The sequence below is a fragment of the Vanacampus margaritifer genome, chromosome 1 (genome assembly GCF_051991255.1).
Source record: "Vanacampus margaritifer isolate UIUO_Vmar chromosome 1, RoL_Vmar_1.0, whole genome shotgun sequence".
Taxonomy (NCBI): Eukaryota; Metazoa; Chordata; class Actinopteri; order Syngnathiformes; family Syngnathidae; genus Vanacampus; species Vanacampus margaritifer.
The window spans coordinates 5,842,412-5,914,500 of NC_135432.1; the positions used below are offsets into that span (position 1 = coordinate 5,842,412).

The following is a 72,089-nucleotide window of genomic DNA, read 5'->3' on the forward strand; positions in this document are numbered from 1 at the left end:
CGTCACAGTGAAATGTGATATTTTCATTTTAGATAGAAAACGCCACACTTTCCTTTGAACTTGATACCAATCGCACAGGTTCCATCAGTCCGAGCGAGTAGGTGGGGTCACAATGAGCCAAGATGGCTGACTTTGAGGAACCGCTGTCAGACGAGGAGAAGGTCTGAACCTTGGAAACTTCTTTCATTTACAGCTCAATTGCTTTAGCTTGCTAACAACTAATGTTCACACACTGGGGGGATAAGGCGACGCAGTGTAATAACAAATGTGACTGTATTCCCAAGATAGCTTTGGTTTACCATTTAGCAAGTGCTGGCGAGGCATCTCCAGCTAGCGGAATTTATTTAGCTGGATAATTGTGTGGTATACTCTTTTATTTTTGCATGGAATGCGTCGGAATTAAATGCAACATTACTACTGAATAAACTTGTTAATTTGCAGTTAGTTCTTCTAGTCAGCATTTACCCGGATGCATGTCAGCCAATCGGAAGGTTTGCTTGGGTCAGAGGGGTACAGTTGCAGCTCAAATATTTGGTAGCCTCACATGACTTCAAGTCCCCATTTCAGGTCGTTTAGTTTTAGACCCACCCTGGGATCAAAGTGGCAGCAAACGTTCGTAAACTCCAGCTATGAACACCCATGCCTATTTGTTTTTCTTTTTGTTTTTGTTATTGTTACGTAGTCATCAAAGTACCAGGTGGTCGCTTGCTGTACACGAGCATAGGCATGATAATGTGACTGCAAACCTTAAAGTAGCATTCACTAATTCAAACCAGTTGTTAATGGACGAAGAAAACAATAGGGAACCTGTTAAAATGCCGCAGATGAATTTTGTTTTGGGCATAATTGAGCTTCACTGAATGTGAAATGTGCATACATTACACTAGCATGATTGTAGACAGCACTACTAATTTGAAGTCACATAAATAACGTAAAAAAAAATCCTGCATTTCAGCTCAATTTAATGTTTATACTGTGCATCTATTTTTGGTCTCAAAGGTTCGCATTGCAGCCAACTTTGTGACCCGTGCGCCTCCAGGAGAGTTCAATGAGGTCTTCAATGGTAAGAGGTTTCTCAACATTAAGTATTTTGATATATTTATAACTAAGTATAATGTATTTTAATAGCCAAATATATGTTAGTAATATAAAAAAAAATTATTTAGACTGGTCGGGCTAGATAAATCTTTTACGTCCCTGTAGTCTGTTTGAACATGCAAACTTTGCCTAATAATGTCAAAAAAAAAATAGTAATAATCAGTGTATATTTTTGAATAAAGCAATAAATAAATCAAGTCAGAATTATTTTGTACAGAACTTTCTCAAAACAAATTCGTTTATTCTGACTTTTTGATTTGTATTTGGTGGTAGATTGTGCGCATAAATAAAGATGCAGCCAGTCATAATATAGCAAATCAGTTTGAAATGTTATGGCACATATTGAACATAGTTGTATTCTAAGTATTTTTTTTTGGGGGGGGGGGGGGGTTAATCCCTGGGATTTAAATTGGGTTTCTCCATTCCTATTTATAAAGAGAGGTGATAAGGTCAGCATGTATGTTTTTCTTTACAGATGTGCGGCTTCTTCTTGACAATGATACCCTCCTCAGGGAGGGAGCATCACAGTAAGTACCACTTATTTTCAAATACACTAACATTAGGAAAGTAGTAGCACATTTTATCGTGTTGCTGTGTGGCATATGGAACAAGATATACATATCACATAACATTATCCTAATTGCATGATTGAATCCATCCCAATTGTCCAGCTCCTTTGCCCAGTACAACATGGATCAGTTCACACCTGCCAGACTGGATGGCTATGAAGACCCGGTATGCGTCACCATAATATTTCCTTCTTTATACCAAAATACCGTTTGACGGTATTTATTTAATAATATTTCCAGGTCCTGATTACAGAGCATGGTGACCTGGGTCAGGGGCGCTTCCTGGATCCTCGCAACAACTTGTCTTTCCGATACGACCACCTTCGGAAAGAAGTGAGCGACGTGCAGCCTTATGAAGGAGACGCATCTCTGAAAGCATGGAGGGATTCTTGCGACAGTGCCCTCAGTGCCTACGTCAAAGAGCACTACCCTACCGGAGTCTGCACAGTGAGTCACGCAAGTGATGCAAAAATAATCAAATGGTACCTCGAGTAGAGTTTTGGGAAAATCAGAGAAGAAAAAAAATTGAGATGCTTGAGGGCGGCAGCCAAGTTGACCCAATTCTCAAGAAGCAACAATTTAGCAGAATTCTTCCAAAAAAAGCCGCTTTATTTTTTAGAGAAAAAAACAACAACAAAAACAAAGAAGCGGCTTTAAAAGCTGTTGCCAAGCTCAATTAAACAAGGAGAAACGCACATTGTATTTTTTAAAACAATAACACTGCTCGCTTAGGAAACACCATTAATTGCACACAATGCAACAATAAAAATACGTACGCGGGCTAACAAATTGCGTCTGCATTGCGGTGTTATAACAATATAAGAATGCCAACAGTAGCATCATGTGTAGACAGACAATCTAAAAATACTCAAAAGCTTATATTTTTTATGCTCTCTGAAAAAAATACTAATATTACCGGTACTGCAGTTTACTGACTCAAACTTAGCCTGTATGTCTTTATAATACTGCCCTCTTGTGGCCAAGACGCATACAACAAATGGAGCCCAATGTGGGGCTGGACGAGTTTATTTCAATGGGGAAAGATGATTTGAGATAAAAGTGCTTCGAGTTACGAGTGTGATCATGGAACAAATTAGACTTTTAAGTGCAAGCATCACTTAGTAGTGTACAAACTACATTGACCCATTTTCTCTCCAGGGTTATAATACTTAATTTCTTGTGTGCAAAAAAAAAAATCAAGTATTGTGTAGTCAAAACTGAATAAAAAAATTCATCGTCAAGTCAAATACAGGTATTGTATAACAATCCATAGACATTGCAGTACAATAAGGGCACTGCATAATATTGCTTCCAAACTTAGATGTATCACGACCCTAAAGTCTTAAATAAAACTTGGATGGTCTCATTTTCTATCCCTTGTTTGCCAAGTTTTTGATTGCTTAAGCGAATTTGTGGCTTGAATTCCTGTTGCAAAGTACAAATTACCATAAACCTGTATGCTTTTTTTTTTTTTTTTAATTCATATACATTTTTCATATATGAACCAAAAATAAATAAATTACTCAATGCTGCGTTTCGGGCTGTGTATTGAATTAATTGACAGGATTTTTTTTTTTTTTTTATGCGTTTTTGTTTTTATTTTGTGAATGAAAATGTTTTTTTGGTATTTTTCTTTCAATTTTAGTTTATGTCATTTGTTTCCGTGAACGAGAATAACCTCGCTTTCCTCCTTATGTATATTGTTTTGTGTTTCACAGGTGTATGGGAAAACTGTCGATGGCCAGCAAACGATCATAGCCTGCATTGAGGGACATCAGTTTCAACCCAAAAACTTTTGGTACCACCTTATATTAAAAGTCTAATCTAACAGTTTAGCATATACTGTAATATGTGTAACTATAATTGCCAAACAGGAATGGTCGCTGTAGGTCAGAGTGGAAACTTACCATTGGCCAGTCCACTGCACAGGTTGTGGGAGTGTTGAAAATCCAGGTGAGTTAGCCTCAGTGTACCTTTTTTGCTTGAATGAAGAATGAGGTCAAAGTGAAAGGGACAAATCAGGACTAACTTTGCTCTTCCTGTTTGTAGGTGCACTACTACGAAGATGGGAATGTGCAACTGGTTAGTCATAAGGAGATAGAACAATCGATATCGGTGACTGTAAGTAAACCATTAAATTAGCCTTGTACTTCCGAATGGTTATACTCGCCTTTGTTTTTTTGGTTAAAGATTATAAATAGAATGGCTTTGTTGTGTTTCAAACAGAATGAAATTCAAACAGCGAAGGAATTTGTTGACATTATTGAAAATGCTGAAAATGACTACCAGGTAAACTATCAGATAGCAGTTGGATTAATGATAATAAAATATCCTACGTAATGTATTGTATTTTCCTCCACATTTGTCACCAGACTGCAATCAGCGAGAACTACCAGGCCATGTCGGATACGACCTTTAAGGCTCTGCGCCGCCAGCTGCCCGTCACACGCACCAAGATCGACTGGAATAAAATCCTAAGTTACAAAATTGGCAAGGAGATGCAGAATGTCTAGTGGAAGGTCGGGTACCGGCCAGGGAGATTCTTGGCTCCGCTGGTCCTGCCTAATCGTACCCATGGACTTACCAAAGCAAAACGATAGCAGTTTGGGGCAAGGAATCAACGAAAACAACTCATCGAAACAGAAGAATTGCAGACTGATTGGGGGAGAATTGTACTGAAGTGTGTGGCGTGTGAGAATTGTTGAGTCAGGGTGCAGGATCTAAAAAAAAAAAAAATAAAAAAATGGAATCAGTTATCTAAGAAAGAGAGTTTGGGTCAATCAAAATGTGAGAAACAAAGAACACTAAAAGAGCGTTTTGTAGCCAGGAAGTATGTTTTCATTGTGGTTGGCATGAATTTGGAATGGGTTGTGAGGTGATCGACAAAAATTCGACGTGATGTAAGGACGAGGAAGAACAAGAAGCCTTTATTGATATCACGGCGGTGAGATTCAACAGTCGGACATTTGGGTTTGCTCAACAAAGCAGCACAATCCTTTGCATAGCTCTGCTCCTGCCGTGTCAACTTCCATGTTAGTGTCTGTCAAGTAAGGGAACGTTTTTCAAGTTGTCCTCCGTGTGTAAGTCAACACGTAATCCGTCTGTAATGTGCACTTGCATTGGCAGCATCACCTCCACTGCTGTCCCCCCCCCCCCCCCCCCCCCCGTTACGAATGAAAACATGAAAAAATATTTGCCAAAATCTCTTTCCTATGGTAAAGAACTCCATTCTCCCACCCACGGATGCACATTTCTATTTTAATATGCTGTTTTCTTTTGAAGTCATGAAATACTGTCCTGTAAAAAATGACTTGTTGGTCAATGCCAAGCACATAAATCAGTCGCCATGCAAAGCAAGACGTTCACTTCTGAAGGGCCACATCAAACTGTAACTGTATACCGATACTTCAAAGCAGACATTTTTGAATGGATGCTATGCGAAACCCTCAGACTGTTACCGACTGTGTGTGCTGATCATGTGTTGCCTGTACTGCCCCATTCTGTTGTATGAATTAAAGGACAGAATAACTTTGCTGGATTGCTGTTATTGGACATGTGCAAGAGTCGTACGGTTGGCATCCAAGTGTGTAAAAAGATGTGCATAGTGAGCATAAAATTGTAGGTATTATTGGCTAGAATATTCAATTATTCAACCTCAGGAATTCCATTTTCATCGCGTTTGTGATCGCCGAGGTGTGCCAGTTGATAAACTAGGAAACACAATTTTTGTTGAGTTAGGTCTGATAAGTGTTTTTAACAAATGTGTTGGTCCTGAATCCAAAACCGTTTTCTTTCTTTTCAAAATTTCGATGTGTAATTGTATGTAAATGAAACACTAAGATGTAATGGAAGCATTGAAAACTTCAAAATACAGCAGAAGGTGAAATAGATTTTCGTAAGTAGATGAGTCCAATCGTAATCCGCTCTTACTACAGTCTTACTACAGTTAATCAATGGGATTTTGCTTATCTGGAGGGTAAACTATGGAGAGAGAAAAAAACTGACTGCAATTTTGGACTCAGCATAAAAAATCGAACTCAACAGAATATTTTTGTCTTACGCTCTTCTTGGTAGGAAAGCGAAGTAAAAAGTCAATGTTGCTAACAAACTAAAGCAAAATCTGTTAACACAACACAATTAATTTGACATACAAATGAGTCAGAAATCAACATGACATGTTCTATTTGGTTAAAGTCAGTATCCCTGATTAACAGATAAAAAAAAAAAAAAGTACTGCGGTGTAGTCTCGGTGTAATTAAAGTGACTACATTTGATTTACAGTGTACTATTCTTTGAAACAGAGTTTTAAATTAAACATTTCACTTCTTTTTATGGATCGGTGGCAACTAGAAAAGCATTCTAGATCTACAACTAAAAACTGTTTTGGATCAAAGTCTCTTAAATGTACAGTGCTATGTAATTGGCAAGATCCTCTGAGAAAAAACTTGTGCGTGAATGCCACAGACGTTCAAGTTCAATGCAATCCAAGTGCATGCACTGCTTTCTTCGTGCGACGATGCCCATGAAACACAAGACATCTGGAGAAAGTCAGCCGTCCACTCTGAGAAGCGCACTGGGGTACCTTCTCAACAGCCTCACAAATGACATTTGACACTTCCAGTGAGGTAGTGGGCCTGCTATGATACGAGCAGGGAAGCCCTCCAGTTGGAATGTCTTTTTTTGCTGAAGTCATCTATGGACGTCCTTTATCATCCCTCTGCGCAATGTTAGGAACGCGCACAGTGAGCAGCACTAATCACAGCAGATTCTTTCATCTTGCACTTTATTCTGGTGCCAGTGCCATTCATTCCAGTCTAAACATGCCAAGGCTAGCTTATATTCTCTGGCTTCATGCGTCTGTGCAGTCCTGATGGATTTTACATACGGGTGACCAGATTTTCAAAATTAAAAACTGCTACAATTGAACTGAAATCCAAATATGCGCCGAATCCTAATCGTCAGTGGTGGGAGGTTATTAGTTTAGCTAATGCTAAATGCTATCTTGGCTGACAGTTCCACAGCGCTAACTGGTGGGAGGTTATTAGTTTAGCTAATGCTAAATGTTATCTTGGCTGACAGTTCCACAGCGCTAACTGGTGGGAGGTTATTCGTTTAGCTAATGCTAAATGCTATCTTGGTTGACAGTTCCACAGCGCTAACTGGTGGGAGGTTATTAGTTTAGCTAATGCTAAATGCTATCTTGGCTGACAGTTCCACAGCGCTAACTGGTGGGAGGTTCTTAGTTTAGCTAATGCTAAATGCTATCTTGGCTGACAGTTCCACAGCGCTAACTGGTGGGAGGTTCTTAGTTTAGCTAATGCTAAATGCTATCTTGGCTGACAGTTCCACAGCGCTAACTGGTGGGAGGTTATTAGTTTAGCTAATGCTAAATGCTATCTTGGCTGACAGTTCCACAGCGCTAACTGGTGGGAGGTTATTAGTTTAGCTAATGCTAAATGTTATCTTGGCTGACAGTTCCACAGCGCTAACTGGTGGGAGGTTATTCGTTTAGCTAATGCTAAATGCTATCTTGGTTGACAGTTCCACAGCGCTAACTGGTGGGAGGTTCTTAGTTTAGCTAATGCTAAATGCTATCTTGGCTGACAGTTCCACAGCGCTAACTGGTGGGAGGTTATTAGTTTAGTTAATGCTAAATGCTATCTTGGCTGACAGTTCCACAGCGCTAACTGGTGGGAGGTTCTTAGTTTAGCTAATGCTAACTTGGCTGACAGTTCCACAGCGCTAACTGGTGGGAGGTTCTTAGTTTAGCAAATGCTAAATGCTATCTTGGCTGACAGTTCCACAGCGCTAACTGGTGGGAGGTTCTTAGTTTAGCTAATGCTAAATGCTATCTTGGCTGACAGTTCCACAGCGCTAGCTATCAAAGCACTCGTCATTATCCAACCTTTTTAGCAGCTGTTGGAAGCCGGCTGTGTAGTTCATCCGGCACCGGTCTCACTTTGAAAACATGGCGTCGGAAGAATCAGCTGGCTTTGGCAGCAGTTAGGACTACATTTCCCATGATTCTTAGACACAGAAACAGGATGTAGCCTAGTTCTATTTCTGGTGTGACAAAAACACCTTGGCTACCGATTAGATGCGAATGAGAACGCAAACGTGAATTTGGAAGTAAACAGGAAGTAATTTAACAGTTAAATTAGTATGATACACATGACAAAAAATTAAAAATAAACAGGACGCCGGAACGGGATCTGCGTAAAATTGGGATGCGGGATGCAAGTCTCATCAATACGGAACTGTCCCGAACTAAACGAGACGTCTCGCCCCCCTAATTTTACAAGACACATGTAGTGTGGCAAGTCCAAATTCAGTTTGGTGTGGACATTAACTATTAGAAGATAAAACCAGGTCAGATTCTGTTGCTTCTTCTAGTCCGCCGCTGCAGTTCCCTGAAAGTTCGGGGAACGGGCTGGTTCGGGCAGAATGACTCGGGGAGCCAGGAGTTGGACTCATACCCGGCTTCTTGGGAGGAATCGGAGGAGGATGAGTCCTCTCCGATCGAGGGGTCAGAGGGGAGCGGATACCCGGAGACAGCGGACCGGAAGGGGACCTCCCCCCGGTAGGCGATGCGGCTACGTTACGGTAGTCCGTTCCAAACGGGGAGCTGCTCATCGGTACCAGCTTGACGCCAGCCTGCTGGCTGGTGAAGCGGGACAGCACCTGCGTGACGGTGTTGCGGGCCAACTGCTTGGCTGCGCTGTGCTCTGGTGGGGGGTTGGAGGAGGTGGTGGGTGAGAGGTCCCTGGGGGAAAGCGGGCCAACGTGCTGCTGCTGCTGCTGCAGCTCCGCCTGGGTTTGGAACTTGTGTCTGGCGGCTTGGAATCGCTGATTGACTCCGGCCTGGTAGGAGGACTGATGGAAACCGGGGCTGTTGAAATGTTTGGCCAAAACCGGTGAGGAAACTGGAGACGAGGAGAGGGACGAGGAGGCGGTGCTGGAGGGAGAGTGAGGTATAGGCTGAGGGTGAGGATTGAGAGGAGAAAGCAAGTTTGCTCCTGCCCCGTTTTCTCCATTTTCTGTTCCTTTCTCGTCCTGAGTTGGATCCGTCTCTTTGAGATTGTGATGGCCATTGACCTTTAACACCGAAGATGTTTTTACAGGGACAATGACTTTACCATCAGGCTCAGTCTGAACGGAGGTGCACACAGCAACCATCTTAGAGGGCCCCTCTTTGGGCTCACTGGTTTCAGCCAATCTCCTTTTCAGCTCTTCAAGTTGTCTCCTCAGTTCCTGACTCCTGTCCTCTTCTTTGATGAGCCTGGCTTTCAGTTGCTCATGCTCGGTGGTAAAATCATCAAGCTTCCTCTTGGATTGAGCCTCAAGCTCCGCCGCCTTACTCTTTTCCTCTTCGAGGAGCCCCTGTAGCTTCTCCACCGCTCCCGTCTCCTCTCGGAGCAGAGTACGGAGCTCTAAGACCTTCTGCGCCTCCTCTTGTGCTCGACTGCTGGCTTTCTGGAGCTCCAGGCTGAGAGAGGACGAAAGCTGCTGCTGCTGGCTCAGTGACTCCTCCGCCTGGCTCATGGCCTCATCCTGTTCTCGCTCCAATCGACGCACTGCCGCACGCTCAATTTGAAGCTGGGGAGAGAATGGCGTCGGTGAGTGAAACATGGCAGCTAATGGACACAAGGGGGCAGCATAACACTGCTTTGCAATGGCTGCTATATAAGGCAGATTTTCACACACAATTTTTGGCAGACACCTTTCTTTACAGAACAGATCCATTAGATCTTTTAGATAAATGTTTGATGGTTAAGGTGCAGAAGTTCTATGGGATTTATGGTAGGTTTATTTTTAATCTATTGATTTAAAAACAGCGTTTGTGGTCATTAGCTATCTCTAGAAATTCAGCTTTGCTTGACTTAAAATTGTGTGTCCTATTTTTTATTTGTTAGAAAATTTTCATTTCAATCAACGACTCACACTAGCAGGCAGATTTCATGGTAAAGTATGCCATGAAACTGTGGTGTCCAAAGTTGTGGCCCGGGGCCATTTGTGGCACACCCACTGCCTTTTAGCGGCTTACGGTATCAACTGAAAATAACATTTGACATGAAAAAAGGAGGGTGGTAGTGTTGAAAAAGTAGGCGTAAATAATGGGGACTACCACAATAGCTTTTCTACTTCTACTTTTTGTGTGTCAAGTTACAATTTGTGAACATATCACATGAATGGTCCTCAAGTGTGGTCATCTTATTACAGATTGCTGTTGTTTGGTTCTGTATGTGAAGATGGGATTCAGCTGCTGCTCAGTGGGGTGTGCGGATCTATTCTAGTGGGAGGAGGGCTGCGGGCCACCCCAAACCTTAAAAGAAAATTTGTCTTATCACATTTAAAATAAAGTTTTGACATAGCAGTTTATTTATAACTCATTCACTGCCATTGACGGCTATAGACGTCAAAAACTCATTTGAACTATTTCTATTAGTTTAACTTTTTTTTGAGTATGAAAAACCTAGGAGAAAATTATTGTACATTTAGAACAGATATAAAATTTGTGATTAATCGTGAGTTAATTATTGAAGTCATGCGATTAATTACAATTACAAATTTGAATTGCCTGATGCCCCTAATTTTCTTTAAAAAAAAAAAACGATTATTAAAAAAAATGTCTAGGTTTTTATACTCTTGTTAACAAAAGTGAGAAAAAAAATTAAACTACTAGAAATAGTTAAAATGATTTTTTGACGTTTATAGCCGTCAGTGGCAGTGAATGAGTTAATATAACAACATCATATAAACAATTTGTGTACAGTGTAAATAATGTGTACTTGCTTGATTGTTTGATTGGCTTTAGTATGTTTAATAAGGTCAAATAAACAAACAAACAAATCTAACGGGCCCTTACTTCCTTCTATTTTTTGTGGGTGGCCCTCAGAGGAAAAATTCTGTGCCATAAAACATTGATTGATAACAAATCTATTGGATTGTATATGTGTTTATGGATAATTAAAGAGTGACTATCTTACTTCAACAGCTTGTTGGAGGTATAAAATGGACTATAGTCCAAACAGGAAAGGCTGAGAAAAACGGTCTTACGTAAGAGCCTAATGTAGAGTCTTGACGCCGCACTCGAGCATGTGCGCTGGAGCTGACCAGACATGTCGATCCATTAGCTCAAGTTTCCCGAGGTCATAAACTCCAGGCAGGACAACTAAACAATGGCCTCTTCCTCATCTGTTTCCTCTCTGACAGCCAAGTGCGTGTGCATAACGCTGCCTGTGTATGATCTTGAACTTTACAAGCCCCGCCCACCCCACTGAGCGAGACAATGGAGCCCCACTGATGCTTTCCTGCGACCTCCCTGCTTTTTACGGTAAATCACAGTTTTCAGTTGAAAAGAAAAACAGGCAGGCGTAAAAAAGAGAAGGAAAAAAGAAAAAAGAAAAGCAACACGATCTCTTCGGTTCAGATCATGTATCGGCAAGTTGAATACTTTGGCACCTTTGAACACTAGCACATCCATAGCTGCGTCAGTATTATGTGGGTCAGCACCTGTTGCGACAGTTCATCTCTTTCTGTTTGCAGTATCGAGGAGAAATTGTCACTCCGGGCAGATTCATGGGCTTGTCGCAGTTTTTCTTCCGCTAGATCAGCTATCATCTGTCAACAGAAACATGGTAACAGTGAATCAAAGTAGAAGAGCGCCCGCTTCAATGCGATTTGAGAATAAGGAAAATGGCAAAAAGGACCAAATTTAATATGACCTTCCTTGGCAAAAACAGGAAGATATACCTGCTTTAGTGATGGGGGGAAATGAAGCTTCATGAAGCTTCATGAAGCACTTGTGAAATTTTTTGACTCTTCTAGATGGCACTCTTGGTTTAAAGATGCCATTCGCATTGCCCTAGCCTTTATATTTTAGCAGGTGGTAACAATCCATCATCCAGCCATTTTCTTTACTTCTAACCCTAGTGATGGGCAAATGAAGCTTCATGAAGCACTTGTGATATTTTTTGACTCCTCTAGATGGCACTATTGGTTTAAAAAGGCAGTGGAAATGTAATACATTTTCATTGCACTAGCCTTCGTAATGGAACCAAGAGCACCATCTAGAGGAGTAATAAAAATAGTAAAAGTGCTTCATGAAGCTTCATGAGGCTTCATTTTCCCATCACTATCTAAGCCCCCCTAATGGTCTGATGTGCCTATTGAAGCTGACGTAGCACCACTGATTGTCACACCCACCTAAGTGGGGCGAAATTCTTTTCCCCGCATTTGACCGATCCCCCGAGGTTTTTGGTGATCTAACCCCCCATTTTTATAGTCTTTGGTGTCATCTACCTCTGGGCCACTGAGCGGGACGTTGAGTTAGATACAAGGTACAGCCTGAACTGCTTGCCAGCCAATCACAGAGCGCACAAACAGCCATTCACACCTACAGGCAATATCGTTTTCAAACAAATAATAATAGAAACAAGTTTTTGGAATGTGGGAGGAAGCCTGGGTACCCGGTAGGGGTGTTAGAAAAAATCGATTCGGCAATATATCGCGATATTACAGCGCGCAATTCTCGAAAAGATTCGATGTGCGACCGAATCGATTTTTAAACATACATTTTTTTATGGGAATATTCAACAAAACGTCTTACTTAGGGTTAGCATTCACACATTAAGCATGGAAGAATGTTATATTAATGGAACATTAAGCCTTAATATTTTATTTCAGTGCTGTTCAAACATGAAACAGACTGCAAGCTGAATTTTCAGATAAATAAATACATTTTCATACAAATCTTACAGTGTACATGAACAAGTTTACTGATTAGTATTTTCTAAATTTGAGTTTCAAAAAATCGCAATAATCAATTTATAGATTCATATCGGGATTAATCGGTATCAAATCGTGACCTATGAATCGTGATACGAATCGAATCGCCAGGTACTAGGAAATTCACACCCCAAGTATCATTACTAGTCCTCAAATGTTCCCATTAAATTTTGGTTCTGAATTCAGAAATATTCAGATTTTTGAGACTCATATTGATGACATAATGTACCGGTAATACTAATTTATAGATTCGTATCGGGATTAATCGTGATTCGAATCGCCAAGTTCTAGGCAATTCACACCCTTAGTACCCGGATTTGTAATCCCAGACTAAGAACTGCGAGGCAGCCGCGCTAACCACTGACCCACTGCTCTACAGTGATAATAATAACATATTAGATTGATCCTCCTATGATGCTTGATGTTTGACGTTGGTTGCTCCCCACCCCTCGCCCAAAGTTGTGCCCGCTCGCTCACACGTGACCCTAGCGAGGATAAGTGCTACAAAAAATGCATAGATGGATGGATGGAAAATTCCCATGAACTCATCTAAGCCTTATATCCCTCTAACCCTGGGTGTGGTTGGGGAGGGATTTAATTTCCAGTGTCTAAAACGTGGAGCTCAAATGCATATTTACACACACAACCAGGCTATTGAACGACCCTGATTGTGATTTTGTGTGAAATTGAAGTGCAGCTGGGCGAGCGTTTTACAACCTGACAAAAAATGCGGGAATCGATTACCCTTCTGTGTCTGCTCTCGGTCGCTGCCAACTGTCTCGTCATCCTTTCCTGCATCCTCTTGCAGTGGGCCATGACCAGTTTCAGTACAGCCATAGGGTTCGGGCCCGCTCCTTGCCCCTGCAGGTTTGCACGAGTCTGGGCGAGTGTGTTTTGTTTCCCTGCTGCTTTGCTGTCCCGTTGCAAAGCCAGAAATGGATCGCTGAGGTCATACTGGCCATAACGCTCTTGGATGAAAGCTTCTTTGTGCTGAGCCTAAAGGACACACAAAAATGAATCTTTCATCATTTATGCTTAAGTACAAAAGGTGGCTAGAGTTGCAGTTCGGTCAAACACTTTCCATAGCTCAGGACTTCTTTAAGGTTGAGAGTAATCCGACTCGAAACCGAAACCTGACCAATCAAAAATGTCAAATCCAATTCACGCTAAAATTTCTAGACTATCCTTTATTAATGTAGTTTTGTGGTCATGAACTATTTTGCAACCCTTCTAGAGTGGAAGCTAACCACTTGGAATTCCCCTCATTTTAGTTGGATTGTTCATAAGTGCGTTATCCTAGAAATGTTTTAAAGCTAATATTTATTGTACTCACGACTTCTGTGTTAGCATCGGTTAGCATTAGCATCGGTTAGCAAAAGGCAAACACTTGGATTCTGTTGATATCAGAAGAACAACATTTCTTGTAAACTGTAAAAATATTTGTTAATATTTGGGGGGGTTTTGAGGTGGTGGGGGGGTTCATTTTTATTATTTTTTTTGTATATTGAATGTTTATCAGCTGCGACCCTTGTGAGGATAAGTGGTTAAGAAAATGGATGGATGGATGTTTAGCAGCATTTTAAAAAAAAAAAGGAAAAGTATTTTGGAGCCATTTGAAAGATTATTATTACAGTATATCAATGATATTTTTTTCTTTAACACCTTTCAATGAGTGTTAATTGCTAGCTAGGGATTACATGAATAGGATTTTGGATCTGATCAGTGAGTTTAAAAAAAAATATCAATAAAAAAATCTTAATATATATTAATATATCAAATCTAGTTAAACAACTTGTTTGCACTTGATTGGGCCCAGCCCGGCCCACAAATAGCCAAAATTTGCATATAAACTGACAATCATTGAAATGTATTGGGAAACCCAAATCATCCACCCAAAAACTCTGATAAACGAAAAATGGGAAGGAAAAAAACGAAATTATTAAAGATTATTGGGTAAAAAAAAAAATGGTTTGGAGGGTGGGCAGAATGTACATTTGTGAAATCTTGGATTGTTAATGATGGTAGCCAGAACATCCCTGGAGTGAGTGAGCTTGTATTTGCTCTGGTGTTTTATTTTGTGGATCTGATCAATGACATCATTGATTGATGGCGTCATTGATTATGACCGATTACAGATTGTACATAAAATGCCAAATATCTGATATTTTTAAACCAGATCAATTATATGCAGATTTTCCCTCTTCGTGGACCGGGCCGATCCCTACCCCCCTTGAGTGTATGTGTGTGTGTGTGTGTGCGCGCGCATATATGTGTATATGTGTGTTTAGGACATCAATGCAGCAATGTTATGGTAAGTGTGAGCACAAGCAGATGGTCTTTCCCCACAACCAAAACACAAAGGGGTGAGATTGTATCCCCCCCCCCCCTTCCAAAAGCAGATGTTAATTCCTCCCCAGAGACGCGGAGGTGAATGACCGGGCCACGAAATCAAACGGATGTAGATTGTATCGTTAAGAGAGTTGATATATTTTAGACAAAGTTGCGGTATCCTGCATGAGTCGAGGTTGTTAAAGAGAAGCAGAAGACAAGGAATGAACTTTGCGCAAGGTCGCAATGAAATACTGTGTTTTAACTCTTGAGCTGATACAATCAGGACATCATCGTCCTCCTTCCCAAACACACATACAAGAAATTCTTCCGGCAAATTTATCATCGCTTCTCAGAAATGTCGCACTCTGGCAGTCATTTTCTTTCCGCTTGCACACTTGCACACCCCTCAGGGCAACAGTAAAGACGCTACATTTGAATCTTCTGTCTTTGGCTGAACAAAGAATGTGTCCCAAAGAGAAGAGATTAGAGGTCTTGCACAAAGACGCCGTCTCAATGCCTTCAGTCCCGGCCATTGTCCCCTTGTCTGACCCACTAGGCTTCAATGTGAGGCTGGGTGCACAATGTCTGCCTCTTTCATTCTTATGTGTGTGCTCCATAGTGTGTTTACCTAAAAGCAAGTTGTTCTACAATTCCCCCCCCCCCCCAAAAAAAAAAAAAATTATAAACATAATAACTCTATTTGACGAGAATGTTGCAAGACTCACTTCTCTGCAGCCATTGACGACAAATGTCTTCACTAATCAAATTTCACTTTCCTTTCTTTTCTTTGGTCCTTCCTCGGGTCTCCTGACGGCCTCACGACCGTGGCTGGAAGTGTTCGGTTTAGGTGAACGGTATGGGATTTTCTCACCCACATATTAAAAAAAAGAAGAAAAAAAAAAGAACAAGAGCAATGATGATGACATGTCAAATCGGTAAAATTACCGAATGAACAATACTGAGCTCTCCAGAAGGAAAAAAAATAAATAAATGAATTTCCCCCCGCAGGCACGTAAATACCCATCTACTAGTTCCTGGAATCGTTTTGTCACTGGAATAGGCATGCCACACATTCTTAGGATGTCACTTCATCAGCTTGAATGCCATCCGGCAACTAACGTGACATGTGACTGACAACCTGACCTACACCTGCAGGGATCTGTTGTCGGTCGGTTAACTCTAAGCCCGCAGGCACAATCACAGCCTTGTGTGGGATGAGAGCAGCCAACGGAGTCTTATTTCTTCCGTGTAAAGACTGACAAACAATGAACTCTGCTCCCCGTTACGTGCATACAGTCAAGCCTTTCATTTGCATCTGAACAATACTATGGAGGGCATTAACTAATAATTGAGGATGAATGGATACAGCTGCACCTGTGAGTGTCACAGAGTGCATCTTGGGTTGCACATTTCCAAAGTTTGTGCCAGGCTGCACAGGGGTCGTTTGCATAACATGTAGCGTTTGTTTTGAGGGTGCCATCGCAAGTCATTCAGACTTGCAACCATTGAGAATTCGCCTACTCCTTGTCGAAACATTTGGAAAGAGACCACAGGGTGGCGTGATCAGAAAAGTAGTACTTAAAGGGCAGGGTTTCCCCCGGTGCTTCATAAGCCTGGCGGCCCGCCTATCTTTTTTTTATCCCCTGCTATAATACGCCCTCCCACATCAATGAATAGTAATGTAATGTCATCCGCAGCCCCATACCTGTCGATGAAGACTATTTGGCAGGTATTTTATTAAGGTTGAAAAGTTCCTTAGTGCTACCTTAAGTCAAGAGCAAGGGGCAAAATGGCCGCCTCCTGAGATGGCTAAAAACATGGATTTATTTATGTATTTTTTGCTGTATTCATTTTACAGAAAGGGAATATTAACTCATTCACTGCCATTGACGGCTATAGACGTCAAAAATTCATTTGAACTATTTCTATTTAACTTTTTTTCTCGCTTTTGTTAACAAGAGTATGAAAACCTAGGGGGAAAAAGATATTGTACATTTAGAACAGATATAAAATTTGTGATTAATCGTGAGTTAACTAGTGAAGTCATGCGATTAATTACAATTAAAAAATGTAATCGCCTGACGCCCCTAATTTGCAATAATCTTTTCTTAAAAAAAAAAAAAACGATTATTAAAAAAATAAATATAGAAAAGATTATTAAAAATTAGGGGCATCAGGCAATTAAATTTTTTAATTGTAATTAATCGCATGACTATACTAGTTAACTCACGATTAATCTGAATTTTTTATATCTGTTCAAAATGTACATTTTTTTCCTAGGTTTTCATACTCTTGTTAAAAAAAGTGTGGGGAAAATGATACTAATAGTTCAAATGAATTTTTGACGTCTATAGCCGTCAATGGCAGTGAATGAGTTAATTAGAGTACCCTGTTTAGACAAGACGAGAACACATGTGAGAAGTTTTAGTGATAGAGAAACTACACGTTGTCATTTTAAATCCTCACAAGGATATCATAATGTGTTGACACTATGAGAATGGCTTTACTAAACTGACCGTGGCGCGCGTGTACACTGCTTCCTTTGTGGTTAAACAAGTTAAGCAATTTTCACATGTTCCAGTTTTAGTTTTTTATCCAAGAACAGAAATATAGTACACATAAAAAACTGACGATGACATCAACGCACCCACCGTAACCAGACTGGATTTAAAGACAGGGTCAACATGACTACGCCCTATTGTTACGCGCCAAAACAAATAAAACAAGAGACAGAAAGAGAAAGAGAAATGAGATCTCCGGTGTTAAGATGTTGGAACTGATTTTTTGCGCTCTGGGCTTTTTCTGTAACATTCAGACATCAGACCAAAAAAACTCAATTCACCTCAGGGAACATAGATCGAAACTGCTACCAAGTAATGTTTAACTGACTTAGACATTAGTGTTATCGATGAGGAAGGAGGTAGGCAGACTTTGGTCATCCAAGTAATTATTAATTTCAGAGATACATACAGCAGGTTCCAGTAAATCTGGTAAAGTTTTTGCTTCATTTTTCCTTCCCAGCTAACCCAAACATTAAACAAAGCATTGGTGTTTTCTTGTCAACCAAGTGGTGCCTTGAGATACAAGTGACTTGACTTAAGAAGGTTATTTATTTATTTATTTTTAGATTTCTGTCTGAGCTGCAAGTGTGCTTCACACTCCTATCACTAGATGGCGCCAGCAAATTTCACATCCAGCCAAAGAGGGACAAAATCAGTTGGTGGCGCTAATGCGACATTAAGCTAGTTTACCAACCATCAATATAACCCACAGAAGAACAAGGAAGGATAAAGCATCAGGTACAGTCATGTTTTGACTGTGTTTTTGTATAGAACAATTTCAGTACAATGAATTAAATTTGTATCGCAAGGCACCACTAAAAGTTCAATTTCAGGTCTTTACTGTTTTTGGGCTTCCCACTTTCTTATGCTAAGCAGATCAGTTTCCATTATGATGATCTATTGGATACCGCAAATCTAATTGTTGTTATCGTTGCGTATATTGTAATTTGCTGCCCAACCAGTTGTCTGGACTTGGACTTGTTTCATGATTCAAATGTGAAAAAAAGAAGTCCTTGTGTCATGTTTGACACTAAGTTTGTCATTTGAAATTGGAACAATGTCTTGGAACTAGCACGGAACAAGAGAACTACTCCCACTTTCATGTCTGAAACCGGCATTCCTTTAAGGTAACAAGCCTCTGTGCCATTCATGCCTGACGGACAGAGGATATTTGCTTTCCCCATTAGATAAAGACAAGTCAAAAGATAGGCCACACCCACTGGAATATGACCTGTTCGTGTCATGTTCTCAGGAATTTTCCCTCAAGTGCAACTGCTTATCCAAGTCCTTCTTCCAGGTTAAAAACTTTGCATTTTTGCCCATACCTTTGATTGAGGTCCTTTTTAATTTTTAAAAAAAATAATTTTAGAAACCTACTTTTATTTCAATGTTTGCACCATTCAAATATAAAAATAAAACCAGTGTAATAAAGATTTCTTTGTAGCGCTGGGCCCTAACACTATCAGAACATCTGTCCTGTTTATCGTGGACGTCCCACAGAGGAAAGGACGGAAGTCAGTGATTTTGGAAGACCGTACATCCGCCACAGAGTCAACACCCAACCTCAAACAGCCCACCAGAGACCACTAGAGTGTGTGTGTGTGTGTGTGTGGGTGGGTGGGTGTGTACGCAATTGGGCAGATGGGACAAGGGTCATGGTTAATTATGAGCGCTGCCTTGGAATATTCCTGTCCGACATGATTGAGTGGGGGAAGCTGAAAGGAAAGCAGCAGAGCTTGAAACACAACGAGAGGGTAGACAATAAGGTGACAGCCCACTCGGCCAAAGCTTGATCACTGGGGGCTTGTTCGGAGTTTTGTCTCCTCCTACCATGCACGCATCCAATCTGGACTGCCGACATTTAAGACGCAAATAGCCAAGATTAAAAAGCTTCGAGACAATTGCGGTAGCTTCGTTTGTTCGTTATGACCCCGGTTACATCGGCGAGCTTTCAAGGCATTCAGTGGCATTTAACTCATTCGCTGCCATTGACAGCTAAAGACGTCAAAAATTAATTTGAACTATTTCTATTGGTTTAACATTTTTCCCACTTTTGTTAAGAAGAGTATAAATACCTAGATTTTTTTTGTATTAGAACAGATATAAAAATTGTGATTAATCGTGAGTTAACTAGTGCAGTCATGCGATTAATTACAATAAGAAATTTGAATCGCCTGATGCAATTAAAAAAATGAAAAGATTATTAAAAATTAGGAGTGATTCATTTTTTTTTAAATCGTAATTAATTGCATGACTTCACAAGTTAACTCACGATTAATCTGATCTAAATGTACAATAAAAAAAATTCTAGGTTTTCATACTCATGTTAACAAAAGTGGGAATAAATGTTAAACTAATAGAAATAGACTATAGACGTCAAAAATTCATTTGAACTATTTCTATTAGTTTCACATTTTTTCCCACTTTTGTTAACAAGAGTATGAAAACCTAGAATTTTTTTGGGTACATTTATAACAGATATAAAGTTTAACTATCGGAGTCATGCAGTTAATTACCATAAAAAATGTAAATCGCCTGACACGATTTTAAAAAAAAAGAACAAAAAGAAAAGATTATTAAAAATTAGGAGTGATTCATTTTTTTTTTAAATCGTAATTAATTGCATGACTTCACAAGTTAACTCACGATTAATCTGTTCTAAATGTACAATAAAAAAAATTCTAGGTTTTCATACTCATGTTAACAAAAGTGGGAATAAATGTTAAACTAATAGAAATAGACTATAGACGTCAAAAGTTCATTTTAACTATTTCTATTAGTTTCACATTTTTTCCCACTTTTGTTAAAAAGAGTATGAAAACCTAGAATTTTTTTGGGTACATTTATAACAGATATAAAGTTTCACTATCGGAGTCATGCAGTTAATTACCATAAAAAATGTAAATCGCCTGAAACGATTAAAAAAAAAAAAAGAAGAAAAAAAAGAAAAGATTATTAAAAATTAGAGACGTCAGGCGATTACATTTTTTAATCGTAATTAATCGCATGACTTTATTAGTTAACTCATTATTAATCACAAATTGTTATATCTGTTCTAAATGTACAATAAAAAGAATTCTCGGTTATCATGCTCTTGTTAACAAATTTTTTTAAACTAACAGAAGTAGTTCAAATGAAATTTTGACGTCTATAGCCGTCAACGGCAGTGAATGAGTTAATAAAACATCAAACAAAAAAATGGTCGCCCACACGATGTAAACAAGTGGACATGGCCAGGAATAAGTGGATATTTGGTCACCCTATTTGAACTTGTAAACAGTATTTGCAAGTACATTGTCTGCTTGCAATTCATGTATAATATGTAATATAGTATACTTTTATTTATTTATTTTTTTGCTGCTGCTCTTCGTGCCTTCAATTGCTCTCCTTGTACAAATAAAGGCTTTTAAATTGAATTGAAAAAGTGTGGGAGGCTGACTAACTTTTCTAACAGCATAACATCTACTTATACAATGATTATAAGTACAGCACAATAGAAATCACAACTCTCTTCACAAAAGTCAACACCACCTTATGGGTGCCTGTATGACAACTTATTCAAATGAGATGATTGATAACAAGTCATTACTGTGCGCTGCTCATTTGCCACAACTACAATCCTCATGTTAAGGCCAATTTTCCCATTTCATGCCACATTATTTTCCCAGTTGATAAATTGAGGACAAATCACTCACTCCCCTCACTGAGCAAAAATGTTGACATTGGTGGAACCAAAATCCCGCGCCATTGTCTGCACTCACGCCGTTTCCTCGCTTTCCTGTTTACACATCCCCTCTCGTCTGGTGACGTTCTTTTTTTGCGAGTTAATGCTGAGGCAGGTTCATTCCGCTCTTTAAAGATTGCATGTTATGGCCTTCTCGGTTCTTCACTGGCAGCGAAAAAAGGACGAGAAAATTGTACTAACCCTAAAGGCATCAATGACCACCTCCTGGGCCTCCAGCTCTCCCTCCAAGATACTGAGGAGTGTCAGCAGCTCTGCTCTAGTAAGAGCCTCCACATTCATCTTCCCCTCCTAAAGAAAGAAAGAAAGAAAGAAAGAAAGGCACGTAAACTGCTGTTTTTGAATCAGAATCCTCTATACTGGCCAAATATGTTATAACACGGGGAATTTGTGTCCGGCAGTTGGAGCCACTCGACTGTAGTATAACAACTAAAACCTGGCGATTCGATTCGTGTCACGATTCATAGGTCACGATTTGATTCAATACCGATTAATTCAGATTAATCTATAAATTGATTACAGACGCTCCCCTACTTACGAACATTCGAGTTACGAACAACGGTACATACGAACATGTCTGCGCGCATGTCAAAAAATGTTCGGAAAGAGATGCTGTAAGTTAGATTTTGTATTGCGCACCTTTTTCCGAGTACTGTAGTGCTTCTTTCCGCCGCTAATACCGACGCTTGGCGCTGTGAGAGCTCACCCAGCATTGGAGGCTCAGCAACGTGTCGAGGAGGAGGAAGAAGAAGAAACGCCTGTCGCTCATAGATAAAGCCATCGCACTCTTCGAGCAGCAAGACCCAAATATTGAACGTTGCACAAAGGTTGCAAATCAATTGAATGATGCCATACAGTGCTACCGCATCATTTATGATGAAAAAAGAAGAAAACTGTGCAATCGTCGTTAGATCGCTTCTTTCGGCCAGTTTCTAGTAAATCCTCCAAGGAAGATACTCATCAACCCTCATCTTCTTCTCCTCGAACCCTCAACTTCTTCCTACATTGAAGTTACGGAGGAGGAAGTAACTTTTGAAGCCCATTCCAGCGACGACGAAGAACCTCTCATGATATAAAATCCTCCTCTTCCTCCTCCTCCTCCTCCATCAAATCCTTAAGCATCGAGTACATCTTCCAAAAGTAAGTTAAACTTCATTTTATTTATCTTATTACGTACATGTACATACTGTGTGTGTCTCTCGCTCTCTCTCTCTAACATACGTAGTACAGTACTGTACGTATTCTCTTTAAACATAAATTATAATACAAAATATAGCACTGAAGCAACTTACGAACAAATTCACCTTACGAACGATCGCACGGAACGTAACTCGTTCGTAAGTTGGGGAGCGTCTGTATTGCGATTTATTTATTTTTACTCAAATTTAGTAAATACTAATCAGTATACTTGTACATGTACACTGTAAGATTTGCATGAATTTTTATTTGTTTATCTGAAAATTCAGGCTTATAACGGAGCCACTGCATTCAACAAACAGGTTGCAGTCTTGTTTCATATTTGAACAGCACTGAAATAAAATATTATGTCTTAATGTTCCATTAATATAACATTCTTCCATGCTTAATGTGTGAATCCTAACCCTAAGTAAGACGTTTTGTTGAATATTCCCATAAAAAAAAAAATTGGAGGTTTAAAAATCGATTCGGCCGCATATCGAATCGATTTGAGAGTCATATCGCGATATATTGCCGAATCGATTTTTTCTAACACCCCTAATAACAACTGTTATATTCTTGCGTGTAATCATAGGGGCTCCAAGTAACTCACTTCGGACGTTTGAGTTGTTTCCTTTTAATTTAGTGAGGATATGAATCGGTCTGATTCTTTTCAGCTCCTAATCGCAAGGGTGCATTATTAGGAATGTTTTGTGTCTGTCTGCTGGCGTGGGTAAGTTATGAGGTCAGGTCCTGGACACCTAAAATATGACCCCCCCCCCTAAAAAAAAAAAAATGGGATCTGGAAGAATTGTTAATTAGGGGTTTTCTGTCCTCCTGTGTAGTCATGGTAACACTATTATTGTAGTAATGGACAGGCTGCTGAGATTGGAGCCCATGCAATGCGTCAGGCGTTCCAAGAATTTAAGGGCATGTTGAGTGTTCCAATGATAGTTTCACCGCACATACTTAAGATCATTGTTGCCCCGAGCTTAAAATATGCCTCTGATGTCATCTTTCGACGTAACGACAAGCCACACGTAGAAATGTTTCTTTGTTGCTTGGTTTGTTTTTCTCCGTGCGCCAGGATTTCATCCCACATTCTAAAAATATGCTCTCAAAGAATTAATTGAAGACTTTAAATTGACCAGTGGTTGACTATAAATGTTTTTTTGTCCATATGTGCTGTGCGACCTGTCCCTGCCTCCCGCCCAAACCCAGCTGGTAAAGGATCATGCTCACCTTTGACCCTAACGAGGATATGCGGTAGCACGGGTCGATATTCCATTCTGACCTGACGGTATGGTAACACTGATTAGTATTATAAATTACAGCTTGAGATGGCCTTTTTTTTTTTTTTTTTTATAATTGAGAAAATGAAAAAAAACTGCATTTTCCAATTACTTTTAAAAAAAAATATTGAAAATTTCTTACAGAAAAAAAATGTGCATGATGTTTAAATTTTAATTAATAAATACATTTTAAGATTTTTCTTCTGTTTTAATTCTTAGTAAGTCACAGTGTGTGTGAGGTGGCACGGTGATGACTGGTTAGCACGTCCGCCTCCCAGTCTAGAGGACGTGGGATCGAGTCCGGGCTTCGGCCTTCCTGGGTGGAGTTTGCATGTCCTCCCCGTGCCTGTGTGGGTTTTCTCCGGGTGCTCCGGTTTCCTCCCACATTCCAAAGACATGCATGGTAGTTTAATTAAACACCAAATTGTCCCAAGGTGTGATAGTGAGTGTGAATGGTTGTTCGTCTGTGTGTGCCCTGCGATTGGCTGGCAACCGGTTCAACCCGCCTACTGCTCAAAGCCAGCTGGGATAGGCTCCAGCGACCCCGCGACCCTTGTGAGGAATAAGCGGTTAAGAAAATGGATGTATGGATGGAAGTCACAGTGTCCCGTCACTGGTGAGTTATTTATAGAACAGACACATGGGCAATTTTTGTTGTCCTTGCTGCCCCCCCCACCCAAAAAAAAATTTATTTTGCACACCAAGGAGGAAAAAAAAATTAATTGGAGGTGCCTCTTTTACTCAACTCTGCAAGCAGCCAGTCATATTGTGCGCTGCTTAAAAGTGTCCTCCAAAAACAAAAACACAAACTCATTAATATCAGTATTAGTGACTTTTTAAAACCACAGTAAACAATCAAACCGCTAATCGGCCTGAGTTATATATATGCGGTATAGAAAATGGATGCATGGATGGAATTTGTCCTTTTACTTGTTCTTAACTCTGATTGTTCTTTCCTTTATCACAACGGTGGGCAAAAACTGAATGCCAGATGCATAAAAGTCCCACAGCACAGTTTGAGACTTTAGGACATTTCCATTCATTTTTGAGATTGTGATTTCTTTTGTAATCGTGGGTTTAGTTTTATTGCATTTGTGCGCAACCACTTGTCTAAAATTACAGCGCGCAATTCTCGAATCGATTCGATATGCGGCCGAATCGATTTTTAAACAATTTTTTTATGGGAATATTCAACAAAACGTCTTACTTAGGGTTAGGATTCACACATTAAACATGGAAGAATGTTATATTAATGGAACATTAAGCCTTAATATTTGATTTCAGTGCTGTTCAAACATGAAACAGACTGCAACCTGTTTGTTAAATGTTTGTTATAAACCTGAATTTTCAGATAAATAAATACATTTTCATACAAATCTTAAAGTGTACATGAACAAGTTTACTGATTAGTATTTTCTAAATTTGAGTTTAAAAATATCGCAATAATCAATTTATAGATTCATATCGGGATTAATCGGTATCGAATCGTGACCTATGAATCGTGATACGAATCGATTCGCCAGGTACTAGGCAATTCGCACCCCTAGTATCATTATTAGTCCTCAAATGTTCCCATTAAATGTTGGTTCTGAATTCGGAAATATTCAAATTTTTGAGAATCATATTGATGACATAATGTACCAGTAATACTAAAATAGGCCAAATCTATTCCATATTATACAGATCTTGTCTTTGGCATTTTAAAAAAGACGTTTAAAAACTTCGGATTCATACATTTGACTAAAATCTGTCCAGATTATGTTGGAGAGAGATGGATTAATGTACGAATACGAATGTTCATGCTTCAAAGTGTCTCCTCACAGTCTGTCGAGTCTGAAAAGTGAGTGCACTCGAGTGTCGTCTCTCAAATTCCTTGGTTTATCCCGTGGTTGAAACTGGCTGAAACGCCAAAAGTCACATTATTTGCAACAAGATTTCTGAAGGTTTAGTGCGAAGTAACGCTCAGATAGTTTCCACAAAATGGCAAATAGAGGCTACTTGTTCCAGTCCCCTCACTGCAAACACTGTTAACCACTTGTTACTTTCTCACGTATTTATTTGGGGAGGCAACGTGGAGCAATTTTGCCTTGCTACCTGACACTTATCTCAACTTCTACAAAGAACCATTCCAACATTCCAGGGATGCCCAACACTCAGAGTAAATATGAATCCCACTCCAAAGCTTATAAGGATTCAAGACAAAGCCTTGTTAAATCTGCAAAAGGTGGCCTCCACATAAAGTGTTCTTATGTGCTGGTTTCACCCCCCCCCCCCCCCCCCCCCACACCTCCTCATCCAGACCAGGAAAGACGAGACCATCCTTTCCAGAGTGCGTTCAAAGCAATAACTGATGATTACGGTTGCTGGGGAAGAACAGATGATTCACTGGCACTTGCTTGACACCCGGAACCGCAATTATTTTTCATGTAAGCAAGCACCAGTCACTTTAATGTGTGACACACATCGGGATCATCAAATTAAGAGTGAGTGATGATTGCGAGATCAATACTGCATCAATATTCCCTTGGTGCTCACTTCCATTAACCAGAAAAGGAACTATAAACGATTACTTCTGAATTGCAGCATTTATCGAGACACCTAATACTTGCACTCAAACATTCATGAAATTCAATGAGCGCTGATGGGTCACATATTCCACACTCCTTGGTGCAAAACCAAGTAAATTAGCCATAAAACATGGAAATCATTAATAATCGTCATTCTGTGTTTATACATACCTTCATACACTCTCGACTCCCACGCGGCAACTCCCTACAATTCCAGAAATTGTTGCTGCTGAAACGTTTTCCTCGGAGCAGTCCGCTGTCAAAAGACGCTCCTACTCCCAAAACCAACAGACGGTCAACCACTAAACGCCCGCAGCCAATAGCAGGCACGCTTCTTTGTAATCTGGCCAATGGTGGCCACGTACCGCGTTAAGAGGGCGGGACAAAGGCGTTCCCATTTTATTGGGATAAAGCTCTTTGTTTCGGCTCCCACCCGCTGTTTGTTTACATCCATTCGGACGATTCCTCACGTTTCCAAATGTTAAATACAAAATTACAAATTGTACAATAATGTGACACAGATTATCGAGTTTCCTCTATTATCCACGGGCATGGTGTAACTTTTAAAATAAGGGAATCATTTTTAGCATTATTACAGGAATAAAACAAAATGGCACACATGCTAAATCAGATGTTTCAACAATTCTGCTTGCTTTTGCCTTTGGCTAAAAATACAACAGATCTAATTTTAAATTAACACCTCTCTGGTAATGTCAATCAAATCGGATTATCTTTATTTGGGATATTGTGAACTATTTATCGATCTTTGGGACATTGTAGCTTATATAAATCAAAGTCAGACGATTTCGTAGGGGTGGTTAAGTATTAAAACAGACCAAAACTTTTATGAATCCTGACGCAGATCATCTATAGTACTGCTACTCAGTACAACTAGGACAGATCATTTTAAAAGTGCGGTGCGGTGGCCCCCTCTAGTGGCAGGACTGGAGTAAACGTGCAAACTGTCCTTAACGTGCAGTGGTTTAAATACCCACCCCCAAATACACAACATTCCCTTTTGCATTTCACTTCCTCTAAAATTCACTTTAAAAAAAAGTTCATAAATATTCATAATTAATGTTTAGAGTACTACTGTGGATGTAGAGTCACTTGGCAGTAGTGTGTCCTCAATTAGATTGATTTGCAAATGTCACTGTTAATCTACACTATTTATTTTATTAATATTGTTAATTTACAATTAATTTAGTTTAGTTTAGTTTAGTTTAATTTAGTTAATTTAACAATTTATTGTTAATTAAAGTAAAGTCAAACTGGTCATTTATATGGAAGGCAAAGCATGGAAGTTTTATTTATATAGTGCATTTACCTAAAAAAAACAAAAAAAACATCCAGTGCAAGAAAACTGGTACAAATTTGATTAAAAACAAATATATATATATATAGACATAGATATATATTCATTTAAAAGAACTCAATCAGAAGCATGAGAAAAACTGCCAGCTTTTTAACCTTGAGTGACCTTGAAAACCTTGAAAAACATTCATACTCGGGGCTGACTTCAGACCATAACAACAGTCAAGTCTACTGGAGATAAACGCAAGGATGAGCTTCTCCTAGTCTTCTTGGCGCATGAGACCTTCACTCTGGATATGTTCTTCGGCTGCTTGAAGGCAGTTTTAGTGATTGATATGAAGTCACATCTGACACTCTCAGCACACCAAGGTTTCGGGAGTGCTTTGTGGACTCCGAGTATCAAATTGTTTGTAATCAAAAGTACATTGAACATATTGACAATAAGGAGACATTTCGTTAATTACAGCACTTTTTGAAACGTGTAATCACATTTCTCTTAAAGCACGATCTGCTGTGGTCCCTCTCGGCACCAGTTTCACTTTGATGGGGTTCTTGGGTGCTGTGAATCCATCGACTGACAACACCATCGGAATCTGGGAGAATAAAAAAGCAAAACCAAACCGCATCAAAAACACATCTTTAATTGACTGCCAGACGTTTTCAGAAAAGGGATGCCGTGGGTGCCAGCGGATTTAAGCATTTTTGACTGATCTTTCAAGGTCCACAGAAAATTATGTGTTTGGACTATGGAAACACACATACTACCAAATGAAAGATTGGACTCTCATCTTGCATCAGAAAAAAAACTTTGTTTCTACCTTATTCTGTTTTTCAGTAATCAACAATAGAAAATGGTTAGTTTCACCTCTGTTTTGAAAAAAAAAAAAAAAACGTCTTTTAACGTCTTTGGCACTCCTCCGTAGGATTTTACTAAACGTTATTTAACGTTTTTGGCAGTCAAAGAGTTAAATTGCCTGAAATTGTTGACTCACGTCTGTTTCTTGGCAGGGGACGAAGCTGAAGTTCTGTAAGATCTCCACTAAGGGCAATTTCATCATCAGGAGAGCAAATCGCATGCCGATGCAGTTCCTTGGCCCTGCTCCAAATGGCAAGAAGGCGTACGGATCTATGTTGTCTTTGTTCTCTTTGCTGAACCTAAGAAAGGACACAACAAATGACGCGTCTCGGCCAGCTGCCAACAACAATGAATTTCCCTCCCTCGCCTCCTATTGTTCTACCTTTCAGGTTTAAAAGTGTCCGGTTCGGGCCACAAAGAAGGGTCGCGGTGGAGAGCGTAAACCGGTACCATGACAACCGTTCCCTTAGGAATGGTCACACCACTGACATCTACGGATGACTTGGCGACCCGTTCCAGTCGGTTGACGATGGGGTACAGCCTCGATGACTCGTTCATGACCATCTCCAGGTATTCCATCTGCATCAGCTTGTCGTAGCTTGGGCGAGCCTAAAGTGGTAGAACGTGCAGTTGCCGGACACCAAAACGAGTTGATGACAAGATAGGGCAGAGTTGGAGATGTGACCTTGTCTGGAAAAGTTGCATCAATCTCCTCTTGCAAGGCCTTCTGGATGTCGGGGTGAGTTGCGAGGTTGTAGGCTATGAAGCAAAGCGAACTGCTGCTTGTTTCGTAGCCGGCAAAGATGAATATCATGGCCTGAGAGAGGATTTCGTGATCAGTCAGACCTGCGATACAAACACAGTGTGATTCAATAGCACGGCATGCAAACAAGCTATAACCTCAGGAAAGTTGTTTTCAAGATTGTTGAATGGAAGAAGGCCCCAAAATTCAGGTTTCAAGTTAAATAGGGTGACACGTCCTCTTTTTTTTCTTACATCCTGTCCTTTTTAAAAAAAAAAAATCAATTCATGAATATGTCTGATTTTCATTGCAGGACAAATAGCGGACTACACTGTATAAGCTCTGGTAAAAAATTTTTTTTTAAGCATACCGGTACCAAATGTCCCGTGGATTTAGGGTGACTAGAAGTCCCAGTTTAACCGGAACAGTCACATTTTTGAGTCCCATTGCTTTGTCACAATTTTTATTTTCTCCGTTTTTAAGCCATTTGTATGTCAATCACACAGTTGTCATAGCAATTCATACAATACACCAATTTAAAAGGAATTTAACCCTTATATTCCTTCCTATTTACTTTCCCGTTTACATTCTTCTCATCCCTTAGCAGGCATGTTTTCGTCATACCGCAACTAGAACTACTTCCTGCTCCAGTGTCTAAGAATAATGGGAAATTTAGTCCTACTAGCCGACTACTGTGGTCGCCAGTCAAACCCAAGGCAAGCTGAGCTTTTCTGGTGACACATTTCCAGTGTTATAATGTTGTACTCAGGTGAGGGAAACAGCACAGCCAGCTTCTAATAGGTGCCGGGACCAAGCAAAAAAATAAATAAAATGGTATAATGGTGAGTGCATTGCTTGTTTACAACTGTTGAACTGTCAACCAGGAGCGGATTTAGTGTCAGATAAAGTCATTGCAGAACCACCGGTCACCAGATTGACTAGAGATTAAATTTGTTATAGCTCCTGGTGAGAATATAAATTTTCTGCAAAATTGTACTGTCCCAGTTTTTAACTCATTCACTGCCATTGACAGCTATAGACGTCAACAATTCATTAGAACTATTTCTATTGGTTTAGTTTTTTCAATTTTTGTTAACAACAGTATGAAAACCTAGATTATTATTATTTTTTTTACATTTAGAAGAGATATAAAATTTGTGATTAATTGTGAGTTAACTAGTGAAGTCATGCGAATAATTACGATTATACATCTTAATCGCCTGACTAGATGATTGTTAAAAATTCGGGGTGTCAAATTTTTAAATAATTATTTCTTTTTTTTCTTCTTTTTTTTTAAAATAATCTTTTATTTTTATTTTTTTAATAATCTTTTCTTATTTTTTTTAAGAAAATATTATTAAAAATTAGGGGCATCAGGCGAGTGCTATTTTTAATCGTAATTAATCGCATGACTTCACGAGTTAACTCACGATTAATCACACATTTTATATCTGTTCTAATACGATAAAAAAAACAACTAGGTTTTCATACTCTTGTTAACAAAAGTGGGAAAACTGTTAAACTAATCGAAATAGTTCAAATGAATTTTTGACGTCTATAGCCGTCAATGGCAGTGAATGAGTTCATTTTGAAAATCTGGTCACCCCACGTGGACTGGTACTAGCAGACCAGTGGTTGGGGATCACAGTTTCAACGTACAGTATGTGCTGTATATCTCTTATATATTCCCTCCTTACCTTTCTGGTTGTTAGCTTTTTCTTTACTGGATTCTGAAATCTGAGCGTCAACCATCAGCTGCATGAAATCCACTCGGTTCTGTCAGGCAAGAGAAGCATTTTGGTGTCATATACCTATAATATAACGACCAAATTCAAATGGATCATCTCTTGACTAAATTACTTTGGTACTGTTTTTGTTTCGATCAGATTTGATGGTCTGCAGGAAGTTATAGAAGAAAGTCAACACGTCAGCGGGGAAGAATGACACGTCCATCTTCTCCATCAGTGGCCGCAGAAATGGAAAGAGAACTGAGATCAGAAAAAAGTAGATTTATTGTTAAAAAGGGGCCACAAAGGGTTGTGACAGAGAAACTTGCAACAGTTTTGGACCTACCAATAAGTACAAGCATAGGATTCAAAAAGTCAAACTTGGTCATTTTCTTAATGTTTGCCACGAACGGGTCCGAGGGATTGTTAAGAGAGTCAATGTCGACACTGAAAGCAGTGCTGGTCACAACATCCATACTGTATGGTCCAAATACGCTGCAAAAACATCACACTTTGTCATAAGAACCACATTTTCAATCTACTGCTTTAGAAAAAAATCTAATCCAAACTCACTCTTTGACGTCAATGGCCTCATCAGCGTCTACTTTCTTCTGAAGACTATTGATCAGAGTGCTAGAATGCTGCAGCATTATTGAATACATCTACAAAAAAAAAACAACAAAAAAAAAACATTTAAGGCAAACCATTCCATAGGTACACAATGGTAGGAAAACAAATAGCAATTAGCATTTTTGACCTCTTTGAGTCGCCCACTTGTGAACGACGGCGAGAGTACGCTGCGAATCCTCTTCCAATCTTCATCTTCTATTACTGAGACGGCATCCTTCAAAGGTCCATTTAGGCCCAAATCCTAAACACAGCAACACACAAAAGAAGCTGTTTTGTTTTGTTCTACCACAATTTATGTCGATTGTCCTTTTCTTACCCGTCTGTTGGTAAAGACAGAATAGCACTCCTTAACCAAGATGGTTTTGATCATAGATGTGTCCATAATAGCCAGAATGGGCTGTCTGCCATCGTACAACCTGACAGCAAACATGACATGACGTCAATATTTGGCAGCACCGATATAAACACACACACTCGCGCGTCCGTGCATACACTCACCCCCACACTTTTCCATACTTTTGAAAACATTCTTCATCAAAATAATGTATGCCCTGATGGGAAACAAAAGGAAATAAAATGACATGTCAGAGACGTAAATGTTCAAACAGTCGGTCATATTATGTGGCTGAATATGGCCTTACCCGCCGGTAGTTCAGAAATGTCCCGATAAAAGGCAACGGTTTGGGACCTTTGATCCCGAGTTTCTTGAAAAAGCCATAAGGGGAATTTCCATATCTAGGGATGAAAAACATATGAAGTGCAAATCCAACTGCTACAATGAAATACATTTTGACAGTCCAAACTCAAGCCACCTTCTCACAAAATATATTTAGTTTATAGTGTGATTTTTAAGTTGTACTTGACTTACAGTGCCAGTAGAGCGATGACGATGGCTATTAAAGTCCACGTCTCGATGGAAAAATAAAGGAAAGAGCCCATCTGGTCCCCTCGCGTCTCGTCAACAACATCCACTCAAGTTACGACAAGTAAATCTGCTTCAATGGTGTTCGTGTGGAAAAACACGCCCTTATCTAATATGTCACAACCATCAGCCCAATGGGGTCAGTGCATGCGGAAGAGTGGCGCAATACTTACATAATACTTTTTTGTGTATGCTAAATGACCCAGACGATTGTGAGTTGAAAGTAGATCGCACATGAGAAATCTTCCTGAGAAAAGTTTTTATTTTTTATTATCCTAAACAATTTTAAATACGAGTTAAAGTTTTTTTGAAAAAAGAAAGAAAGGAAACATACTGTAAATAAATAAATTTGAGAGCCTTATTGACTGAACTTTGATCTGATATATTACACATTCTTTCAGCCTGACTGGACTGTTTGCCACCCTGCAATCTAGAGCTAAAGTCAAAAGTAATTGCTGATTCATGCAAACACACCTTGATGTGTTTATTACTTGAAGTCTTAATAATTGTTCTCGTTTTAATTTTTTTGTACAAGTGTCTACAAAAAAAAATCAAACAAGAAGAAATATTAAGAAAAGGTGTGTTTCTGTAAAAAGGTGTCAATTTGCGGAATCATTTTGGAACTGATGTCAGTCACTTGCTGAATAAAAATTCAAAATAAAAAAAATTACTTAAATCAGACACGAGCTGTTAAAATTGTATATATGCTGTAATTTCTTTGGATGTATCGATATGAGTGTAATGAAAATTGTATATGTGAGTATGAAGATATGATTCATAAATATATTATGGTATATGTCTATGAATTTCATATACATATGTTGCAAATGTGCGTATGTTAAAGTGCACTTGTATATATGACTAGGTTTATAAATTTTCTTTGGTTAAAATACATTAACCTCATCATTTTATTAACATAAAACGAATAAGGGGTAGGACTAGATACGTTTTTAACTTCTTCCTAACTCCTTTTGAACATTTAAAGATTTTTTTCTTTATTACTTCAACTTATATTTTATACTTGTAATGTGTTTTCTTTATGTTTATATGTTCAATAAAACAACCTGTCTCTTTTCCACTCTAAAACATTCAAAACGTTTTTTTGTTTAAATCCATTCATCCATTTTCTATAAATGAAAATAAAATAAATAAACTTAAGTCCTTGTGTAACTGTGAAGTAATAAATCCACAAAAGTCCTTCCAAAAAGTTGTAGAATGTAAGCAGATCCAAAAGAGGTGAAGGACGGTTTCAGGATGTCTTCCACAGAAAGAACAATTCAAATCAATGTCACTTTTGAATTTGGTCATATACTGATTTGCAGGATAGCATTTGTGAAGAATTTTATATGAGCCTTCTTTTAAATTAGTTGTTACAAAATATTTGTTTGGGATTGTCCATACTTTTTTTCCAGTCAATATCATTTACAAAAGAATTCCAAAAAGAAATCACAAGAGAATTGGATACAGAGTCAGACTTTAATTACTACAAAACAAAAGCGAACTCCAAAAGAGAAAACAAAACGTGGGGAGGACAACAAGGCAAAAACTGGTAGCATGACGGGAGGGAAATGACAATGAACCGACACAGACAGAGGGGAGACAGGAGACTAAATACACACACGCTAATGACACAACAAGACACACTTGGGGCAAGACACAAGTGGCTGAGGGCACTGATTGGTTGACACGAGGAAGGGCGGGATTACACTCAACAAGACCAAGGTAGACACACGAGGAAAAACAGAACCCAAACATGGCACAGACAGATTTTCCCAATATATGTTTCCATAGGATTGGGTAGAGAAACAGATCATATATTTGATTGAACACATTTAAATAACATTATTACACCAGTTGGAATGGCATCAAAGAGTATGGCATACTCTTTTGGGGTAGCTGGTAGCTCGTAAATACCTGAAAATTCAGTGTAGAACATAAATTGTCCATTATTATTAAACAGCTGTTTCACAAAAATAATCTGTTTCTCAACCCAATTAGAGAAAAACTAAGATTTTGTTTTGTACAGTATTATGGAAGCATATTGCATTCACTTGAAAAAAACCCTCCTATTTTTCTGTGCATAAAAACGGGCATAAATCGCATGACCGTTTTGCGCATTTTCACAAAATTCGCATAAAAAATTCAAAACATTTGGATGGACTTGTGCTTCCATAAAGCTGTTGCTGGCTTGTGGGCCCCCACCTCTGAGAGGCACCTGGTATTAAACCATATCAACGACACCACAATCACACTAATCTAATCTAATCTAATGTATTGATTTGATTTTTTTTTTTAAAAGTGAGCCTAAATACACAAATGTGAAATTATTGTGAATTTTTTTTTTTTTTATACAAGTGTTACAAAGTTTGTGTACACTGTGTCTACTAAAATAAAAAAATGTCAGACAGACAGACAATTGTATTAACTCATTCACTGCCATTGACAGCTATAGATGTCAAAATTTTATTTTAAATATTGCCATTAGTTTAACATTTTTTCCACTTTTGTTAACAAGAGTATGAAAACCTAGGGGGAAAAATATTGTACATTTATAACAAATGTAAAATTTGTGATTAATCGTGAGTTAGCTTTTGAAGTCATGCGATTAATTACAATAAAAAAATAATAATAATCGCCTAACGTGATTTAAAAAAAAAGATCACTAAAAATTAGGGCCGTCTGGCGACACATTTTTTTTATCGTAATTAATCGCATGCAATCACTAGTTCACTCACAATTAATCACAACATTATATCTGTTATAAATGTACAATAAAAAAATTCTAGGTTTTCATACTCTTGTTAACAAAAGTGAAAAAAAATGTTTAACTAATAGAAATAGTTCAAATGAATTTTTGACGTGTATAGCCGTCAATGGCAGTGAATGAGTTAATGCATTAAAAATTGACCAAGGACATATGCAAAAATTTTCAGTATGTAAGAGTTCAAAATCATCAGACCATATTTATTTCAATTCACATCACTTCCATAATGTTATTGCTGTCATTCTTGGGCGCGAGGACATTACGTGACGCGCAATAGCATCTGGACCGCCAGTGTGTCGTCCAGCTGTTTGCTGGTAAACATTAATAGACCCGCTCATTAAGAATGTGGCCCACATTTGTTTCGTCAGGGGAGTTGGTGACATTGGAAGGGACACGTACCTCTCTCATCATGCCCACTTTTAACTATCGTGAAGAGACTTTTTTTTTTATATATATATATTTGCCAATTTATTCATCAATTAACTCACTTTTGTAAAACATGGAGAGGAGGCTCCTGCATTTATGAACACGGTGATGACATGAGTCACAATGGGTAGAAGTAAATTGAGGGGTTATCATAATAATAATAATAATAAAGGCTCTCTTTATATTTATTTTATGACATATTTAGCTAACTAATTAGATGTTATACATGTTGTTGTGGGACTACAAACGTGACTGATTATGAATGACATTTTACAGAAGTACAATTGAACGGTGTGGTATTTAGTCACCAACAGAGGGCAGTATAGTGTAATATTTGTGCTAATGCAGCAGGTTGTGAGCAGAAAGCTTTTCACTTCGACTGGCTTGCGGAAAGAATCTTTTCCTCTTTTTTTTTTATTTTTTCTTTTTTTTTTACAAAAGGTCATCAAATATGGTGTGAAATAAATTCCAATACCAATTAGCTCACAGTAAGGACAATTAATGACTGAAATTAAATGAAATTATAATGTGCATTGCGCATAGTTTGTCATCCATTCCGATTTGCATACTTTGCAAGATGGTGCTTTTGCTATTGCAAAGGCCTTGAGACTGAGAGAAACACAAGGGAAGGGACTGTCAGGGGTTCATACATGAAACTTGATTGTGTGAAGTCCCCATGTCACGTGGGTTGTGAGGACCTTATCTGGTGTAGAAATAAATGCAACAACAACAAAAAAAAGTTTGTGAAAATACAATTCAACTGTAAAAAATAAACTACACCTTAATTGAGTTCAAAACCAAAGTCCTCCATAAATAGTGATGCCTTGAAATACAAATTTAATGCATTCAGTTACTATTTTTGTAACTCAAAACAGTCATACCCCAAATCACCAGTTTAAATTGAAATGAATGGAAATGCCATCAGTCCGTTCTAGAATTAAAAAAAAAAAATACATTGTTGTGATATGTAAGGGATAATAACGCAGAATTAAAAATATATATTTTGAAGTTTTTGTCACACTTCAATACCTTTATGCTTTTGATGTGCCCGCCTTGGCCACCCGGGGGCAGTATAAAGCAGAAAGGTGTTATTTTGAATCGCACTTGAGTTCTAGGCTGTCTTGCCTAGAAGTTTAGTGAGATTCATAATATTGCTTCATTGAGATGTCGCAACCCCTCAACTCATCAGCTTGGCACTAATATCATACATTCCACGCACAGGATAAAGAATCTATATAATGTGAGCGCTGTACTTATATTGTTGCTGTACTGCTTTGTGTTCAGTCCGTTGTGAGTTAAAGGAGCACTTTTTAGATGCTAATTATCATTAGCATTTAAGCTAGCAGATTGAAAGGCTAAGCTATGGTTGTTTTAATTGTCTTTATTTTATATTTAGTTTGACAGTAAACTTCAACTGGGAGTTGAACACACAGAGAACAAACCGAAACCTGAAAATTGGTTGATAATTGGTTAATATCGATAAATGGCAACGCTGGCATGGATCTTCAGATCGATCTGCTTACCATTACCGTTATGGAGACAAATAATGGTTGTCAAGCTGGTGCAATGTATCTTTGTGCGGCAGCAGGTAAAGTAAACTTAACACGCTCACCGCCCCCCCCCCCCCCCTCCCACCCCGGGGAGCTGAGTAATGTGACTTTGCCCCCACTGCCCACTGCGCTACTGCAAAGTCACAACCCTGCATCATTGTGACGCCACATGATATAGCGTCCCTATATACTGTTCCGCAAATGTTCTTTTGAAATGTACGACGAGAATCAGACTCAGCTTCTTTTCTTTTCTTTTTTTCACACTGTTAAGTGCGAAAACTGAAGGGCGAGCAGGAAGTTGAGAGCTGGAAAAAGGATGGAGAAGGTCCGACTTGTTCAATGCCAACATTTGTTGTAGGTTATAGAGGAAATCATGTCCCTGTCTGGTGGAGACGTTCAGAGAAGGATGATTACTCAAGCGAACCAGCTGCTGTGATGAAAAAGTAACATTTCGAAGAAAATAGCTCACACAAAATAGTACACGAACACACACTAGGCACGGCTGAGCAGCCTTTTGCGACCACCATCTTCATTTAAGGGAATCTGTTTTTATAGATTCACCCTTTTACCTTGTGCCGATTCCCGATCTTTTAAAAAGTCTGACCTGTCGATCCCGATTTTTTCCATAACAAGCAGCATATCGCTTTTTGTGTTCCAGTATTGTTTTAGTGGAAAACATTGAACGATAGCTGTGAAATAATACAAACGGGTTGTTTTAACTGCACATGAAGTCGTTCTCCCAAATAAAAATGAAAAGCCAATTTGTGGTCTCAGCAGAAAAGGACAGAGGCTGACTCTTTTACATCTCTGAGGAGGGAGATGAGATCGGTGGAAAAGATTGGTTTATTTTTAAGGGATCTGCCGATCACGATCACCTAAAATTAAGGAAATCGGCTGGCCGATCGATCGGTGCACCCCTAACTGTAACCAATAAAAATATCATGATTGGACACATGGATATACTTTTTTTTTTAAAAAATCCCTGCACTGTTAAAAAAAAATAATTAAATCAAATTTTCAATTACTAAAACTATCCATGTGTCAGAATATTTCACTACCTTGGTAAAGAACGAATAGTTATTTTCAATTTCATCTTAACTCGTTCACTGAACAACAATGAATCATTTAAATTGTTTGTTGATTGAAAGTTTTATTGTGAAAAATTTCAAGTTGTTTAACTTTAAAATGGGTCAATTTGAACCGGGCTGTTTTTCAAGGTCCCAAAACATTCCGCTAAACATTATTTTAATTAAAAAAAAAAAGCCAAAGTTTCATAGCAAACTACTTATTTGTATTTTCAACTTTAAACATGGGTCATTTTTCACCCAGGCTATGTTGAATGTCCCAAAAGCATTCTGATAATGATTTCGATTTTTAATTGAAAATGTCAAAGTGAACAATTGTAATTGTCTGCCGATGAGAGGTTTCATAGCATAATTATACATTATTGTATATACTATAGTATGATATTATACTTCTTCACTCTTACAATGGGTCAAATTTGACCCGGAATATTTACCATTCAAAAAACAACACAATCAACGTTGTTGTAGCTTACGACGTATTATTATCAGTTTTCAGTGCACCAAAATCAAAATGAACCATTTCTTATATAGTCTGTTGATGTGAAGTTTCAGTAAAAATAAATAAATAAATAAAAACGATATTATTTTGGGTCAGTTTGACCGGGCATATCCTCAATGTTCCGAAAGCATCCTGGGAAATATTGTTATACCTTATTTATTGCAAATATGTCAAAACGAACAGTTTTTTTTTTCCTTCTTAATTGTCTGTTGCTGCCAAGTTTGACAGTGAAAAGCTAACGTGTCGTTTAACTTGAAAGTGGGTCAGTTTGACCCACAACCTAACAGAAGGGATACATGAAAAGGTAAGAGAAACATGATGCTTTCACACAAAATTCGCAAATCTGACATCAGGCTAAACCCCCAACAAGGCAACAAATCAGCGAAAGTGGATCAACATGCGAATCAGGCTTCTTGCTTATCTTAAAATAGCACATGCGATATCTCTGCCTGTTCACATCGGCTTTAAACAGCTGCACAGGCTGACGGACAAACACAGCATATGTGTTTTGGCTACAGTTGGGGATGTATATATACAACCAAGGCCTTTTAGGGTCATATAAACATTGCTCCTCAATAAAAAAGACCGTTTTGTAATGTGTTAAAGCTGCTTGGAATTCTTAATCTCTTAATCCATCCTTGGATATTTTAAAAGGGTTTTGCTGTTGTTTTGGGTAGGCGCCCGGGTTCGCAATGTCACCGTTTGACTGGCTGCGCACTAAAAGGGCAGGGATTAATGGACGCAAACACACACGCACGCACGCACGCACACGCACAAGAGTCATTCGTCAACATGTCATGAAAATCAAAACCCTCTGGTTAAACTGTTACCACTCTCCTCTCAAGCAGATCGCTTCCCGAGTATGTTTGCTGAAAGTCAAAAGGGGGACAGTACGAAATAAGAGCGCAAAGTGGCTTTACAAGACGCAAAACAACTAACTTGACAGTTTTATCCCAGCGTGAGATGTAAGACTTCATAAATGACAACCACACCAACACTGGATTATAGCGTCAATTAATGTACACTTCTGTTGATTTAAACCCGTGGGCAGTATTTTATTTTGAAATGGCTCGGTCAGAACCAACAAAAAGCCCAAAAATGGTCACAATAACGCCTAGGGGTTAAAAAATAAAAAAATGTATTCATAAATATAAATATACGTAATTATGAGTTTTAATTAGTTTATAAATAAATCTATTTTTTTTTTATCCCCGTGGGTTATCAAATTGTGAGAAAGCCTTTGAGTTTAGGAATACAAAATGGATCAACATCAGAATCGCAATCATCTTTATTGGCCAGGGATGTTAAAAACACACGAGGACTTTTTCTCTGCTTGTTTGTGGCATCTCGGATTTCCTACCAGCCATCAACTTCAATTTCACAGTACAAACGAGCATACAGTCTTTCTCCTTGCAACTACATTCGCTTGTATTTCCTCTTATTCCATCGACCTGCTCCACCAAGCGTGTCCAGTGTTCATTTTCTAAAACTGATTCATCTACTTTATTAAAGTGAGTAATGACTCTATAAACCCCTCATCCCACTTTGAGATTACAATTGGATAATGTGAAACACAGCGTTTTTGGCATTACATTTCTTCCATTGCTGTGGAAAGTTATCACGGCAGAATGTAGTTGTCGTGCTGGAAGTCAACCTTAAACATTTCTTCAATCACATATGTGACCTGACTGATGAATATTACATTTGTGGAATATGAGTTATGCAGCAAAATCCAGCCGTTTTGAACTATCTCAGGGGGCGGCCATTTTGCCACTTGCTGTCGACTGAAGATGACCTTACTGTTACTCAGGGCTCAGTCAACGACCAGTCTTGGGGAGTAACGGAATACATGTACCGCCGTTACGTAGTCAGATTACAATTTTTTTTTAAACTGTATTCCATTACAGTACAGTAAAAAAACATGTAATCAGATTACAGGTACGTTTATTAAAAATGGGGATTATTCGAGGGAATACAATTTCTACGATGATCAATCGTGAAAAAAATCACAAATATAATCACACTGACACAGATGCACTCTCATTTATAATCAAGAGTGACCCTCAGCTTTGTTATTCTGATTATAGTCCTCAAATCCAAAAGAGGACTCTTTGTGCTCATGATTAGCTTTGGAAAATATTTCAAAAAACAAACTCAAGGACTATGCCTCTTCGGAAGATTGTCTTTTTTTCTTCTTCTTCTTCATCTTCTCTTCACAGCCATTACAAGGACAGCAAATGATAACTCGAGGTATCACAAGAGTTGTCCAAGGTTTTCTGGAATTCCATTTCCATTGAATGTTTTTCCTTTTAGCAGCATGAAAGAAAGCCCCAAAGAGAAACATGGCATCATTGCAGATTTCAGAATATAGATTGCCATTCACTGCCACTCTCATCTCTCCATGACCAAATCAATTTTGTCAAAGAAGACTGGGGAAAGCTTTTATCTGTACGCTGGAAAATGTAGCCCACAAAAGGCACGCGCATGCTGGGATCGAAGGCCAGGAGCTGCGGTGCCATGTGGAGAACTGAGCCTTTGTAAGGGGCTCTCAACCCACCACCAAGGAGACCTTTCCACCTGCCTGCTCATTTCCCCCTCCCTACCATTAGGCGGTGTGAAGCAGCCACGTTGGTACTACCCCAGCGCTAACTCTCCAGCTCTTGCCTTAAAACTCCAAAATGAAGCATTGCCCTTGGGTCAAAATGTAACTCAGATTAGGTGTCGCAGAAAAGCATGGCTTTGGCGCTTGAGGTGTTTTCTTTATAGCACCCGAGGCTGTGCTTTCGCGCGACGAATGGATGCTTACTTGAGAAAACACGCAAGCGTGCAATCTTTGAGTCTAATGTAGAACTCAAGGGAAATTACAATAGAAGAAAAGAGTAGGTCAAGTCATTCGGACTGATTTAAAGAAAAGCAATCAGCTGTGTGTTTTAGACTGATCCTGATTTCCAGACGTCAGCCTCCTCGCAGCTCGTTGAGGAAGCGCCGGCAGAAGAACAGAACAGAACAGCAAGATCTTAAAACAACAATACCGCGCTTTGGGAAAATGCTGTTTACGTTCAAATGGGGTCACCAGATTTACATTAATTCCCGATCAATTCATTAAATTACAATGCAAAGACTTATTATCTTCGTGGATTGGTTTGTCTGGTAAAGGATTACATAATACAGGCACAAATTCCACTTTAACCCCTCGGCGTTATGACCATTTTTTGGCTTTTTGTTGGTTCTGACCAAGCCATTTCAAAATAAAATACTGCCCACGGGTTAAGGTATAGTATTCAGCATGAAATCATTTACAAATAGTGTTTGCTTCCAAATTGGCTCTCAATGTGGTTTGTCCACATTCTACTGAATCCAAGTACCGTATTTTTCAGACTTTGTCCCACATTTAAACTAGAGCTCGGACTAGTATCCCAAATCCCCATTGCCTAATTGTGTTGACTTTCTGTGCATTACGGCCGGTGGTAGGAATCTGGCAGTAATGCACTAAAAGTATATGCCAACCGCCATGACAGTAAAAGAAGTCGTGCAGTACCGTCAGTGACCATATCTCTTTTATACAGTAGCATGCTAAAGAAGGTGGTGGTGATGCAACAAAAATATATGCCAACAGCCAAAAGGAAGTAGAAGAAGAACTATAAGACAAAGAAGTAGTAGTCATCATGGTAATAGCTGTTACCACTAGGGTCACTGTCTTCTGTCCAGATTTAGTTATAACTGTTTTGATTTAGTTATAACTGTTTAGATTTAGTCATAACTCTTTTAATTTCCTCAGTAGAGCTGGGTGAGTGTTTAAATGATGTTTGGGGGAGCTTCCTCTATTCCCACACCAGGAAAAGGAGGCGTTGTAATACTTTTTCAAGATAGTATAAGAATGATATGAGTCCGCTGAAAAGACACACTTGCAAGAGGAACTGCAGCCATTTGTCTGTAAACTTGTTTGTGTCCAGAATATTCTGTAAAATAAATCCTTCGAAGGACCTGTTCACCGATCTCCAGTCTGTATTCAGAAAATCAGGATTCTCTCTACCCGAACAACAACGAACATGCGGAAGACAAAGATAGTCTTCTAACACCACTAAAGGGATACACTATTTACAGCAGCAAAAGTCACAAAAACCGACCAGGATTCTACAGGCTACGTTCATACTGCAGGGCGTGATGTCCAATTCGGAAGTTTTGTTAAATCCGATCTTTTTATGGACTCGTTCGCATTACAAAAACAAATGCGACATATAATAGGAACGCAACGCGCCCGTGATGCGACTCGCATATGTAAAGGCCACACGTTGAGTGACGTTCACCCAAAACAATGACGTCACGTTGCAGTGTTCACGGAAGTAAATATTGTCCCGACTCGCAACGTTTTTTTTTCCCCCGCTAGCCAAGCCGCCGAGGCAAATTTTGCTGTGCCAACGCACGCTTGCAGATTGGCGGACTCGTTTCGCGTTCGGAGTTTGATTCATGAGTCTTGTCTGCATATATTATGCAAATTCAGCTATGCGAACGCCCACGCTCCTGGTGGGTGGACTGTTTTCAAGCTCGTTCCTGGTTGGCTGCTGTCCTCGGCGTCAGTTTTGAATTTGGCGCTTACAAACAGCGATAGAAATCCGTCCGAATTATTTTTTCATCTTATGTCGCCAGAGTAGCGAGGTTGGAAGGGGTAATAGAAATATTTCCTCAGTCTCTCCTTTGGTCTCTTGAAGTCTCCCTGATTTGTTGGAATTTAGATGTTTCTGGGGTTGGTGAAGGACTCTGGCTGGTGGCCCAGTGGGTGGTCGGTGCTGGATTTCACTTTCCTTTCTTTTCTTTGGTCCTTCCTCGGGTCTCCTGACGGCCTCACGACTCTGGCTGGAAGTGTTCGGTTTAGGTGAACGGTATGGGATTTTTAAAATAGGTTTTAGGTGAACTAATGAATACACACTCACACGCACACGCACGTACACATACTCACCCACATACAAAATAAATTTTAAAAATTTAAAAAAAATTTGGGGGAAATGAGGGAACACTCCTTGACCTCCTCATTTCATTGAGATGTCTACCGAAGATGACTTTGCGTCATCGCCGTTTGTGATGGACTGAATTTCTACTATCGCCACAAATGTCAACTTTATGCTTCATGTTTCACGTGTTATTAAATTAAAGACAAATAAAAAATTAACACTGTTACTCAAAACAGCTTTGTATATATTCACAGACGTGTCTGCAGTCTCCCTTCCAAGCACTTTCCCGCCCGCGCACAGCGCATATCAGGCTTTTGATGACGTATGAATCGGATGCGTGCGGATGAGCGTTCACAGTGCAGACGCATCGCAAACATATACGATTTATATCCACATATGAAGGAGGCCCAGGTCTGGTGTGAAAAAATCGGAATTGTACCGTTCACATCGCATGAAAAAAATCAGAAATCGGAATTAAGCTGCAGTGTGAACGTAGCCTACGTTTGGCCACAATGTGAAATGAGATTCTTGTTGATAACGAATGCAACTGAACTCGTTAACACAAGTTGCTTTGGGAAATTCAGTCTGACGCCCAAGCACTAGCTCTACCCAGAGAGTTTATAAAGCAATCCGCAGCTCACGATTCAACTTTTTCATTTCGTTATACTGCTTGAGGCACTGGTCTCCAGCAGTCCTAGGGGCTCTCTGAAAAACCCAACGGCACATTAGAACAATGCTCTGAATTTTCGATGAGTTTTCTCCCAAAAATTTCCAATGTATTAATCAGTATAATAATTCTTGGTGTGATAAAATAAATGTCTCTAAAAACTGAGACTCCCAGAGTGACTTATGGTCTGAAAAATAGGTAATTGTCCACACGTGTGTCTATTCATGCCATTGTAGTACTAAATACAAATTGACAGCCAATAAAAAAAAAATTCAACAGACAAAGACATGGTCAAAATGCACAATATACACTAAACACAAAAAAATGTATGTCTAATAACTTCTTGTCTGACTATTTTAGTGTGTGGCAATGTTTGTACAAATGCAGAATTTCCTCTTTGAAGTTAAATTGAACCTTTGGCACGTCAGCTCAGTGACATCTCATCTAAGGATCCACGTAGTATTTCTGAGGAAATGCTTCTTTATAGTTGAAGCGGCTGCTCAAAAGACACGGCTTTTAATAAACAAGAGAAACAAACTATAGTTTGGCAGAACACATGGCTGTTGTTGTGTGTGTTGCGCTCAAGATAATGAGCTCGATAATGCTTTTTTACGCCAAGTGTATGTTTACTCTGGCCAACAGAGAACAATAAAAAAGAGACAATTCACTAGCTAGATATATGTCAAGAAGAGTATGAATAATATGCTGTCAGTTAAGAGCAGGACTAAAATCAGTTGGTATGCATGCAGGTGGCACAAGCGCGTTATGACTGAAGTGCTTTCAGTCATTACAGGGACTTTTTTCAACAATGTTGTCATCTTTTCATAATGACAAGGAAGCAAAAAATTACAAATTTGCTCCCATGTAAATGTAGGAAAACTATCACTTATGTTAGTCCAATTAATAAATTGCACATGGGATATGCGGTGTGCACAACTTTTTTTTGTGTGTCATGAACCTGAGTACATATTCATAAAACCTGTGTTGCTTAAAGCCCCAGTGTGTAATAAGCGGCCACTAGATGTCGCTATAGCATAGAATGCAGCGCAGAAGCACAGACACTATGGTGGCTCGGAGAGATCACACTTTGCAAGCCTACCACCTCGCCGGTGTGAAGACCGGTGAGCGACGCCAAAAGACGAAAAGAGACGAATTTAGCTAGCACGAGCAGCTAAGCGGCTGAGCCATAGGCTGGAGTGGCTAACAAGAGAGCGGGAGAAGCTAGTAAAATAAATAAATAAAAAGTTTGTGATGTGAGCAGAAGATGACTAGCCACGGGAGGTTAGTGACGACCACCTTTATGCTCCAGCTGTGGAAGGTAAGCGGCGGTCGACCCATTGGGTCCGACACTCGATGCGATACCACCCAGGCTAACATTCCATGTTATGTTAACAAGTGCAACAATGCAATGTTTTTCTTTAAAACTCAAGTTCAGTGACAGTTATCTGTCAGTGTTGATACACAATTTCCAGTTCAAATGACATTAAGCTTTGACAGGCTGTTTTGCGTCTCGTGCATTTCAGCCACTCAGTTCGCTCATTGCTGCAAAGCAGAAAAGGTTAGCAGCGTAGCAACTGTGGCACAAAATTAACTTGTGGATTCAAACATGCTTTTCGTCACAATGTGCAGTCTACTACACTGTTGTGGAGGAGATCTTTTCCTCCGCGTGTTCGTTTTCTTTCGGGTAGTGAGAATGTTGGTTATCTGAATACAGGCTGGAGATCGATGAACAGTTCCTTCGAAGCTTTTATTTCTACAGAATATTCCGGGCACAAGTGAGATACAGGCAATGGCTGTAGCTCCTCACAAGTGCGAAGATTACAGAGGACTTACAATATTCTTATACTATCTTGAAGGGCGGTACCACACAGTTTCCAGTAAACAGTTCAACCGGAGTTGACTGGACATGAGATAACATGATAAAACAAAAGCCCATTTGAGGAATAGAGGAGGTTTTTCAGTCATGACTCCACCTGGCAGAAATTGCGATAACACTCACAAAGATACATCCGCAGAACAAAGCTCTACTGAGGAAATTAAAACAGTTATGACTAAATCTGGGCAGAAGACCCTCTTCAACACCCAGCTCATTATGATGGTGCAGCTTCCAATGCTGAAAATGACAAGTTAGGACAGCTAGAAGCATCATTTACTTTAATCTTCAGCATATAGTGTCACCAATATTTCTATGCCAGACATTCATGGCTGTGACGTCCATAGAATCACATCATGTCATTGTTAAGTCGACCACCATCCCTGCAAGTAAATCAAACAGTACGCATTATCTAACAAATGAGAACATGGCAGGTGTTGTCCTCAGCAGGCCATTCATTTCCTCCCTGCACAGACAAGAGACGGCAGATAAAACTGTCACCTCACCGGAGGAACACACAGTTTTCTTCGGTGAACCACTTCTCAGGACCTGCTTGCCTCCTTTAAACTAACATGCTTTGATGACCATGTCATTGAATGCCTGTTAACTATAAGCTCCTGAACGTCATTTTACCTCAATCTTAGCTCAATTGTGAGTCACTATAGTGTTCCAGCTAATCATATAAATTTTATATGAGATAGCTATTGTTTTATATTATATTATAAAATAATAGTGTGATGGGGGATGATTACTGTTAGATATTATTAACATTTTTAATACTTCATTTCATATATTAACCATTGTTATACATTGTTAACATTTTAATTCTTTATATTAACCTTGTCGAAATGTTTTGTGGACGCGGATAGCAAGTAGTGTTGAACTCAGTATAATTTGACCTTAAGCTGGGACATATTATTTGGTCTAGAAGTTCCTTCTCTGTGGGAAAACACATTTGGTCCTTGAGAACAGAATCTGTTTCGAACACGCACCCCTGACTCTGTTTTCGCCATCGCTCATGGAAAAGTACCCAGAGAGTATGTTTTGTCTACAAATGAAAGAGAGGCGGTCGGTTTTAACTATAAGAAGCCATTTTACACGCGGAAGAGACACATTCGGCGCTCTGAATTCCACCTGTTAAGTGATGAATTGGAGACTGTCACGATGTCCAGAGATCTCTGTTAGATTAAAATCATTTTTGCAAAGGTGTTTTTTCTTACATTAAATCTGTCTTCAAGTTTTGGAACACGCAAAGAGGACAAATATTTTTTATTCCTCTTCATTACCCAAAACACCGCCACAGTTAGCTTTAGCTTAGCTAATCTACTGGTAGGCAAAGCAACCGATCAATGAATGAATGAATGAATAAATGAATGAATGAATGTACTAGCATGCCACAAGAACGAAGAACATTGTTAATCCATCTCATATAATTATGTGGGTGTAATGGCTGGGGTGAATGTTTTGGCTGAAAAAAAAAGTGCCGTTTGTGAAATGAAAAGGATTTGATTTCATTCTCCGAATTAGCTTCTCGTCGCTCAGGTTCGCCATACCAGCGTCGAATTCAAGGGATTTTTCCTTACAAGGCTCGATGAAAGCCCACACTAAAAACATTCACAACTAGAAAAAATGTGTTTCTTTGAAGCAGTCAATATTCGAACAATGCACCTTAACTCATTTACTGCCATTGACGGTTATGAACGTCAAAAAATCATTTTAACTATTTCTAATAGTTTAACATTTTTTTCTACTTTTGTTAACAAGAGTATGAAAACCTAGACTTTTTTTATTGTACATTTAGAACAGATATAAAATTTGTGATTAATTGTGAGTTAACTAGTGAAGTCATGCGATTAATTACGATTAAAATTTTTAATTGCCTGACGCCCCTAATTTTTAACAATCATTTAGTCAGGCGATTAATTGCATGACTTCACTAGTTAACTCACGATTAATCACAAATTGTATATCTGTTCTAAATGAACAATAAAAAAAAAAATCTAGGTTTTTCATACTCTTGTTAACAAAAGTGGGAAAAAATGTTAAACTAATAAAAAAAGCTCAAATGAATTTTGGACGTTTTTATTGCCGTCAATGGCAGTGAATGAGTTAAAGTACTGAATGTGGTGCATATTGCATGTTTGAAATGTTACATCAATATTTACGAGTACAGTCTGTACACTATATAATGAAGAATATGTTTCAGGTCTGGCATAGATTCAGCTTCTGAATGATTAAACAAGATTGTTTTTGTTAGGACTCTGTTAAAAGTTTCTTAAATGACGGTTCATTGTGTTCAGGAGCGCCAGGTTTCGTTTGAATTCCAGGAGAAAACCCAGCTAAACACACTGTAAACGAGTCTTCATATGAAGAGAATAACGACCGTATTTAGCAGCCCAAGCTATGGCACCTCATGCGGCCTCGTGTGTCGTCAAAATGTCCAGCACGATGGCAGCTTGGAGAGGGGAAAAGAGCCCGTGGCAGTTACCTCACTGCTTGACATCACACATTAAAACGTTTTTGCAGCTAAATTAGTTGCGATGAGCCCATCATAAAAAACTACAGAAGTTGCAGAATCCCACTCAAGACAATTCCGTTACGTCTGGTCATGTCGCTCTGTGTGTTTTTATTGTGCGTGTTCACAGCTGTTGGAAAGCAAAAAAAGAAAGTTATTCTTAGATGTGACTGCAAATATCTGTTAGACTGTCGTGATGGCGCTGTAAATAACGTAAAGCTTTATCTGTTCATCCTGCCTTCCAGCCAAATGACAAATACGCTGATGGATGTTTGGAGAGCTCAAATCTGAAGGCAACTAAATCTCAATAAGAAAACATGACAACATTTATAGGCATTTCATTCAATGATTTAAAAAAAATAAAAAGTGAACACCAGCACTCACACAGTAAATTGATAAGCTGTTTCTGCTCTCCATCTACATTGACTTTGATTTTAAAACAGAATACTCCACTGTTTCTCAGCCCCGGTCCTCGGGTACCCCTATCCAGCCTATTTTCCATGTCTCCCCAGCCAACACAGCTGAGGATTGTTATCAGGCTTCACCGCAGAATTTGCTGATTAGCTGATCATTTGAAACACCTGTGTTCCTTGTGGGAGACATGGAAAACAGGCTGGATAGGGGTACTCGAGGACCGCGTTTGAGAACCACTGGTCTGCTCTACCTGTTGGAAAAGTCCTACAAAGAAAATCTGTAGATACTACCTTTAATTTTAAAATAGTCCTGACACTGATAGTCTACAGATCACGTATACTTCATAAAATGATCATTTTGCATTAGTGGTAATTTTATCAGGCATTCTCAGTTTCAACCACACTTGTTAATTTTTAATCAGGTAGTCAACCTCACCCCGTTTGGATTTAGTAAATTTTTAGTTGACTATAAATCTAGCATTTTAGTGTTTATTTTTGTCCAACAAAACATACGATTATTTGTCTAGTTTTAGTCAACAAAAACGGTCAACGTCTTTGTCTAGTTTTAGTCAGGACAATCATTTTACCCATGTATATTTTTTGTCAGCAGATAATGTTGGACATTTTGGATCTAAAACCATTTCACTGGATTTCCCTTTCCTTTCTTTTCTTTGGTCCTTCCTCGGGTCTCCTGACGGCCTCACGGCTCTGGCTGGGTTCTGAAGTCTTCGGTTTAGGTGAACGGTATGGGATTTTTTAATAGGTTTTAGGTGAACTAATGAATACACACTCACACGCACGCACACATGCACATGCACGTACTCACCCACATACAAAATAAAAATTTATGAAAAATATATATATATTAAAAAAAAAAAAAAAGAGAGAACAATGATGATGACATGTCAATTACTGAATGAACAATACTGAGCTCTCCAGAAAAATAAAATAAAATAAATATAAAAATTAAAAAAACATTAAAAAAAAACATTTTACATTAAAAAAATTATCATCTTTTTGATGAAAAACAATAACACACACAATTATAGTATATCAACAAGCATGCTACGAGCTAGTAAGTTAGACAGCATTAGTTAGCGGTCGGATTAACATTATTGATACCCGTTAAATTAATGTTACATTACAACTATAATTTACTCTTCTTTTTTTTTTAAACATTTTACCGTGATCCACCGCCTGTCTGTCACATATTTGTAGATGGTGCACTTGGTAGCGTCAGATTCTGGATTAGCAATCATTTTCATTTTGTTTTTGTTCATGAACTAAAATGTCCACATTTTTGTCTCGTCGAAATGCATAGCCTACTTATTTAGTCCCAGTTAGTGTTTATTACTAAAGGTTTTAGTCTCGTCTAGTCTAGTTTTTGTCTGGTGAAAAATGTGTTTTGACGAACATATTTTTGTTTAGTTTTCGTTAACAAAATGAACACTATTTTGCAATTATTGCTCTATGCACTCACTTTCTTAAAATGTTTATTGTTAACAGATTCATGTGACAGCTTTCGTTATAAGTTGTCAGCTGACTGGTTGTACACTTGGTCAACACTTGACAGGAACGGCATTGATTTAATGTGGCTTAAACCATAGAAACGGATGGACAGCGACGGGCGTGATAGAAAAAATAACAAGGATGTCTGTGCAAGCAGGACTCCCCCCTCCGTAGCCAACTTGTCAATCCAGTGAGGGGGATGAAACAAAGACATGTCTAAATTTAGCACAGACAGAATTAGTGAGACGCTCCGTAGTAGATGGCTGCTGGTTACTTGGCAACTGTTGCCAGGCAACCTTGTTGGTAAGCATCGATTATGCTTTGGGAGGATGGCGCTGAGGGGGGCTGATTGAGGGTGGGGTGACTTTAAAAGCTTTAAAAAAAAAAAAGTCCTGGAATGTTAAAACATCTGCCTTTTTGAAGTGTATTTTCATGAAAGTGGTACGTTATGATATCCTGAAAGCTGCTTTTCGAACATGCTGTTCCTGATGGAAAACGTCCGACATCAGCAAAAAAACCCAAAGAACAGCATTTGTACAACCAAATGAGTGCCTTTGGTAATGATATTTTTCATCTGCTGCAGAACTGATAACACGATCAATTACTAAGCGCCAAATTAAGTGGCGAGTACTATTTTGCATACGAGAGAGTGTGCAAGGCTTTGATGTGGAGATGAAGGCTCGTATTTTCCTACGTTGCCCCTGGAGCCCGTGTGTGTTTATGGGTGTGCATACACAAGGTTGCACATGCAGTGTTATCTTGGAGACAATCAGAACAGCAAAAATGTGTGCAAGTAGTGACAATGAAGACATTCATTCTTGTGAAAATTACACGTTATGTAATATTATAGACCATGGCCATTATATAGAAACTAGATAACCCAACTACTCAGAACTTATACAATCCAGTCTTTTGTAACAGTTTTACAACAGAATGATATTGGCATAGTTGAGGAAACAGTCAATTACTTGGCTTATGAATTATACAGACAATTTGCAAGAGACGCGACAGATACATTTGATTTCCATTAAGAATTAACATTTCCCAGAGAGGGTCATTTGTATATTAGGACATAATGCTATTTAAGACCGATGCCATGGCCAGCCACAGCTGTAAAACTGTCAACTTTATTGAGTACACACACATGGTTCCCTGTTCTGTTGAGTTTTTGCCAATTGCCTGTGTTGTGTTTTGCGCCATCAATTATTTTGGGCCTCAAGGTTTTCTGACAGTTACTAATTTGCCATTTCATTTTTTTTTTTTACCAATGTCTTTTTATTTCATTTCAGCGTTCCATTTCATTATTTTAATTGGAGGGCAATGCTGATTTGGAGCACGAGGCCCATTCTGAAATTTTGCAGATTTAATCAGCCAGTTAATTAAAAAATATATACAATATGCTGTATAATTTATAAAGTAACTGTCACGGTGCGGCGTGGAGGACCCAAATGCAGGGAGTTATACTGAAAACGATTTATTTATTTATTTATTTTTTTTACAGAAGAGCTCAGTATTGTTCATTCGATTTGACATCATCATTGCTCTCCTTTTTTTTTTTTTTTTTTTAAAAAACAACAAATCAATTAAAAAATTTTTAATAAATGTTTTTTTTTTTTTTTTAAATACATATACATATATATATACACACATATATATATATATATATATATATATATATATATATATATATATATATATATATATATATATATATATATACTTTTTTTTTTTTGTATGTGGGTGAGTATGTGTATGTGCGTGTGTGTGTGTGTGTGTGCGTGCGTGCGAGCGTGTGTGTATTCATCAGTTCACCTAAAGCCCATTAAAAAAAATCCCATACTAATAATATAATATAATAATAAATTGCCAAATGCAGAAACATCAATGTAAGTTATCACGATGTAGTGGCTCTCGCTAACAGACAGAATTAAGTAACCGGAATTAGGTTAAAAAAAATTATATACGTAGACCATGTTTCTATAAATTTTGATATTTGGTTTTTATTTGAGGCAGATATTTTTTCCATTAAAATGTGATTTATGAGGAGGTTAGACCATTGGTCGATATTCAGAGTTTGTTTATTTTTCCAGTTAACAAGAATTGTTTTTTTAGCGATAGTAAGGGCTACAAGTGTAGATTGAAATTGTTTATGTGGTAAATCAGTTGTTGTTAGGTCACCTAGCAAACACAAGTTTGGAGATAAAGGTATCCTACAGTCCAAAATAGCGGAAAGTTTTTCTAAGACTTTAGTCCAGAAATACATAACCGGAGTACATAACCATAAAGCATGAACATAAGTGTCTGTAGTGTTTTGTAAGCAAAACGATTTATTTAACAAAAACACTAACAGGTGTACTGTGTGAACAAAACCAACAAAGACCAAAAATTAAAGAAACAACAAAACACCAGTGGTGATAGCGACAATGATCCAACCAAGACAGAGGGGAGACAGGAGACTATAAACACACACACTAACGACACAACTAGACACACCTGGGGCAAGACACAAGTGGCTGAGGGCACTGATTGGTTAACACGAGGAAAGGCGGGATTACACTTAACAAGACCAAGGGAGACACACAATCAAAAACAGAAACCAAACATGACAGTAACTTTTTTTTTTTTTTTTAATCTCTATACACCCTATACACTAACAGGTAAGTTATGAATTAGAGGAAGAACATAACTTTTTTTTTTAAAACATATTTTCATCACACTAATGGTGTGGAAGCAAAAGGTAGACCCAAATGCAGGAGTATTGCAAAAAAAAATATTTATTTACAAAAAATTAAAAAAAAATAAAATAAATAAAAAAAATAAAAATCCCAAAAATCCAAAGAAAAGAAAAAAGAAAAAAAAAACATCAAATTAACCAAGAAACACAAAGACTAAAGGCATGAATAAATGAAAAAATTCGGGGAATAAATACAGCAAACTCACGAGACAAGGCACACCTGTGCAAGACATGAATTGCTCGAGGGGGCTGATTGGTTGACACAAGGAAGAGGGGCGACAAAAACAGGTGGATATGAAAACTAGATATAACATAAAACAAAAGGACACAGGGAAAAGAGGACAAAACATGAAACAAAACTAAAATAAAAAAATAAAAAAAGTTAAAACACAGATCATGAGAATTGCGTCCTCTAGAATTTGTTAACTTATAAGAGAGAAATTTCAAGTACAAAACCATAACAAAAACTGAAGAATTTAATTACATTGTTGGAGGTACTGAACCCCACTAGTTTCTTATGCACATTCACCAAACCCTTGTTTATTGAAAAATAAAATGTGATTTATTGTATTTTCAAAATCAAGACATAGGTATTGGGTTTACTACTACTTTAATACTACTATTTACTACTCAACAAAATGAACAGGTAGAGCAGCCTTTTCATCTTAAGTGTTCCTTTAGTTTTGCTAGGTAGCGAGTTGTGCTGGAATAAAATTGCTCAACTTAGGACGCTGACTCCCATCACTCAACTCTATTTATAGAGCACATTAAAACAACCACTGCTGTTTTCTCAAGGTGGAACCCAGGTGCAGCAGATACAATGAAAACTGCAGAGGCCCCACAATTGAACCCTGTGGAACACCAAATTGTGTGTTTTCTTTTTTTAACTAATAAAGGGATTTTACAATAATAAATACATCACAAGATGTACCATCACCATTTGTTTGTCTTGACCTCCGCCGAACCCCTGGGATTCGATCGAACCCAGTTAAGAGCCACTGATTCAGGCCATCGACGTATGCTGCGATTTTACTGGTGAAACATAATTCATGCTCTCATCCCAGTGTTTGTAATGTTTTTGGTAACATTTTGGACATCACCGTTGACTACCTAAACAGGGCATTTAATGGCATACTAAGGCACAGAGACACAAAGAGTCAAAAAGTCAGGACTGATTTCAAGATTTCAATCAGAATGTGAGCTTGTGAATGCCCTTTCCGGAACACACACATACTCACACTTACAAATGTGTGTAAATGTCATGTCAGTTGCGCATAGCGGTGTGATGCCTAACCCAAGAATAGTCATTTCGCTGAGATTAGCTGTGAAATAGGCTATTTCCAGGATGGTGGCTGACGCATTCTCTTGTGATTTGGCAGGTTAAAGCCCCTGCTGCATCGTAGCTCAGAGGTCACCAAACTTTTTCATGAAGGCAATCAGTGTGCTTCTATCTCAGGGATATACAATAACTCCTGGTGGTATAAGCAGACAAGTATGCATTGTATACCTTAACAGTATAAAGTAGGGGTGTCAGGCCATTAAAATTTTTAATCGTAGTTAATCGCATGACTTCAATAGTTAACTCACGATTAAACGCAAATTTTATATCTGTTCTAAATGTACAGTAAAATGTACAAAAAATGATTTTTTTCTATATTTTCATACTCTTGTTAACATAAAAGTGGAAAACCTAGACATTTTTATTGGACATTTAGAACAGATATAAAATGTGTGATTAATTGTGAGTTAAATATTGAAGTCATGTGATTAATTACAATTTTAAAAATGAATTGTCTGATGCCCCTAATTTTTAACAATATTTTCTTTCTTTTTTAATTAGGGGCATGAGGCGATTACATTTTTTAATTGTAATTCATCACATGACTTTACTAGTTAACTTAAGATTAATCACACATTTTCTGTTCTAAATGTACAACACATTTTTTTCTAGGTTTTCATACTCTTCAAAAATGTGAAGAAAATAGAAATAGTTCAAATGAATTTTAGACATTTATAGCCGTCAATGGCAGTGAATAAGTAAAAAAAAATAAAAAAAAATGTATATACAGACGCTCCCCTACTTACGAACATTCGAGTTGCGAACAACGGTACATACGAACATTTCTGCACGTACAGTATGTCGAAAAATGTTTGGAAAGAAATGCTGTAAGTTAGATTTTGTATTGCGCGTAGTGCTTCTTTCCGCCGCTAATACCGACAATTGGCGCTGTGAGAGCTCATTGGAGGCTGAGCAACGTGTCGAGGAGGAGGAGGAAGAAACGCCGGTCCCCATGAAGCAGGAAATAACTTTTGAAGCCGATTCCAGCGATGACGAAGAATCTCTCATGATATAAAATCCTCCTCTTCCTCCTCCTCCATCATCTCCTTAAGCATCGAGTACATCTTCCAAAAGTAAGTTAAACTTCATTTTATTTATCTTATTACGTACATGTATATACTGTGTGTGTCTCTCGCTCTCTCTCTCTAACATACCTAGTACAGTACAGTACTGTACGTATTCTCTCCATTTTATTAATTTTTTTTCAGTACAAACCAATGCAGGTTACTTGTACAAGCCTTAAACATACTTATATAAACCTTCAATATACTTATATAGGCTTTAAACATAAATTATAATACAAAATATAACACTGAAGCAACTTACGAACAAATTCACCTTACGAACGATCGTCCGGAACGTAAATCGTTCGTAAGGTGGGGAGCGTCTGTATACGTTTTTAACGTACGTAAGTTAGTGGCGTTAAAGGAAATTTAAATTAGCTCACAATTAATGCACACATTTTGACACCCCTAGTATAAAGTATAAAGCAAGGACTCTAAGGAGCAATATAATCCTTTGCACTGTTCTAGTTCTTGCAGACTTGGTTCACTAAGAACGGAGTAATGAGTCTTAAAACCCAAAGTTATACGTGTGCGTTGGTTCTGCCTCTCCAACAAATAAACAAATTGCGGTTTACTCAAGTGGGATTTTCGTCTATAAAGTGCATTCTTAATAAACATTGTCCATAATTCATTTCTCCTCCAGTAATCCTGAGGTGCAGGTAAGCCTTTATCAGTGTCACCGCAGTGGGGACATTGAAGCGCAAAGATTCCAGAACAACAATGCCGCTTTTCTCACATTGCATTGAAACGACAACAATACATGGGCTCAACATTCCTCTGTGATGCTCGCAGTTCATTTCTGCCGGCTTCCTATTCAGAGCGGTGCGACTGTTATTCATAAATCTGCTGTTTGTGTTTGTGAAAGGAGGCTGCCGAGCTTGACAGAATGCTATCCATCCTCATTAGACTGATGGGAAGATCCCGGCTTCTTTTTCCTGCTTGAAAAAGTCCCATCACACTAAAGCCTCCTCATCATCACACCTAACATGCAGTCAAAATAAAGGCGGTTTATAAAACTAAAATCTTTAAACTTAAATCATCGGGTTGATGCGGAACAACGCTTGAGTGACATTGTCGAAAAAGAAGTCCCAACATTGCAGCACTGTATTCATAATATGAAAAATAAAGATCATGCATGGCATATTGTGTTCCCCATTTGATTAGATTAAAGCCCCAGACAAATGAGGCTGTTTTTTTATGTGAGGCGGGATCATTCAGACTTAGCTTTCCATCTAGTCAATGCCATTTGACCTTGATATCCATCATAAGAAAATTTCAGAAGGATTCAGTTGGGCACACGCGACACACATGCACAAAGGACCCTTGACTGGAACTGAATCTATAAGTATATTCCGAGTTGCGTGTTGCTACATCCAATTCATCAAGAGGTGAAATTGGGTTTGTCACGTTGACCTTGAGTCGTTCACGGGGCTCTCCCAAATTTCCCAGGGTGAAAACAATCAAAGCAAAATCCTCTTTTATATACGGCTCCTTCGGGGTCTAGAACACACAGCTATGAGGGAAAGAAAAATGAAGACATTTTGAAGGACAATTTATGACATCTGTCCGTGCACGCAGCCCTTCAAACGGTGTTCAGTGGCATGTTAACGTCTTGTCCAGTCAAAATTGTCGAAGTCCATCGCTGGAAATATTTATTCATTTAAAGTATTTGTAGGATGCCCTATCACCCGCAAATAAAAGGGGCACATTGTATAGAATATATATTGTGGTGATATTTATTTTTATTTTGTCTTCATGGAGTAATACAGACGCTCCCCTACTTACGAACAACGGTACATACGAACATGTCTGCGCGCATGCGCGCATGTCAAAAAATGTTCGGAAAGAGATGCTGTAAGTTAGATTTTGTATTGCGCACCTTTTTCCGAATACTGTAGTGCTTCTTTCCGCCGCTAATACCGACGCTTGGCGCTGCGAGAGCTCACCCAGCATTGGAGGCTCAGCAACGTGTCGGAGGAGGAGGAAGAAGAAGAAACGCCTGTCGCTCATAGATAAAGCCATCGCACTCTTCGAGCAGCAAGACCCAAATATTGAACGTTGCACAAAGGTTGCAAATCAATTGTATGATGCCATACAGTGCTACCGCATCATTTATGATGAAAAAAGAAGAAAACTGTGCAATCGTAGTTAGATCGCTTCTTTCGGCCAGTTTCTAGTAAATCCTCCAAGGAAGATACTCATCAACCCTCATCTTTTTCTCCTCGACCCTCAACTTCTTCCTACATTGAAGTTACGGAGGAGGAAGTAACTTTTGAAGCCCATTCCAGCGACGACGAAGAACCTCTCATGATATAAAATCCTCCTCTTCCTCCTCCTCCTCCTCCATCAAATCCTTAAGCATCGAGTACATCTTCCAAAAGTAAGTTAAACTTCATTTTATTTATCTTATTACGTACATGTACATACTGTGTGTGTGTGTGTCTCTCTCTCTCTCTCTCTAACATACGTAGTACAGTACTGTACGTATTCTCTTTAAATATCAATTATAATACAAAATATAGCACTGAAGCAACTTACGAACAAATTCACCTTACGAACGATCGCTCGGAACGTAACTCGTTCGTAAATTGGGGAGCGTCTGTACAAAAGTAATCCAGTTACATTACTTTGATATTATTGTGCTTGGATTATGTTACTAACTACATTTTTTAGCAGGTAACTTGTAACTGTAATGGATTACATTTTAAAAGTAACTTTCCCAACCCTGGTAATCAACAACAACCGTTGACCTCCAATATTATTAATAAACTATTATCTACAGTGTGCTATATACACTATGAAATAGAATAAATAATAATAAAATAAATAATAATAATAATAAATAGTAATAAAAGAGCCACATTTTTATTCATAAATAGGAAGCATTCGGGAAGTAGTCTTATCGTATGACACTCAAATTCATAAACAAAGCGACAATATGCGTTGGAAGATGCAATACGTCAACATATGCAATCTGGGAATCAAACCTTTAAACCAGATGGGCCGCAACACTTGTCAGACTTCCTGCTGTGCTCAAACATGAAGAACTCCGCAGGATAACATATTATATAGACCTTGACTGTGGTGCAATTAAGTCAGATTCATTGCTCAGGTTTGCATCTTGGACAAATAAAACATTTGACATTTTATCAGTCAACATGTGGTACTTGAGATAACTTGCATTTTTAATAAGACCCAAAGCATATTTTGATGTGTGTTTGCATTGATTAAACAGATTAAAACTAAACTAAAACACCATTTTTATCAGCACTTTGGGAATTGCAAAAGTGAAGCACATTTACATATGACCTTGCAAATTCATTGTTTTCTGTCAAAGCAATTAGTGCAATTACGAAACACATTTTTGCACATTGACCAGCAGGTGCTGCTTTTGTGGTAGACTGACTCGTCAAATTAGATTTTCTGTCTTCCATCTCTGCTCACCATGCTCTCACTGGACCTCTCATTTCTTACACCCAAACACAGCACAGTGAACCGAGGGCAGTCCAATAGTTTCAGACAGTTAAAAGCAGACTCACACGGCTTGAGCTTGTCACTGAAGTGCCAATGTTCATTTTATTGGGTTCACTGAGGGCAGTGCAGTAGCTCAATGGTTATCCCTGTTGACTCACAGCAAAGGGCCTGGTTCGTATCTGGCGGCTCAGGCCTTTGGAGCTTACATGTGTTTACGTGGATTCTCCTCAGCTTCCTCCCACAACCCCAAAATGGGATCGATGGTGTCTATCTCTTATGTATGAGTCCTGAGATTAGCTGGTGATCTGTCACAGGTGTACCCAATCCTTTCAAACTCTAACTCATCTGGAATAAGCTCCAACCCCCACGGGATATCGATCAATATAAGCAGCAGATCAAGAAATGGATGGTTCATCTTATACAGACGCTCCCCAACTTACGAACGAGTTACGTTCCGAGCGATCGTTCGTAAGGTGAATTTGTTCGTAAGTTGCTTCAGTGCTATATTTTGTATTATAATTTATGTTTAAAGAGAATACGTACAGTACTGTACTACGTATGTTAGAGAGAGAGAGCGAGAAACACACACAGTATGTACATGTACGTAATAAGATAAATAAAATGAAGTTTAACTTACTTTTGGAAGATGTACTCGATGCTTAAGGATTTGATGGAGGAGGAGGAAGAGGAGGATTTTATATCATGAGAGGTTCTTCGTCGTCGTTGGAATGGGCTTCAAAAGTTACTTCCTCCTCCGTAACTTCAATGTAGGAAGAAGTTGAGGGTCGAGGAGAAAAAGATGAGGGTTGATGAGTATCTTCCTTGGAGGATTTACTAGAAACTGGCCGAAAGAAGCGATCTAACGACGATTGCACCGTTTTCTTCTTTTTTCATCATAAATGATGCGGTAGCACTGTATGGCATCATTCAATTGATTTGCAACCTTTGTGCAACGTTCAATATTTGGGTCTTGCTGCTCGAAGAGTGCGATGGCTTTATCTATGAGCGACAGGCGTTTCTTCTTCTTCCTCCTCCTCGACACGTTGCTGAGCCTCCAATGCTGGGTGAGCTCTCACAGCGCCAAGCGTCGGTATTAGCGGCGGAAAGAAGCACTACAGTACTCGGAAAAAGGTGCGCAATACAAAATCTAACTTACAGCATCTCTTTCCGAACATTTTTTGATGCGCGCAGACATGTTCGTATGTACCGTTGTTCGTAACTCGAATGTTCGTAAGTAGGGGAGCGTCTGTACCTTTATTTAATTGCAGGGTTTTATTGTCTATTTTAAGGGGGTGGCCTTCATTCAAGCAAGTTACACAAAATATTGGTTCGGCTCTTCCGGATCACGCAAATATGTTTTTTAAAATTACTGTGCAAAGTATTTTGATGTAAATATTGACCTTAACGGGGAAATCGGACTTAAGTCAAAATTCGTGTTACATCGTCAGCGTAGGAACTGAAGAGGGTCTTCTGCCCAGATTAGATTTTACATAACTGTTTTAATTTCCTTATTTCCTCAGTAGAACTTTTATCTGTGGAAGTGTCTTTGTGAGTGTTGTCGCGATTGCTGCCGGCATGTCTGGAGGACCTCCTCTATTTCCACAACAATAGACCATTTGTCTGTGGTTGAAGTCAATGTGTTAGTATGATGTCTTTAAAGTATCTCATGTCCGGTGAACTCCGGGTGGGCTGTTTGCTGGGGGCCTTGTGGTACCGCCCTTCAAGATAGTATAAGAATGTTGTAAGTCCTCTGAAATCTTCGCACTTGTGAGAGGCTGCAGCCATTGTCTGGAACTCACTTGTGCCTGGAATATTCTGTAGAAATAAAAGCTTCAAAGCAACTGTTCATCGATCTCCAGCCTGCATTCGGATATCCAACATTCTCACTACCCGAAAGAAAACGAACACGCGGAGGAAAAGATCATTTTTCTCCAACAGAACAAAAGACGCATTGCCAAAAGTGCCACCACTGCATCATCAATTCACTGAGCGCTCAACAATGAACCACTCTTCAGATGCTATAGATGTTAGCTAATGCTAATCAAATCAGCGCATCCAACATTTTTGCTTTGATGTAGAGTTTCAGGTGGCCAGGCTAGCAGCCAAGTCATGGGCCGTCTTATGTAAATTAGTTTAATGAGGATGTCACAATTCTGAACAATTTAAACAAGTTTACCCATAGAAATATTTTAAGAAATGGCCAGATTACATAAAATGACCTTGCTTGTTTTATTTCACAATTAAAGCTGAGCAGGCCCTTTTAATTTGTACATGAGGTTACACATTGCTCTAGTTACTCTTTTCGATCCCCAAGAGACTCTATTTTGCAGTTTTGATCAATCAGTACTTTAGTCAGAAAACTATTGACAGCAGAGCAGTTTTCCTAGCAATTGATTCTTCTTGAGTGGACCCAGCACAGTTTAGATTGATCTTTCATACCCTTTGAGACTTGCACACAAGCATCATTCACTACGGGGGACAAACTGGATCCAGTAGAGGAAAACTTTTAGTTTGATGGATGTACAGTGGAGTCACTGATGATTAGTAGTGATTGCAATGACGGTTCAGTTCTCATTGAGGGTTCAGGTCTTCACTGAATGATGCAAGAATGCCAGTGTCAACGGTTGTCTCTTTCCAGTGTTGAGGGTCTTCTGCCCAGATTTAGTTATAACTGTTTCAGTTTAGTCATAACTGCATAGATTTAGTCATAACTGTTTTAATTGACTTATTTCCTCAGTAGAACTTTTATCTGTGGATGTGTCTTTGTAAGTGCTGTCGCAATTTCTGCTCGTGTCGTCATGTCTGAAGGACCTCGTCTGTTTCCACATCAATGGGCCAGTGTCTGTGGTTGAAGTCAGTGTGTATTGGATGATATGCTATAAAAGTCTTATTTACTTCCGGCTGTCGTCATGTGTTTTGAATGCTGTCATGGCTGGGGGCTGTTTCCTGGGGGTTTGGGGTTTTTGGGATACTGCCTTTCAAGATAGTATAAGAATGCTGTGAGTCCGCTATAACTACACAATTGCGAGAAGCTGCAGCTGTGTTCCGTAAACTCGTTTGTGTCCGGAATATTCTGTAAAATAAATCCTTCGAAGGACCTGTTCACCGATCTCCAGTCTGTATTCAGAAAATCAACATTCTCCCTACCCGAAAAACAATGAACACGCGGAAGACAAAGATGGTCTTCTAACACCAGCACGTAGTAAAAAATACTGTAAGGTATGGTATAGAAGGATATGCATGGGAAATAAAATAGATTGGTATGGTCTACTGATCTTTTAGTACAAAGTTCAGATTTGCTGTCACCAGTCAAGCATCGCAAACTTTTGTCAAGGTTGGTCCTGCTGGGCCTGCAGTCAATGACATACTTTAGCTAGCTGCGGAAAGTCCTCACTGTATTCAGTTTTTGTCCTTTCCAGTGTTAACTAAGGGAAAGAACATTGTGTGACTTTCACAATGAGGGCTGAGACAGGTTAGCCTTCTGCACATATAATTACAATTGGAATTACATAATCATCACTGCGTCTTTGATCCTTTTGGGCTACATACACACTTAGGCTGTGTTGACGAGAACCAATCAAGCTCGCGGTTATGGTAATGTGACTGATTACGGCTTTGACTTTGACGGCACGCTGCAAGAATGAAATAAACAGGGTAGTGGGCAGATTGTAGGAGGCTTTATGCAGCTAATTTGCAGCCTTTGACAATCAAAAATGGTTGATTGTTGCCTCTGTTGAAAGTTATTTTCCTCCCCCGCCCCTCGTCATAACTATCTTTGGCATATGAAGTCATACAGCATGTCCCCTTTGTTTTTTTTTTACTCTCTTTTGCTCTCCCTCTGCTGTGTTTTCCGTGTCCCTGCATGCGTCAATGTCAGCTACCCTCCCTGCTGGCTTCTGATTTATGAATCCTATCCTGCTCTGTCATTACTGCCTCCAGAAGGAAGCATTGATGGGCCAATATGTTGAGTCTAGCGCCGTGAGAATTGCCTCATTTCCACAAATATCATGAATATTCTTCTGACAACCTGTGGCCTGTAGGAGTTCACGAGATGAAATATTACAACTGTACAAGAAATTCTGGGTTATTTCATTTTCTGCGAGGATCATTTTATTGGTAGCAGTCTTCTTACCCATGCAATGTTTAATAGGGTGTAGGTTTCTAAAGGTGTCACATCTCCCTTCATCCTCTGCGGCTTAATTTATGCTCTTGTTTCTTAACTTTTTGCAGTTCACAAACTCTCTTTTCTAAACTCTGTCCACCATCTCAGAATAGTGGATGGCAAGACAAAAAGGGAAGGCTCGGAACCCAAAATTCAGCTGTTTCTATCAGTTGGCAGATACTAACCTGAGGCGTGATGCAGTCTAATTATTACTGGCTCAGGCTCCAGCTGTGGACAGAAACAGCAGACAACAGAGGTCATGTTCGGAAACAAGACACACTCCTATCTATTACCCTTGGTATTAAACTCACTTGTTGATGTTCCACAAAATTGGGATGATTAACGACCATGACTACATGTTGGATGGTGAATTTTAATGACAGACTTTTGATTAGATATGATGTAAAAATCATTTACGTGAAGCAGTTCAACAGCCATCAACATTTAGATTACATTCTGGACTCTGCGCATTTAACTTGAGTTAGGATTACAGATGTAAACAAACTGAAGAGGTTGTTACACATTTGGCAGATCTTGCCATTCACTCACTGCCTCTATTTACCAAATACGCATATCGTGTGTGTGTATCTAAGATACGTGATTAGGTTGCAAAGTTAGATTCTGATAGATCACATGGTCATGACCAAGTGACGCCGTTGTGTTATTAGACACCTTGTCGGCTTTGAGAGCAAAAGAGTTTTATTTCAACCGTATTTGAATAATTAATTTGGAAAACTTTGTTGCCTTTTGCACGCGTGCTAATCTGAAGGTAAGAAACCAAATAATACTACCACTGGATCATGCCAGCATTGGTGGAATTGTTCACTCTGGGCAGGGATTGGGAAATTGAAACTTGGTTTAGTGTCATCATTCATGATGTGGTGTCCCATCAGCTTGGCTTTCATAATTAAAAGTCACATTTGTTGGCTTGTAGGCCCATTTTGTTTGTTTTTTTGCTCACAAATATTATGTTATTTGCAGTGTCAATGGCACTTATTCCTGGACCCTGATTTTGTATCTGACTGCATACAAGCGCCATAATAACGTCTGACTGACACTCAGCTGTCCATAATAACAGCGAATATATATTTCTCGTCACTGTTCAAACAGCGCACCAAAAGCCGGCAGGTGTTTTTCAATGAAGCGCTGAGTGTGTTTTCACATTTCGTACATTTTTTATGACTATATGTTTTGATTGAAATGTGATGCAATGTTGCTGCAACAGTGCGTCTGTGCAAGGGAGCCGCAGCCCAGCCCGAAGGAAACACACGTACCCGTTCAACACAAACACACCCCCCCACTTCTTTCATCAATTCAATACACACTGGCACAGGCTTTCATATGACGCCCTGTTGTCTCCCAGGTTGGTATCAACTGTCAGTTGGAGCTGATGTCTCCGATGTTTCCATACGTCTGTGTCCCTTTGCATTACCCACACCGATGTTGATACAATAGCCCAGAAGATGGGACCGATGATACAGTATCACGGCTTACCTATTGAGCCACTGACCTTCTATCACAGGCTCCATTGTAACCCAATGCCCATGCAATTGCCACTGACATGAACTCATTGTCCACTGTTTGCAACAATTTAGACCAGACGGCATTGTCATCCGTGCGCCAGTCAGTCTAAAAAAAAAAAAAACACCCACATGCAATGTGTCTGGGTATTTGTGACTTAAAACTACACACCAGAGGTATCATCTGGTAATCATACGATGCTTTTCGGCTGCTTATAGAAGCAATTCCATTCATCTGAAATGGGGACGATTATCTACAATTGGATACTACTTCAGGTTTTGTCCCCACATTCATTGCACTGGATCCACTTTCCCGTCTTGAAAAGCAGATAAAAATGCCCGAGTCAAGGTTATTTACACTCCTTAGCACACTATTTAGAATCTTAAATTGATATCTAAAAGAACCAGGGGACTCTGGAATCTGAAATTTGTGTTATCTATGGCTGGTTAAAGTCAACAAAATCTGGTACAGGTAATTGATTCTGCGTCTTTTTTGATCGTTTAGCACAGGCATCTTAAACGTGTTAGTTTTCTTCAAAAGCCTCTTCTCAATCACTGGGCCTTTTATCGGCTTCCTTTCATGCTTCGCATACCATCCTGGAATATATTTTCTCTATCGTAGTTCATATTCAAATCAATTCATGTTCATGCAGGTTCTCAGCATCTAAAGACCCTCCGCTTGCTCGTTCTGTGTTTTGAGTAGATACCGAAAAAAAAAAAAAGCCCTTTTGAAAAATCTTAAAAGAATATGGATGAGGGAAAAGCGATTTCGCAGTGGAGCTGTTGAGAAGAAATTCAAGGATGAGTGATATACCCGTCAAGCTAATATACAGTAATATCTGCTCCCTCATGCCTATATTATTCTCTCCCTGCTCAAATAATTCTTTGTTGTAAACAGGAATAAAGGGTGTTTTTCTTCTTTCTTCTGGCTCTCATTGAAGGCGGATGCTTCTTATCACTTGCTGACTTCTTGGTCTTGTGCAAAATTATCATTCCAGCCTCCCGCTGCATTTTCTTGAGAAAATCAAATCATGGAATTGATTAGCTGGCCTCAATGCAATTGTTCATAGCATTAAGGGAGAACCTGCTTTTCCAGATGGAATGTTTACAGCTAGGGTATACTCTAGATTCCTGGTACATATGGAAGATAATATGCTTGTTGATGTAAAAGGCATACATTCACGGATACAGGTATCCTGCTGTTTGGAGCTGGCAGTTTGCTGATTTAGCGGAAAATTCACAAGTTGTCAGCCATGTTTGATGCTTTGTGGCAGGTGATCAACACTCAGACTCAGGTGACGAGGAAACTGAATCGCAGGTTGAATGTGATTTCTGAGACATTTCGCATATTGGTTTCCAATTTCCAAGTTGATAGCTCGATTTTGGGGAATTGATCGCGAATTCACTATAAAGGCTGACTGAAATTGTTGTCGGCCTGTTCTCTAAACAAACGTTATTTTAGATTTTGATCTTCTGGGTATTGATGCCGCCAGACGCTGGAGCCGCCCTTATCTCCTCATTGTCCTGTGCCCCAGATTTCTGTTTGGGAGCCAGCTGAGGTTGTCTCCATGTCAACGAGACGATGTGTTGACATGCCACTGGGACAGACGACACAGATTCACGCATACACACTCATGATCACACGAAAGGTAAACAAACCTATTTGTATAAACTGTATCAACGCTTTCCATGATTTGATGGCTTGCTTTGTTGCACTCTGTGGTGCAATGACAATAAAGCTATATTCTGATTCAGATTCTCTTTTTGCTAATCTTGTTTGACAGAAACCAATGTTGTCATGGTGAAATGATCATATTGAACATTTTCCTCTGCTACCAGAAGCCTGTCGTTTGTAGATGATTATTGGATTTAAAGATAATTAATAATACAATGTATATAAGTTTGACATTGTAGGTAGTGAACTTGACCTAATGTGTACTATGCGTTGCTTGATTTAAACTCCCCCATGGGCAACAGTGAGAAATACTGCAGGAGTGCAGGAGACAAGGAAACCCAAACAAAGGAGCTCCAAAAATACCCACTAAAATGATCTCCTCACTTCACAAATCCTCTATTGTAAGACATCTCAGTATTCTAATTTATATTATTGTTGTCATAATGCATACTTGGCTCATGTTTGCTATCAAGTTACTATTTTTACTTCCAAATGCTCCTTCTAACGCTTTGCTGCTTGCACGTAATGTTATATGACGAAGTCTGGAACAGCCGATCGTTTCAAGTCATCTCTTAATTGTGCATAGTTATTACATCAATCCATGTCAGATTTCGGAAAAAATACAGTTTGATCAAACCTTTTCCTAGAACAGTATTTAAAATCCTTTATTATTATTTTTTCCTTTTAATTACCTAGATTAATTACTTAAAAGGCAGACTAACTATTTATCTCATTCAGTAAATGTATGCTCTTAAATTGAACAATTATAATAATTAAAAATTAATAATAATAATAATAGTCATAATAATAATATTATTATTATTATTATTATTATTATTATTATTATTATTATTATTATTATTATTATTAATAATAATAATAATCCCACACAGGAAAGCATTGGACATTCATTGACTGACACTGTTGAGCGGAGCTTCACTTTTTAAAAGAAATAATTCCTTTTAAAATTCCTGCCAACCTGTAGAGAATAAATAATGTTGAATATCTTGCTTATTCATCTATAGCAGATCTGTGGCTGTAACTGCTATTGCTTGTTGTTGTTTCATTTACAATGCCTGTATAAATAAAATGGAGTTGAGTCTGCATGATAGTCATAGATGCAAACACAACAGTGTAAGAATATTGTCATTTATCTAGCATTATACCATTTGAATCCCAAAATAGGGATTAAAATGTTTGGTATTGTATTACGGGTTGGCTTTGCAAACGGATTTAATAATTGTCATTGTATATAATTGTAAAAGTAGAGTAATTTCAAGATTTGCTATGTTCAAATCAACGCAACAAAGAGCTGCTAATGACTTTCCTGGCAGTCAATTCAGAGTTGTGAGGGAGTTATCATAGCACTCAAGGCCATGACTAAACCGCATTACACACATACAGTAATTGCTTTGACTCATAGTTGTTGCAGATTTGCGCTCTGATGAAAAGCCGTGCAGAAAAGGGTGTTTTTTAAAAATGACTGATCAAGCCATTTAATATTATGTCTCATCATACTTACCCTCAGCAGGCTCTCACCTCAGAGCATACAGTCAGTGTTTCATTATGTCACATGCTCACAGGGTCTCTTTGTGATTTGTGAAGAAACCACACGTACGCTTCTACAGTCCTGCAGTTGTAGTGCTGTATAGTGTGCAGGTGCCTGCTGTTTAATCAAGATGTGTATCACCGCAGCACAATGTTGGAAAATTAGACCTGACACAGTTGAATATTTAATAACGCTTGCTCACTCCTGCGCTCGTTGACTAAGGCTCCAATACAATCGCTGGGAGCCAAAAAGCTTGATGGAAAACTCTTTTCTGCATCACTCTAGCAAGGTGTAAATCAAAGGTGTCATTTCCTTTCATTGATCAGGAACCTTCGTTCTTTCATTTCATTCATTTTAAATGAGCTACAGTTACGCAGTGTTTCAAAAAGTTCCGCCATTGGATTTGGAATACAGTCTGAAAGAATATTGTTAGGACCCAAATGCGGTCGAGACGCGGGAGTTGAATATAAAAAGTATACAAAACAGACGGCAGGTCTGGATTCGGATGGGCTCAAAGAAAACAAGAAACCTTGACTGAGAATCCTCGACTGCGAGAGCAAGGCTGGTTGCGTTGAGACAACATCGAAAACGTAGAAGATCCGCTTTCATGGAAGAGGAACGATAAAAAAAAATGCGATGTGCTGACAAAGTTGTCATTCAGTAACTCTCACTAGGGCAATCCACAATTCTATATAACAAAAAAAACCCTAATATGACAAAATAAGAGTGACTAGCGAAACTAAAAGTGACTAATGCAAAACCAAATCAACTGCATAACAACTGACAACATTATCATAATTGGCATAGTAACTGCATAGCAACTACAAGATAAGGATGTCTAAGCTAACTCAGAGTGACTAACACAAGACCATAGCAGCTGCATAACAACCAACAACATTATCATAATTGAGATAGTAACTGCATAGCAACTACAAGATAAGGGTGTCTAAGATAACTCAGAGTGACTAACACAAGACCATAGCAACTGCACAACAACCGACAACATTATCATAATTGACATAGTAACTGCATAGCAACTACAAAATAAGGGGGTCTAGGCAAACTCAGTGACTAAAACAAGACCATAGCAACTGCACAACAACTGAAAACATTATCATAATTGGCATAGTAACTGCGTAACGACTACAAGATAAGGGTGTCTAAGCTAGCTCGGAGTGACTAACACAAGACCATAGCAACTGCATAACAACTGATAATATTATCATCACAAGTGACATCGTAACTGCATAGCAACTACAAAATAAGTGTGGCTGATACATCATCACCGTAAGGGACAAGCAATTGCATAGCCCCTACAAATATCATCACAAGGGACATAGCAACTGACCACATCCACATCATAACACAATGACCCCACGACCAAACCCAGAAAACAGTCACATATCACCCAACCCAAAACAGAGTCAAAACAAATACATCCTCTTTGAAAGTAAACCTCTACTCATCTTCAAAAGAGATTAGCGTGTTTCAAATATTGACATGCTCTAGTGAAGTTCAGCTGTCACCATACGGAGGCAGCACCCCATCAAGCGTCTGAGTAAGTTGGAAGGCTTTACACCTTGCTCAAAAGCATCTGCAGGGCTTGGTGAGTAATGAGTCGTTGCTTTTCCACCACATAATCTAAATGCATATATTCTATCCGTTGCAGAACTGAAGCGCGACTACCCTGTGGGTGTCAAGCCATCTTGTACTAGAGACCAAACGACCGCCCTGCACCTTGAGACCGTATGATGATGTAGCCTACATATCCATAGTGTGATAATTTTATGGCTGCATGCATAATTTGTAATATGTCGACTATTCTGATGTCATTCAAATACATATTCTTAAATAATGATTTCCACGAATAGATATGAATGTAAACCGCTTTGATGGTTGATCCGACGTGGAACCAAGCTTAATTTCCCCACGGTCTCAGTCAGAGTCCTTGGAGACTGCTTTGACAGACAAGTAAACAATAACTTGTTTATACAGCAATAAAATACATCTCACTGGCAGTCTTTTAAGAAATTACTGTAGGAGGCAGGAACCTGTGACTGAAGCACATAAGCCACCGCTCCACTCATTCGATGACTATAACATGGTAAAGGTCAGTCAAAGCAGTACTCACCGCAACGACTGCCTGTGTCTTACCCCATCATTACAACCGATGAGTTCTGTCGATATCGGTTGAACCACGTCGCCCTCTCTTGAATGAGAACAAATGACAGAATGTGACATTAAAATGTCTGTAATTGTACACATTTGAAACCGATGATTTAGAAAAAGGTGAACAAAAACAGGACACTGTCGCAATAAAACCATCCGTCCGTCCGTCTTCAATTCGGCTTATCCGGGGTCGGGTCGCGGGGGCGGCAGCTTTAGCAGGGAAGCCCAGACTTCCCTCTCCCCAGCCACTTCACCCAGCTCCTCCGATGGGATCCCAAGGCGTTCCCAGGCCAGCCGAGAGACGTAGTTTCTCCAGCGTGTCCTGGGTCGTCCCCGGGGCCTCCCCAGGGAGGCGTCCAGGAGGCATCCGAACCAGATGCCCGAGCCACCTCAACTGATTCCTCTCAACGTAAAATATGTGATAATTGTACTGTATTTTTTCTGTTATCAGGTATTATGTAATCCCCTGATTTACTGATATCAATATTCAAAAAATTGAAGTATTATCTGCATTGTAATATCATTGATAGACTAGATTTTGTTGTAGTTAGACATGTACATTATTTTTCCGTGCAGAAAAGTTCTCTTACCTTGGGCAGCTGTGGGCAAGTCGTTAAGATCGTCACCTGCCACCATGACGGATACAAATACAGGAAATCACGTTTTGTGCACATTTTTATACATGACAAAAAAACTTAACCTTCTTCTTCTCGACATTGTTTGAAGCTTCTTGCGTGACGTCATAAAAGTGAAAAAAAAAAAGTCTGAGATATGCGTCAGTTACCTCCAAAAATGACGAGTGTTGTAAAAACGGCTACGTGTGGAAAAATACGTGCTCAGGAAAATACGGCATGAAGTATTTTCCTCCCTTAGGTAAGACATGTTTCTTTCAATTTACGTCCATTTACTTGTTTGTTGCCCTGAAAACCACAAATATGTCATATTTGTTGGCGAGCAGTGAAATTGTTGAGTTATATCACAGAACACGTTACTAAGCATACTTCTTGAAGCTGCGTGAGCCTCTTGGAGATAATCAAGGTAAGAAACCGAAAGTCAGATGCACGTGTGGAAATAATCACCACCATCACCTACTCCTCCACGTTGAGAGGAACCAGTTGAGGTGGCTCGGGCATCTGGTTCGGATGCCTCCTGGACGCCTCCCTGGGGAGGTGTTCCGGGCATGTCCTACCCGGGGACGACCCAGGACACGCTGGAGAGTCTACGTCTCTCGGCTGGCCTGGGAACGCCTTGGGATCCCGTCGGAGGAGCTGGCTGAAGTGGCTGGGGAGAGGGAAGTCTGGGCTTCCCTGCTAAAGCTGCTGCCCCCGCCACCGACCCCGGATAAGCGGAATTGAAGACGGACGGACGAATAAATATCATATTTATTGTGAAATGGAAGTCAACTTTTTTCAATTTCAATCTACACTTGTAGCCCTTACTATCGCTAAAAAAACAATTCTTGTTAACTGGAAAAATAAACAAACTCTGAATATCGACCAATGGTCTAACCTCCTCATAAATCACATTTTAATGGAAAAAATATCTGCCTTAAATAAAAACCAAATATCAAAATTTATAGAAACATGGTCTACGTATACGGAATTTTTTAACCAAATTCTGGTTACTTAATTCTGTCTGTTAGCGAGAGCCACTACATCGTGATAACTTACATTGATGTTTCTGCATTTGGCAATTTATTATTATATTATATTATTAGTATGGGATTTTTTTTAATGGGCTTTAGGTGAACTGATGAATACACACACGCACGCACGCACGCACGCACACACACACGCACATACACACCCACATACAAAAAAAAAATAATATATATATAT

General features: G+C 39.0%; 3 protein-coding genes across 5 annotated transcripts in view; 1 reads left to right on the plus strand and 2 right to left on the minus strand.

Annotated features, from left to right (window-relative positions):
- Positions 1 to 5,200, plus strand: part of capza1b (capping actin protein of muscle Z-line subunit alpha 1b) — a 5,290-nt gene extending 90 nt beyond the window's left edge. The window contains exons 1-10 of the mRNA XM_077568253.1: positions 1 to 161; positions 1,000 to 1,063; positions 1,574 to 1,625; positions 1,770 to 1,833; positions 1,908 to 2,114; positions 3,386 to 3,465; positions 3,542 to 3,620; positions 3,717 to 3,788; positions 3,894 to 3,956; positions 4,040 to 5,200. The exon at positions 1 to 161 is cut by the window's left edge and continues 90 nt beyond it. Of these exons, the coding sequence (XP_077424379.1) occupies positions 123 to 161; positions 1,000 to 1,063; positions 1,574 to 1,625; positions 1,770 to 1,833; positions 1,908 to 2,114; positions 3,386 to 3,465; positions 3,542 to 3,620; positions 3,717 to 3,788; positions 3,894 to 3,956; positions 4,040 to 4,180 (861 nt within the window). The 5' untranslated portion in view covers positions 1 to 122 and the 3' untranslated portion in view covers positions 4,181 to 5,200. The remainder of the gene's footprint in view (positions 162 to 999; positions 1,064 to 1,573; positions 1,626 to 1,769; positions 1,834 to 1,907; positions 2,115 to 3,385; positions 3,466 to 3,541; positions 3,621 to 3,716; positions 3,789 to 3,893; positions 3,957 to 4,039) is intronic.
- Positions 5,201 to 5,832: 632 nt separating this feature from the next.
- cttnbp2nlb (CTTNBP2 N-terminal like b) lies at positions 5,833 to 26,388 on the minus strand. Of its 3 annotated transcripts, XM_077568208.1 has the most exons (5): positions 26,296 to 26,388; positions 21,273 to 21,380; positions 13,200 to 13,451; positions 11,181 to 11,288; positions 5,833 to 9,263 (listed from the first exon to the last, which is right to left on the minus strand). In XM_077568208.1, the coding sequence occupies exons 1-5, from the start codon at positions 26,299 to 26,301 to the stop codon at positions 8,013 to 8,015; spliced, it is 1,725 nt and encodes a 574-aa protein (XP_077424334.1). In that variant the 5' UTR covers positions 26,302 to 26,388; the 3' UTR covers positions 5,833 to 8,012. The 3 variants fall into 3 exon arrangements, with proteins under 3 accessions (XP_077424334.1, XP_077424343.1, XP_077424352.1); XM_077568217.1 differs by lacking the exon at positions 21,273 to 21,380 and having other exon boundaries at positions 26,296 to 26,358; XM_077568226.1 differs by lacking the exons at positions 21,273 to 21,380; positions 26,296 to 26,388 and adding an exon at positions 15,512 to 15,746.
- Positions 26,389 to 27,402: 1,014 nt separating this feature from the next.
- Positions 27,403 to 32,428, minus strand: LOC144053609 (cytochrome P450 3A30-like). The gene is made up of 13 exons (XM_077568239.1): positions 32,262 to 32,428; positions 32,035 to 32,128; positions 31,892 to 31,944; positions 31,710 to 31,809; positions 31,521 to 31,634; positions 31,337 to 31,425; positions 31,110 to 31,258; positions 30,897 to 31,024; positions 30,734 to 30,812; positions 28,980 to 29,140; positions 28,677 to 28,903; positions 28,431 to 28,593; positions 27,403 to 28,031 (listed from the first exon to the last, which is right to left on the minus strand). Exons 1-13 carry the CDS (start codon positions 32,330 to 32,332, stop codon positions 27,924 to 27,926), a joined length of 1,536 nt encoding a protein of 511 aa, XP_077424365.1. The 5' UTR covers positions 32,333 to 32,428; the 3' UTR covers positions 27,403 to 27,923.
- Between the last annotated feature and the right edge of the window lie 39,661 nt (positions 32,429 to 72,089).

Excerpts from the sequence above, each read along its gene's own strand:
- cttnbp2nlb (XM_077568208.1), bottom strand. Across the intron at positions 11,289-13,199 it reads CCGAGAGCAGACACAGAAGG|ATGATAGCTGATCTAGCGGA; the intron begins GTAATCGATTCC and ends TTCTGTTGACAG. Across the intron at positions 9,264-11,180 it reads GAGATGAACTGTCGCAACAG|CTTCAAATTGAGCGTGCGGC; the intron begins GTGCTGACCCAC and ends TTCTCTCCCCAG.
- LOC144053609 (XM_077568239.1), bottom strand. The coding sequence starts at position 32,332 with ATGGGCTCTTTCCTTTATTTTTCCATCGAGACGTGGACTTTAATAGCC. Across the intron at positions 31,635-31,709 it reads CTGTCTTTACCAACAGACGG|GATTTGGGCCTAAATGGACC; the intron begins GTAAGAAAAGGA and ends TGCTGTGTTTAG. Across the intron at positions 31,025-31,109 it reads TCCTATGCTTGTACTTATTG|TTCTCTTTCCATTTCTGCGG; the intron begins GTAGGTCCAAAA and ends TTCTGATCTCAG.